This window comes from Folsomia candida, unplaced genomic scaffold, assembly GCF_002217175.1.
Source record: "Folsomia candida strain VU population unplaced genomic scaffold, ASM221717v1 Fcan01_Sc034, whole genome shotgun sequence".
NCBI classification, from domain to species: domain Eukaryota; kingdom Metazoa; phylum Arthropoda; class Collembola; order Entomobryomorpha; family Isotomidae; genus Folsomia; species Folsomia candida.
The window spans coordinates 465,240-537,328 of NW_019091226.1; the positions used below are offsets into that span (position 1 = coordinate 465,240).

Below are 72,089 nucleotides of genomic sequence, written 5' to 3' on the forward strand. Positions count from 1 at the left end.
TGATTGAAATATAACTGTATAGTTTCAGAGTAAAAGTTATAACAGCCCCCAAACTGTCAAAATGTCGCTAATTTTTCTCAACTCACTCCATACGACGAAATTAAATATTTGTAGTCCGAAATCTGTCTGTATTACCATCAGTAAGGTCTCCTCTAACTGCTAGAATAATAAACATGAAAATATTTCAACTATTGAGATTTATAAAATTCCATTTAACACAAAAAAAACTTTCTCTCGCTTTTTTGTACAAATCCACCTGGTATGGAATGAGTTCAAAAAATTTTGGGAGATTTATGAGTTATTTATGAAAGCCACATAGATGCCAAAAATTTTTATAACACGCACATAAAATTCTATGAACAATTCACAATTCTAGAGTGTTTTAAAAATATTCTGAAATTTAAAAAAATTCAATTTTGGAAACGCTTTGGTAAAAATCGTTATCAGCGGGACGCCCCACCCTCAGTAGGATTCTGTTAATCCTTTGACGAATATGATGAACTACAAGAACATGCCTTAATTCGGGACGTTACAAGTATGTAATCATGGTGCGGGAGGAAAAATTTTGGAGTTTTAATCATACTCGAAAAGCTGAAAATTCAAGAATTTGACATTGGGAAATATGCAAATTTTCGGTAGGAGAATGTTCAAATTTAACATTTTGTGGGCATGTGAGAAATCCCTCAAAATTGCAACAAATTTTAGGTGGCAGAGAGAAAATGGTGAAAATCAATGACCTCCTAGAAACGACAATTGTCGTCATTCCACACCACAAGTTTTCGGAACGACTTTTGTCTTCATCGCGAATTAAGCCATTTCTTATAAAACGGCAGTTGTCTTCGTTATGACTTAAAGGGTTAAATATGATCGCTGAGAGTATTCATGATTTCTTCGTATCCACATGTATATATTAATTTGTAAAGTAATATATTTATGTACAGCGGCTTTTTAATTTTGTACATAGACTTTGTAATAGCACAATATCCGATCGGATATTTGTTATCTTAACGGATGTCTGCTATCGAATCGAGTATTTGCTGTCAGATCGGATATGCCAGTGTCGTTAAAACTGCGTTGCTGTTTTGTCGTAAACTAACTATTTTGAAGAAGCTTGACCACTAAATACCGTCTACGTAATGATAAGAATTTTTGAAAACCGTCAGTCACAGATAAAACTCAATTATGAAGATGTCCACCGTTGACGCGATAATACTATCATGCATACCTAAATCTCAACTTACCCTTGCGCATCCCACTGACAAGGTGCCCTTCAATTTTGAGGATTTCATTCCACCCGTTGACCGCATCCTTTCCGTACAATATGACCATAACGTGGTTGACAATTACATAGTACGTCATTACGCCCAGTCATGCTAAGATTAACGCGATGGGCAACGGCATGTAAGGCTTGGCCAAGTTGGAGCGCCCAATTCGAAAGAAATTGTAGAATAATGCTAAAGCCGTTGTTGTATCGACGGCGAGGAACATGTTTAAATGCCACATTTTAACCCTGACGTCCCTCAATGAGGATTTGTAACGGGGACATTCCCGCTTTTTGTCCCACTGGATGGGACATTCCGTAAAAAATCGTAATTTAGAGCCATGTTCCACAAAACCAGAGATCACGTATAACGGAGCCATTTGTAAGGATGGATAAATAGCGATTAAGTTAGGTAAATCGAGAGCCTTGTGCTCGATATAAATGGCATATGGATCGATTAGTTATAGTTGCAATTGCAAATTTAAAAAATATGTGTGTTAGCTTACCCTCCAATTTTTTTGTTTGCGATTGGGAATCTAGATTTAGTTATTAATAGCATACAATTATTAAGACCAAAGATGTCCCGCCATTTTTATGTTCATCGGTTGTTGTACGAGGGTTTTTAGGCATTCAAAGTTTATTCTTTAGACTAGGGTCCGAGTTAATGATATACCCGCCATTGAAATTTTGGGATAAGGTTAGAGTTTCAATAATTTTGTAAAATTATATCAAACTCCAAAAATGATTATGGATTCTCTTTCGTCAGCTGAAAGTATAGAACTTCAGTTAGATTAATCGGTAATTGATTACGATAATTAGCTAAAACCTACCTGAAGAGCCTGCCTAATAATATCAAACTATAATAGCAAATTATGTATGATTATTATTAAGGATAGTTTTACAACAAAGCTAGAAATGCTGTTTGCCAAAAAATTGTTTGACTCTTTTGTAGATAACCTTCAGGGGTATGAGCAAGAAGCAGGTGGTATTCAAATTGTAGAATAGTATGTTCTTAGTACGTATTATCAATAAACCGTAGTAACGTTAGAAGTACAGTCAATGGAAAAAGTATTGGCAACCCCCACGTCAGCTAAATAAAATTGGCTATAACCATGGAATGCATCATACAATTGGTATGGAAATTTGTACCCATTTAGCAAATATAATGTAGTTTTCGATTATAATCATGATTTATTAATTAAAATTAGATAAACACAGTTTTTAAATAATTTGTTGGAAAATTTGCAAAATTTACCCGCAAAAAGTATTGGCAACCCTTAACTTAAAAAATCATAAATCAAAGAAACGCCAATTTTATTATGACAAACTGCTTCTAGTATTACGTAGCACCTCCCCTCGACGCAATACAAGCAAAAATACGTCGTGGAATTGATTCAACAAGTTTCGTTATAACGCTTTTCTATATGGCTGCCCACACTTCCTTTGAACTTTTGACAAGCTCGTTTTTCGAAGAGTGGTTTCCCACCAGTCCCTCTTTTCTGAATCCGGACAATCAGAATCACATCGGGAGACTGTGCAATCAACGAAAGAAGCTTAACCTTTTCGATCTCCAAAGCCTTGCATCGTTAAATTGGCTACATGTTTGGGGTCACTGAATTTTCGGAATATAAAATTCCTTCATAGGTCAGATTTTTATCAAATAATTTCAAATTATCGGTTAGAATGATTATTTGGACCTCATTGGTCATGATTCCATCGATAATGACCAGCTACCTACGCCACGACCTAGTCATTTAACCCCAAACCATAATCGCTCCTCTTCTGTGTTTAGCTGTCATACGAACATATTCGTTTTTGTGAGCCTATTATGGCATCCGCCAGACTTGAACCATTCAATTTGCTCCGAATAAGTAAAATATGCTTATGTCAGACAAGCAGAACCTTCTTCATTCATTGGAAGTCTATTCAGGGTGGTGTTTAGTCCATTCCAATTTATTGAGTTGGTTCGTTTTGGGGACCCTCGCGTCAGTCGGGCTTCTGGACCCTGAAACCCCATGGCATGATTTTTGATTGATCACAATATTGCATGATATGTTGACGCCACAGTTGGTTCTCAAATTCAACATGGTTTTTGGGGTTAAAATCTTCCGATCTCGAGTGATAATTTGCTTGATTCATCAGTGGCTCGTGGGCGTAGGTGATTTTTTTCTTCCGCACCATGGAAAAGTAGAAACTGAGATTGTCATTTTATATTTCTTGGCTACCAATTCAATAGTAAATATGGAAAAGTATGTTTTCTCTTTGATTTTTCGATAGTAAAGCTTTTTTGTGAAAGATACATGATTATTTCTCGCCGCGCCAAATACAGCTCGTTTGATGTCGCCATTTTGGCTCCAGACAACACAACTGTAGACTTAAAATGTAGCTAACGTCATATTTGGTCACCTAATTAACTTACCGTAATAAAATGTGGTAGCTGATTAAGAAAATTGTTTCGCGTAATTAATTTGGCCACATGTTGCCAATACTTTTTGCGGGTAAATTTAGCAAATTTTGCAACAAATTATTTAAAAACTGTGTTTATCTAATTTGAATCAATAAAACATGACTATAATCGAAAACTACATAATATTTGCTAAAGGCCTACAAATTTTCATGCCAATTGTATAATGCATTCTAACGTTACAGCAAATTTTATTTAGCTGGCGTGGGGGTTGCCAATACTTTTTCCATTGACTGTAGCTCACCCTGGAATAATGATGAGGATATAGTTTTGCACCGAAGGTGCAAAATAACCGGATAAAATGGATACAGAATTTTCATATAATCTTGCACCAATGGTACAGAAATTTGATATAATTTTGCACCAATGGTGCAGCCCAAATGGTTAAAATTGGGACTAAATTTTGACACGATTTCAAGGTTAAGGCAACCCCTGCCTTAATCTTGAAATCGTGTCAAAATTTAGTTAACTAAAAATGTCAGTTAATCGTAACCATTGGTGCGGAATACATCGATTCCTCTAATTATTTCGCACCATTTTGCGTTAACAATTGTTTGATACCAATTGTGCTACAAATTAGGGTTAAAATGGCCGTGGGACTTCATACAAAATATCATACAAAATCATACAGTATCATACAAAATAGACAACCTAGATATGTAATTTTAATAGAATTATGCAGCAATGGTGGAAAATAAGCGGAATAAATTGTTAGCCAATTTTGACATAGATTATTGCATACCAATTGGGCTAATTTGGGTTAAAATGGTTTTGGAACTTATTAATTAGCATCAATTGATGCAAAAAACTCGTGAACAGACAGACAGACAGACGGACAAGAGGAATTCAATAGCTCTCATGCTACGCAGGGTGAGCTAATGGGTGTGTTTTATTTGCATCGTTTTCATCATTCCAATCCTGATTTTGGAATGGAATGAAAATTTTTGCGTTTTATTTGTCATGGAAAAATCAGGATTTGGAATGATTTTCACCGAAGTTCATTCGGAATGAACTTTTTTTTCTTCCAACTCGCGAGCTGGAGTGAACATGGAATGATACGGTTTTTATAGCAGTTTTTCGGCTTTTCGTCAATTTGTTCATAAAATAAGCTGCGTATTAAAATTTATTTTAATTTTGCATTAAAAATTAAAAATTACATTATTAGATAATTAAAAATTACAATTAAAAGCCACAATGGCATCATCTAATTTCGTTTGTGGAATTTGTGACGATTCTTTCCAAGACGTAACTGAACTTATGCAACATTTGCAACGCCACAAAGATGAGCAGGCAAGTTACTTCAATTTAATTGCTCTTGATAATTAATTAATGCATGTTTTTAAATATTCCTTTCCAGAATAGAGAAGTGACTGAGACTCCTGAAACGGCTGAAACGCTGGTAAATTCGAAGGACAAGGAGGATACGTCTGAAAAAGCAAAGACCAATCCGCGTTGGACGAATGAGCAGTCCCTCGCCTTGATTAATGTGTACGGGGAGATGAAGGAAGAGTTTGGTGGTTCCAAGCCGAAGAAGCAAGTATGGGAGAAGTTTGCGAAGGCATTAAATTTAGGATTCGATTGGAATCAGTGCCAGGGCCGCTGGAAGACTATGTTGCAAGGTCGTAAACTAGCCGAGAACCACAATCGGACCAGTGGCAAGGATAGAAAGCCATACATGTTTGAAAGCGAGTTAGGTCGAGTTCTGGGAAAGAAACGGAACGTACACCCGTCCCATCTTTTGGAGTCGAGCACTGTTGCAGCAAATTCGTCCAATACCAATAAAAAATCAAGGTGTAGCCGATCGACCCTGAATGGACTCGAGGACGAGGATGGGCAGAATGATGAAAATAAGGTACGTATACATTTATATACATCTACAAAATTCTTAAATTAAGATGTTAAATTCATTTTTTATAGCAGAAAGTCAAAAGAAAACTCCCCAAGAAGGCAGATATGTTAAATTGGCTCACCGACTACAAGATTGACCAAATTTTGGAGAACCAGAAGACAAGAGAGTTGGAAGAGCGTCAACACCAAGAAAAAATGAGTATAATGCTTAGTCTAGTCGACGTTCTGAAGTACATTTCTAACAAAAAATAGAATTTTATTGTTTTTGCCTGTTCACTGTTGAGATTTGTACAATAAGTTGCTTTCCCATTTTCTTAATAACGTATTTAACAATCAACGGTACATGTGTACATAAAGGTAGATATGAACAGTAAATTTGTAAATTATGTGTAACATGTAAATATTTTATAAACCTGTTATTGCATTAAATAATTTCTTAGCCATTCCCTCTTATCCTCGCCTTCAGCCTTAGCACTTGTGTCATCAACATCATCTGACCCGAACTGACTGGATTCTTCCATTATGACGGGTTCCAAGAATTCCTCAATGTTTCCTTCATTTACTAACATGTTATGTAAAATGCAACACATCATGACAGTCTCGTTTACTTCTTTCATATCCTGAATATCCAGAAATTTCAGTCGCCGGAATCTGCCCTTCAATAAACTAAAAGCTTGCTCAATAACCACTAGCATTTTGGATAAAGCCTTATTGAATCTTCTGTGTGATTCCGTGAGGTGGCCATTTTCCTTATACGACACCATAAGCCAAGGTCTTATCGGATAAGCAGGATCCCCTATAATGTAGTACTCAGGATTGCAGAGGGCAGTAGCTGATTGGTATAGTTTTGAATTCCTGAGAACACGAGCATCATGACATGATCCCGGCCAACCCACGTAACAATCCGAAAAGGCCATGTTAAGCGTGCATACAGCTTGCAAAATTACGGCATGAAATTTTTTTCTGTTGTAGTACGACTCTTGATCTTGTTTTGGTGCTGGAATTAGAATAAACGTTCCGTCAATTGCCCCAATCGCCCCCGGAAGTGATCCTGCGCCCTCAAATTCTTGGGCAATAGCACTCCTCTCTTCAACACTTGGCCATTTAATTGATGGTCTTAGTACCTAGTGAGGTTCTAAATTAGTTATATATGATGCGAAATATAACAATTATATTAGTCCCTCAAGTACGCCAGATCGCACTAACGCTAAGCAATAGTAAACCGTAGATTTAGCTACGTTAAATCAGTCTCCAATAGATCGGTACGTCTGAGAAGATCCTACCAGCCAGAGCGTTATCAAAATTGCTTTCAAAAGATCAACAGGCTGTTTTCCACAATTACGTCTTGCAATGTCACGAAATACAGCTGATGTTGCAAGTTTTTGAATAAGAACTTCGACGGATGATCTGGTCAGTCTAAAATGGCTTCGGAAATCGGCATCGGAGTAGCGGGGTACGATGTTTTCGTAATATCCTTGTGACCTAATATGCTCGTCAGGGAACCTGTTAGTTAGCCGGGTGAGTTAGTAGGGCATAATTATATTTGCATTTTATAAATGGCATTACCAATTCGATAGAATCGCAAGTACTGGTGCTGGAATAAGCTCACGATTTGCTTTCGAGGTTGAGTCCAGGTTATAGAGTAATTGAATGGCAGACACTATTTTAATAGGTGTATCCATTTTACCAAATGCTTAAACAAAATTTACTTCAAGAAACTTAATCAACTTATTTTGTGAAATCAAACTGTCAAATAAAACACAAGTTGTTTTATCGTCGCAAGTTTTCCCACCATTCCAAAAATCCGTTTTATTTGCGAGTAAAATAATTCCATTCTCATTCCATTCCATCCAAAAATCATTCATTCCATGGCAAATAAAACACGCCCAATAATGATACATACATTATCCTTCCTAACCAAGTTTTATTCATGACATATGTATTATCCGCGCGCTATTACTTGTCCCCGGCTTATACACAAATTAACGGTGTACTCTCCCGTGTTGTAGAGTGTCGAGCGTGTATAGTGACTGTGTTGTAGACACCGTTAAGTTGTGTATGAGCCGGGGACAAGTATTAGCGCGCGGATAATAAATACTAACCTCGTATTTAGGCTTGGTACCTCATTTGCAGAAATCTCACTATGCCCATTTTCGGAGATACGGGCTTTCATGTTGAATAAACTGTAGTGAATGCGTTAAGATATGGAAATGAGGTGACCGGCTATAAAAATTCGATAGTATGTACATCAATGCAGAGGTCAACGCCGCCGATCTCACGCCTACATACGCCGATGCATTTTACGCGCCGCCGCAGCCGATAAATCTAATTTCCAATTTCTTCAACATTAAGACGCCGTGCCGAGTCGCGCCGACAAATCCCCAAAATTGGCGCCAAAATTAGCGCCAAAATGGTCGGCTTTGACCTTTGCATCAATTACCATATATCTACCGTAAAAGTATATACTTATTATTATGTAGGCATTATTTTGACACCCACAAGCAGATTTTTGAAAATTATCATATCGCTAAGGTTTCTAAAAAAAACTTGGCTTTATTATTTTTCTGATTTGACACAGTATATAATATATGATTATCTGTCTAAATCTATACGCCTTTAATCAATACTTTATTATGAGCCAGAAAATTGTAGTAGTAGAAGTATTTACCAAGTAGAAGTGAAAGCTCAGAGTCATCATGTCTTACATATGCGAGTTGTCATGTTATGTGTGGGAATTAATTATCCCGGCCTACCAGAACCGTATTCCAGGGCGTTCCTTATTGGTCACAATGTAACGTATGTAGTTTAAACTTTCGCTGTATGCATATGCAACTAGTTATACACAAATATTTATGTGTATATCTTCAAATGGCTTTTACACTTCAACAATTTCAAATTAAAATACCAAATTGAGCTGATTTGCTTTTTCGAATTAAATTTGTCCTTGTTCTAAAACAACTTGATAATTCCACAATTACATGAACCTATTTACTTGACCTAATTAACGATAAAATTAAATTATTAGTTGATACCGGTTTATTTAAACGTAAATCGTTGATCTTGGAATTTATAATTCTCAGCCTGCTAACCCCTCCGATGTGCTCAGCAAAAGGGTCACCGTCCAGGAAATCACTTGCTCGAAATACTGCACTTTCGTCTCCTTGTTCAACCGAAGCATTTTACTCCCTGCAAAACCCGCCCACAGAAAAAATGGCTGCATCCCCTTTAACCTCCTCCTGCCACATTTTAACTCCAACTTATCACCCTCCCGCACCATCAAGGCACCCCATCTCCTCTTCATCTCCGTGCTAGCATCCAGCACTCCGTGTGCCAGGGGTAAGGTGAGATTTACAATTATCGCCACCACAACTGACACTGAGACAAAGAATGCATAGGCCGGAAATGGCATCGAATCGTACAATTTAATCGTCACGAAATTCGCCACGACGAAAACCACGAGTCCCATCAAAAGCAAGAAGAACGTACCCAATTCTTGAAATGGGGCTAAAGCATTAACTGCTAGCTGGACTTTTAGATGAGTCGTTATTCTGTCATTTATTCCCTCCATTGAGGCAAAACATGTTTCCGAATCGTGCAAAAGAGTCACAAATATGGATTTCAGCAAATTTAGGGCCGTAATGAAGTAGACGATGATACGTGACAGCATTCTGGCAACTTCGAAGGAGTTGATTGTAATCATAATCAGGCGAAACACGTTGAGACCGACCAAGGCGACCGGGCCGAATCCACATGCACGGGTCATGTCTCGAAGTGGGAAGTAATAAACCGTAGTAACGTTAGAAGTAGCTCACCCTGGAATAATGATTAGGATATAGTTTTCCACCAAAGGTGCAAAATAATCGGACAAAATGGATGCATAATTTTCATATAATTTTGCACCAATGGTACAGAATAAACGGGGAATAACAGAAATTTGATATAATGTTGCACCAATGGTGCAGCCAAAATGGTTAAAATTGTGACTAAATTTTGACACGATTTCAAGGTTAAGTTATGTCAGCCAAGGCTAACTAGAACTTTCAGTCAATCATAACCATTGGTGCGGAGTACATCGCTTCCTCCAATTATTTCGCACCATTTTGCTTTAACGATTGTTAGCCGTAGTAACGTTAGAAGTAGCTCACCCTGTCATGATGATTAGATAGAACTTTGCACCGAAGGTGCTGAATAAGCCGGCAAAATAGATCATAACTCGTATTCTTGCACCCATGGTGCAACAAATCCGGCCAGCCGTTGCACCATTACTGCAGCATTACCGACCATCCGGGATACATAATTTTGAAAACTTTGTCAAAATTGTATGACCATTTCTACCAGATATTTTGCACTATTGGTGCGTTTTGCATCCCTTCTCCCAATTATTTCGCATCATTTTGTGTTACCGATTGTTAGGTACCAACGGTGCTATTAATTTATTACAAAATTCGATTCGGTTTGTTTAATACCAATGGTGCGCCTAACTTATTCAAGAATGGTCAAGGGGATTTTTAAATAGCATCAATTGATGCAAAAAACTCGTTAACAGACGGACAGACGGACAGACGGACAGACGGACAGACAGACGGACAAGAGGAATTCAATAGCTCTCATGCTACGCAGGGTGAGCTAATAAGCGTCAAACTCCATGTATAACTCGGTCGGGAGAATGGCCAAACGATATATAGAAAAGTTTTGAATGATGAATGTCAAGCAGGCTGCCAGTGTCGAGTGGGGATCGTCAAACATCTTGCTGGCTCCACTTTCTAAATATACATAGGTACGAAAATAATGGGACTGCTGATGTCATAACAATTCACTTTAATGTAGTGCTGTTCACGATATCGCGCTGAGCATTGAGCGAAAAAAGCTCGATTGATAATCGAGCGAGCAAAGTTTTTGGATAAACGAGTCGAGCTAAAGCATAATGCATAATTCTGATGCAATTTTTTCTACAGTGGGAATTGCGAGAAAAACTAAATATATTTATATTTATATAACTAAATAAATTTATATTTCTGGATACCATGTCATTATGAATGTCTAAGATGGTAATGAAGGTTATCAATGATTATTTGCTTAACTATACTTTTGCAAGTTGGAAAGCATAATATCAATTTATACTACTGTTAGAATGTTGAAATCAGTGGCATTGCGTTTTGTACTAAATTATGTCAAATGCTTAGACAAATATGCATAAATCGACCGTGACCCATTTTCAACCTTATTATTCCTACGTTTCGTCGTCTTAAAACAAATTTGAAATCGACCCGCCTCGAGTTACACCAGTAGTTTAGCTCGGCTTTAAGCAACTCTGTTGGATTCGCTTATTTATGAGAGCCAGCCAAGAGCTCGCTTCCCTCAGCTCGTGAATAGGACTATTTGATTGCCCAAGTGTTAAGATGAATAGTCATACATCCCTACTTACCCGTGTGCATCCCCATGACCAGCTGCCTTTCAATTTTCAAAAGTTCATTCCACCCGTAGACTCCATCCTTTCCATAAAATATGACCATCACATGGTTGACAATTACATAGTACGTCAGAACCCCCAGTAATTCCACGATTAACGCGACTGGCAACGGCATGTAAGGCGTGTCCGAGGGGGCGCGCAGGGTTTGAACGAGATTGTAAAAAATTACCCCAGCCGTTATAGTATCCACGGTGAGAAACATGTTGAAATGCCACATCTTGACCCTAGAGTTTCCCACGAGAGATTTGAAACGGAGACATTCCCGCTCCCCGTCCCACTGGATGGGGCATTCCGTGAAGAAATTTAACTTTGAGGCATGTCCCCCAAAACTGGATGTCACGTATGGCGGAGCCATTGCTAACTAGGGATAAATATCGAATGAATCGGACAAATGTAGAACAAATCTACTTGCATGTGGATCGATTGGTCGTAAACGTTTAATTGAAAATTTAAATTGCTAGGTTATTTCAGAATCTTTATTACGATTGGAAAACTGGATTGGATTAATGGTAAAAAAATTACTTATCTAGTCCTCAGAACACCCACCTTTTTATGTCCTTCGACTTATTATTTATCCTTACGATTATTTTTTCATTGACAAAGTTGAGGTAATTATTTGTTTATTAAGATTTTGTGATTTTAATTTCCAAAAGATAAGTGAATCCAGTTTGAGTGATTTTTAAGAGCATACCGCAGAGCCATATTTTCCAACTAGTGATAACTTGCGAATAAATCTGGAAATTATTGCATATCGCATTTGGGTCGATGGAGGATATAAAAGTCTTGCCATTAAAAATTTAAAATCGAAGTTGCATAAAAAACTTTATTCCCATTAGGAACATAGATTGGCGTATGAGAACAAAATTATCTAGACCCAAGAAGGCTCACAATTGTTATGTTCATTAGTTTATTCCCTATTTTTATTTTTATGGGAAGGATATGTAAATAGCGAATAAATCTGGCAAATATCTTGAGGATCGATAAGCTAAGAACATTTCATTAAAAATTTAAAAGCTTTGTTTCAGCGTTGCCTTATAAGCTTTATCAGAATTGGAAAAGTAGATTGGCATAAATAACACTGTTGGAAATCGAGTATTAAACGAATACCAAGCGGTATTCATGTGGGACTCTACCAAAGTGGGATTGATTATGGGTAGTTAGTTCCGTGTAGTATTTAATGGCTTGGTATTAAAGCATTACTATATCGGTGGCAAATTTTTACGTACCGATGTAATTTGAAGACAAGGCGGTAGAAATTTTAGTATCTAGAAATCATTACCTACGTAACTAAATACACCGGATTTCTGACAGTGTAGTAAAAATTACTTATATATTACCTCAGGATACTCAGCCCTTTTGTATTCTTCAATTTATTGCATACTTCTGGACAAAGTTTATTTGCTGACGTTAGATATTTCAAGTCTTTTAAATATTTAATGTTTTAAATGTTTTATAATGTAAATTTTTATCTTTATATGAACGAGGAGAGATTAAATGTTTTTACGATTGTATATATTTGCAAACCAGGATTTTAATTGTTCTACAACAATCGACTTCTGGACTCATATTCTTATCATATTCTTATCATTTCAGCTCCAATATTGATACTACCATTTGTTCATTACTGTTATCAGTGTTTCTCCGAACACGACAACATTTGGATACAGGAAACGCGATCCGAATTTGAATTCGATGAAAAACCGAAACCCCATAAAACCCTAAGCCGTTGAGAAATAAAGTAAGTACTTTTGTTTATTACCTGAAACTCTATCATACATAAATAAAATTTATTTTCGTACATACGTATTGTAATTGCACACACGTTATCGTATTACATATATAAATAAGGAAGTATTATACAAAGGTATATTTATATGTTCTGCTATAATAAATAATCAGCATAAATATTTATGTAAATACTCGACATTTAGTAAAAATACATAGTTTAAGCACTATTTTTAAGGTTTATGGTTTTCTTTTCAGGCAAATTTCAAAGAACCTGCAGTGCAGGTCCTTTACTTATGAACGATGTATTCAAAACAATGTACCCCAGAAGCTAACATGTAAGTAACGCAGATCAACTAAAGTTTATGTCAGAAATGCTTCATTGGTATTTTTGAAGTGATGGATAAGGATGTTTCCACTCTACTGAAGATTGGCTAACCCACCAACTCAACAACAAGTTTTATCCTGCTAATCCTTTGGAAGTGCTCAGTAAAAGATTCACTGTTCCGGAAATAACTTGCTCGAAATACTGCACTTTCGTCTCTTTATTCAACCGAAACATCTTACTTCCACCGAAACCAGCCCACATACAAAATGGCTGCACCCCTTTTAACCTCCTCCTCCCACATTTTAACTCCAACTTATTACCCTCGCCCACCATCGAAGCGCCCCATCTCCTCTTAAGTTCCGTGCTAACATCTAACAATCCATGTGCCAGGGGTAACGTGAGATTTACAATTAGCGCCGTAACAGCTGATACCGATGGAAAGAATGAGTACACTGGAAAGGGCATCGCGTCGTACAATTTAAGAGTGACGAAATTCGCGACGACGAAAACCACGAGTCCCATCAGGATTAAGAAGAAGGTGCCCATCTCTTGAAATGGCGCGAATGCATTCATAGCTAGCTGGGTTTTAAGATGCGTCGTTATCCCGCTATTTATTCGCGCCATTGAGACAAAACATCGATCCGATTCGTGTAACAGGGTCGAAAATATGGATTTCATCAGGTTTAGAGCGCTGATAAAAAGCAGGATGACAAGGGACATTACTCGAGCAATTTCGAGAGCGTTGATCATAAGAATAGTGAAACGAAGCACATTTATAGCGAACATTGTCGGCTGGCTGAATTCGTATACGCGGTCCAAATCTCGTAATGGGTAGTAAAAGGCGTCAAACTGCATGTACAACTCGGATGGGATGAGGAGATATGGATACACGGAGAAATTTCGAATTACGTAGGTCAAGGTGGTTGCAAGTGTTGAGTGAGGATCATCCGACGTCTTCCTGGCGTCACTTTCTAAGTTTGAAAAACAGTAAAATACACTCTTATAAATGAGGTCGAGTTACGTATCTGACAATTCGTACCGAGTACCATGAGTAATGGGAACGATAAACTTGCGATAAACCTACGATAAACGATAAACCACCCAGAAACAAACTACACCTAATCCGACAGGAAATTTTTACCAAATGAATACCAGTAAGAAATAACTCTATCAGATTTTTACCAGTGTAAGAAAATTTGAAGTGGTCACCCACACAGAAAATTACAAAACTTAACAAAAAAGATTTTTTAACTTTTAAAAACTAACTTGAATGTCCCACCACTAAAACGACTAGCTTTACTTAAGTCTCAACTTACCCATGTGCATCCCTCTAACCAGCTGTCCCTCAATTTTTAGGATTTCATTCCAACCATTGACAGCATCCTTTCCATACAACGCTACCATGACGTGGATAACAATCGCGTAGTACGTTAGTACGGCCAACAATGCCAAAATCAATGCGTCTGTTAACGGCATGTACGGCTTGGTCAAGGTGGAGCGCACAGCATGAAAAAGAGTGTAGAACAATCCTCCAGCCACTGTTATATCCACGGTGAGGAACATGCTGAAATGCCACATTTTAACCTTGCCGTTTCCGGCTGGGGATTTGAATCTGAGACATTCCCGCTTTCCGTCCCACTGGACGGAGCATTCCGTGAAAAATCTTAATTTGGAGGCATGTTCCCCAAAACTGGAGTGACGTAGAACGGAGCCATTTCAAACGAAGGATAAATAGCGAATAAGTTGGAAAAATTTGCACAATATTCTATAAATCGTTTGTAGATCGATTAGCTATAAACAGCTTTTCGTTAAAAATTAAAAAAGTATATGATAAGGTTGCCTTAAAAACTTTATTACTATTGGAAAAATACAAAGATTGGATTAATAGTAAAAAATATTATCTAGGCTTAAGGAGACCCGCCTATCTTGTGTTCTTCGGTTTATGACTTATGTACATATTTATTCTTACGATCATACGAGGTTTACGTACATATGTAGGTATTTATTTGCGTCAATGTGGAGACGTTTTGTGATTTTAATTTCCGTGGATTAGCTAGGACATTTTTAGCGACTTTTAGGTATATTCGGGAGACTAATTTGTAAATTAATATAAGCGATCACAATTTTGAGTGACCTGAATGCCTATAGGCTAGATTACCGACCCAATTGCGGTATAACCAGCTAAACAAAATTTAATGCGTACCTATTTACCAGATAGAAAATATTGCTATTTGATTAGTCCTAAATGGTTATGCATGTTAATTAAAAGTCAATCATAAACATTTTTATAACTGATTAGAAATAGATTAATGACGTCGTTATTTGAGTTGTGTGCCAAAAACTCTACTCCAAAACTATACCTTATTCAAGAAATTACACTTTTAACCAAATACCAATCAGAATGGTTTATGTATATATGTAAATCTAATTATTTTGTTGGAAATAAAGAAATGAAAAGACTCGTATGCTAATAATGTGGTTAAACTCTACCCGCGGGGAGGGACCCGAATGCGTCAAAACCACCAAGGGAGAAGAGGATTTTGATAATTACCTCCAAATTATCAAAAAATTAATAATGATAGAAAAATCATCGTTTTTGAAGTTTCAAAACCATCGATTCCGGTAGTAGAGAAGAAATTATGCATCTTTTGGTACATCTTGCATGTTAATTAATATCCTTTTAAATCATTTAGAAATCCTCGGCTTTCGGGTTTTGAGATTTTCGGCCCTCACCGTAGGGGCAAGGGACAGGAACGCAATAGCTCCAAATTATTGGGACCGTTTAATGCACAAAAATCAGCTCAACAAATTGCAAATCCTGTTAAAATGTAATTTGTGTGTCCCTCGAACTTGCTTGTCCATTAATTTTGATTATGGTACTCAAATGAATGGATACAATTTCTATTCGCTCGAAAATTATGTCCATTGCAAGCAACCAATCTTTTGGAAGTTAGAAAAGTTTCAACCATTTTATACTTGTTGCAAATAGGCATAACAGAATTTTAAAATGGTGTTTATGCTACTGCAAAAATTTGACCGAAATACGACATTTTCTTGAAATAATTTCATTGCTGCCAACTTTCATTTAAAAGCATAAACTTTATTCAGGCATCAAGCAAGACGTAACAAAAATTGTTTAAAATCTATTTATACATATATGTGTTTATTTATTTTATTTATTTATTAGCTCACCCTGCGTAGCATGAGAGCTATTGAATTCCTCTTGTCCGTCTGTCTGTCTGTCTGTGTGTTAACGACCTTTTTGCATCAATTGATGCTAATTAAATAGGACCATGTCCATTTTTTGGGCAATTAGTAGCACCATTATTGTGAAACAAACAGTACCGCAAAATGGTGCGAAATAATTGGGGGAATGGATGTATTCCGCACCAATGGTTAAGATTATCTGAAAGTTCTTGTTAGTCGTGGCAGACATATCTTAACCTCGAAATCATGTCAAAATTGTATCTCAATTTTACGCATTTCGGCCGCACCAATGGTGCAAAATTTTATCAAATTTCTGTTATTCCCCGCTTATTCTGTACCATTGGTGCAAAATTATATGAAAATTATGAATCTTTTTTGTCGGCTTATTCCGTACCTTTGGTAGAAAGTTATATGCAAATCATTATATCAGGGTGAGCTACTTCTAACGTTACTACGGTTTATTTAATTATTAATCAAGCTCGCTTCTTTACAAAGCTCGTTATGCCTGACATCGCTCATAACATAGCCTCGTTATGTGTGTGTACATATCTATAAATAAAAGCATAAATCATACATCACATCGCGACAAAGTAAAATTTTGGATAATTTTTAGACAAAAATTAAGTACATAAATACTTATTCATGAGACAATTTCAAAATTTTTCAAATAGTTACATAATATAGCTAAGTATGCATTATACGCTGCAAAATTACTTGTAACGTAAAATATACCTTACATATTACATTAAGGCATCTCGCTTCGTGATGGTTGGGGGTTTCAATTTAGCACGTCACTAATTTGCATAAAAAAATTGTTATGCCTAACCCATTTTTGTGAAGCACAAGGTTTTAAATCGTGCATCCTGGCTATTTGGAATGGAGAATTAGGATTTGTATTTTTGTACTCTTGGTTGAAGATTTTATTTATATGCAAAATAAATACGCTTGACCATAAATGTATATATTTATGTGTATGTACATAATTGCATTGGGATCACCCATAATTTTAGCCATGTAGTCCCTTCGACGTGCTCAATAAAAGGTTTACTGTTCCGGAAATCACCTGCTCGAAATACTGCACTTTCGTCTCCTTGTTTAACCGAAACATTTTACTCCCCCCGAACCCCGCCCACCAGCAGTGTGGCCGCATCCCTCTTAACCTCCTCCTTCCACATTTTAACTTGAACTTGCTACCTCCTGACACCATCGAGGCGCCCCATCTTCTTTTAAGTTCCATACTCACATCCAGCAATCCGTGTGCCAAGGGTAACGTGAGATTTACAATGATCGCCGTTACAATTGATACCGAGGGAAAAAATGAATATGCTGGAAGTGGCATCGAGCCATACAATTTAATCGTGACGAAATTTGATACAACGAAAGCGACGAGTCCTATCAAGATCAAGAAGAAGGTCCCCAATTCTTGAAACGGCGCGAACGCATTCATTGCCAGCTGGGCTTTAACATGAGTCGTTATTCCGCCATTTATTCGCGCCATGGAGACAAAACATCTATCCGATTCGTGTAACAAAGTCGAAAATATGGATTTCATCAGATTCAATGAGCTGATAAAAAGCAGGATGACGAGAGACATTAGCCGTGTGATTTCGAAAGCATTGATCATAAGAACGGTGAAACGAAGCAGGTTAATGACGACCATCGTGAACAAGTTGCAGTCGTAGGTTTTGCATATGTCTCGCAGTGGATAGTAAAAAGCGTCGAAATGCATATACAGCTCTGATGGGATAAGGACATATGGGTATATGTGGAAATTTCGAATTATGTAGGTTAACGTGGTTGCCAGAGTAGTGTGAGGATTGTCTGACTTCTTGGTGGCGCCACGCCCTACAACAACAAAAATTTGAAAAACGTACATTACTTAAATACACTCTTATGTACAGGGTGGCTTAAATGTCACGCTACATGCATACGACGGAAAACTTGTAAAAATGGGAAAAGCCCCTGAATCTCCATTAGCTACAAGAACTTGGACTGCAATTTTTAATTATTATCCATCAAAGCTGATGAAATACTGAAGGCCAAAAATTCTTAAAATGTTAAATTTCAGTGACTAATTCAGTGATTAACTTTAGGAAACTTAAGAATTTTTTATTGAAAAATTTTCCATTGTATAAAGAAGTCCATCCCAAATTTCAGCTTACCCTTGTGCATCCCTCTAATCAGCTGTCCTTCAATCTTGAGCATTTCATTCCATCCGTTAACCGCATCCTTTCCATACAACGTCACCATGACGTGATTCACAATCGCATAGTACGTCACGACGGTCAGTAACGCAAAGATTAAGGCAACGGGCAACGGCATGTACGGCTTGTTCGAAGGGGAGCATAAAGCTTTAGTGAGCGTGTACAACAATCCTCCAGGCACTGCTATATCTACGGTGAGGAACATGCTGAAATGCCACAATTTAACCTTGCCGTTTCCCGCCGGGGACTTGTAACGGAGACATGCCCGCTTTCTGTCCCACTGGATGGGGCATTCCGTGTAAAATTCTAATTTAGAGGCATGCTCCCCAAAACTGTAGGTTATGTAAAAAGGAGCCATAGAGCCATTTCAAATGAAGGACAAGTAGCGAATGACTTCCTAAGATTTTCACAATATTGTACAAATCGTTTGTACATAGGTCGATTAGTATAAAAATCTTCGCATTAAAAATTAAAAAGTGAATGTTAAGTTGCCTTATTGGCATGCTAGATTGGACCAATAGCAAAAAATATATTGTTTGGAGAACTGCCTTTTCTGTGTTATTCGGTTTATTACTTACATATTTTTCTGAGTAGACGAGGGTTACGTATTTATTTGTGTAGCAATGTTTTGTGATTTTGTTTTCCAAACATGGGCGAGGAGACTTTAAGCGACTTTTAGGCATATTCCGGAGAAACTAATTTGTAAATTTATATTACTCCTCCTTCACGATTTTGAGTAATGTGAATATGGTTTAAATTATCGACCCAGTGGCGGTCTAGTCAGCTTAACTGTAGTACTTCTGTCGTCGAGATTTACATAATTATTTTAAACAAATATATGAACTTTTAATGATAATGAGAATTTGCATGACATGATAAATATTAAATTTTTGTATGGTTTTGAGACTGGAGTCCGGTAGGGAAATTTGAACCGGCTCCAGTCTGACTGCGGATAATTGAGTTTTGTTCACATTTCTTTTCTCTCAATTTGTATTTTTTTTGAAGTTTTGACCTCTCCTCTCCTCCTCTTTAATTTAATTAAATTTCAAGGTGTTCTTTTGTGATTGGTCGAGAGGAGGAGAGGAGGAAGTGCCTTTGTAAAGTTAGCGTCGCTTTTTTTGTGATACTCGTGCACAATTGTGAAAAATTAAAACAGTGTCCCTCCAGCCTTAAGAATAACAACACCATTTTCCCCCTCGTCCTCTACACTCACATTTTGTAATTGGCTTTTGTGATAATAAATGACATCGAAAAGTAACCACATTCTGTGACCACACCGCCGCCTTATTTACGCCTCACAACGGTCACCTTCTCACCATCGCAAATTACACAAAAGTCACACCACACACACAGAAACATACAGTTCTCTCGTTTAAAAACTACAACTTCCTTACCATCTAGAAAATATTAGAATTTGTTTATTACTACCAACTGGACTTGCTTTTTACATAAAAATCAGTCATTAATCACTGGTTAGAAATACATAGATTGACCCGCGTATATTTGAGTTTTGTACCTACGTACCAATATAAACATATTAGGAATATTAGGAAACCACATGTTTTAACCAAAGCTCAATTATAATGGTATAATGGCAACGTATGTATAAATCTTGAACTACGATGTGTATAAAACGGAATACACAATTTCGAATTAAACTATGCTATAAACTGTACGGATTTTTGTCTGCAATTTTAACTAGTCGAGAATCTCGACTCGAAATTCGTCGAAAGCTTACGTACTACCGAAAAATTTGATATTGTGATTGCATTTTGTTTCAAATAACATTCAATGTATTTACTTTGGTATCCAATTCTGTGAATATGTACATACATGTTCACAGATCTAAGTTCAGTAAAATCGTACAGATCTAATATTATGATTACCAATAAACATTATCCCAGTCTCTCCTTCGAAGTACTAATCAAAAGGGTTACTGTTCCGGAAATTACTTGCTCAAAATACTGCACTTTTGTCTCCTTGTTCAACCGAAACATCTTACTCCCCCCCAAAAACACGCCCACATACAAAATGGCATCATCCCTTTTAACCTCCTCCTCCCACATTTTAACTCCAACTTATTATCCTCTCCCACCATCGAGCCACTCCATCTCCTCTTAAGTTCCGTGCTAACATCCAACAATCCATGTGCCAGGGGCAACGTGAGATTCACAATTACCGCCACTACCGCCGAAATCGAGGGAAACAATGAATAGACTGGAAACGGCATCGAGTCGTACAATTTAATAGTGACGAAATTCGACACGACGAAAACCACGAGTCACATCAGGATTAAGAAAAAGGTTCCCAACTCTTGAAATGGGGCGAAGGCATTCATTGCCAGCTGTACTTTAACCCTTTCCTTCGTAACAATGGATATATCCGTCCCCAAATTTCGAACGTTGCTGCGGAACAATGGAAATATCCGTCGGCATAAACCTGGCGTTGCGACGGAATAGAGGATATTTCCATCCTAATTTTTAAGGCGTTGCGACGGAGCAACGGATTTATCCGTTGTCTCAAAATTCGGCATAGATACGGAAAGAAGGAAATATCCTTTCGTCTGGTCATTGACTTTATTGCGTAGTGAAGGATATTTCCTCTCATTGAAAAATATTTTTTTCAATGGATTTAAACATCTTGACAAAAATCTGATTTTTAGCCCGAGTCAGGGGTTATGTATGTATGTATGTACCAGCTTTGCCCGCTGTGCCTCGGCCTGTCTGATTATCAATAACTCTCGTATCGACTCTAAGTTTTGTATTACTATTTTGTAATGTTTAATTTCCCAAAATTACAAATTGATAGAATAGGTTTCACGAAGATGCAAGACAGACGGATGGACAACAGGGGTACATAAGCCCTGGGTCAGGATAAAATGTCTCCATGATTACGTCACTTTTGTAATGAAATGCCTCCGCAGAAAGTTGAATAATTTTGGAAATACGTAGGTGTTTTATTATTAATTTTCAAAAGGTATGTTCCGCACTGTTTCTGACCAAAATTTTGATGAAATAACAAACTTCAAATACATTTAGGTGGCTGTGATTTTTTTCAGTTCTGTAGGTCAACATAAACACTAGCAATAAATCGGCAAACTTTACCTCGACGGAAAAAATGCTAGATTTGCAAATTAAATATCGTAGTGTGATTTAATTTTTAATGCTGGATGGGCAATACGTGTCGCAAATTTATGGTTGAATGCTTAAAATGTACAATGAAAACTGCCCAACACAAAACACAAATTCAATTGGGTCAATAATTTTAAATGATGGCGAAACGAGGTCTCGGGCAAAAAGTCGCCAGGACGCTCAAAATCCGTTTCTTCCACAGAAAGGCTCCGGAAACTAGAGGAACAAATAATGAGAGATCCGCGATTGAAACTGTCCTATTTAGCAGATGAGATGGGTGTTTCAAAACCAGCAATTTGTTCCATGTTAACTGAAGACTTAGGTATGAAAATGGTTTCCGCCCGTTGGGTACCAAAATTGCTTTCAGCATCTCAAAAACAGGATCGAGTCGACTTTTGCAATGCCAATTTTAACCTATTAAATGAAGACTTGAACCTGCTCAATATTTTATTAGTTGCATATGGTACTTGGGTTTACTATTATGACCCGGTGACCAAATAATAATTCCCTCAATGGAAGCACGAGGGGTTGCCACCGCCCGTGAATTGAAAAGTGCAAAAATCTGACAAAAAAATGATGATGACCACTTTCAAGGATACCAAAGGTCCCCTCCTTATAAAATTTATTGCTGTAAATACTACAATAAATGGGGCCGTGTATGCAGGAACCCCGAAGGAGCTGCGTCCTCCGGTTGAAAAGAAACGTGGGGTCAAAATAAAGAGTTGGCCTTTTTTTAGACGACAACGCGCCACCTCATACCTGGCTTTTTGCGAGGGTTAGTGCAGACGAAAATCGCTTTACCTGCACAAACCACACCCCGTGCAGTCCGGACTTGACCCTTAGTGATTATTATTCGTTTCGAAACTTAAAGAAAAACATCAGGGGAAAACGGTTTTCGGATTATAATGAAATCAAGTCGTAAATTTTGGCATATTTTCGAGGTAGATTTTAATGAGTTATTGCTAGTGTTAATGTTAACCTACAGAACTGAAAAAAATCACAGCATTCTAAAAGTATTTGAACTTTGTTATTTCATCAAAAGTTTGGTCAGAAACAGTGTGGAACATACATTTTGAAAATTAATAATAAAACACCCACGTATATCCATGGAACATATCACTAAAATTTACATTTGCTCCGTAATAAACCTTTGGCAAATAAAAAATTGCTACGCCATAAGCTATGGTTGTGAGGCGTTGCTATTCCGCAGCAACGGGATATTTTTGAGAGTTTTCGTACGAAGGAAAAGGTTAAGATGAGTCATAATCCCGCTATTTATTCGCGTCAGGGAGACAAAGCATCGTTCCGATTCGTGCAACAGCGTCGAAAATATTGATTTCATCAAATTTAGAGCGCTGATAAACAGCAGAAAGATAAGAGACATTATCCGACATATTTCGAAAGCGTTGACCATCATAATAATGAAACGAAGCACGTTAAGGATGATTAAGGTAACGCTGCTGAATTCAAAAATTCTGTTCATGTCGCGCAATGGGTAGTGAAAGCCGTCAAACTCCATATCGGACATATCGATATATGAAGAAATTTCGAATTATAAAGATTAAACAGGCTGTTAATACCGCGTGAGGATCACCTGACCTCTTGTTAGCGCCAATTTCTACGTAAATATATAATTAAAAAAATAGGGTCGGTTAAGGTATAATCTCAAAGTATGCTTCCGAGGGTAAACAATAAAATGCATCACATTCACTCGTAGGGAGCGTTCATAAAATATGGCGGACATGAGGCCGTTGCGCTACATGTCAACTTTAGCGGCATGTTAAAAATGGGTTGTAACCATATCCCCGAAGGGGATGAAAGCGTATAGAAAAAGTTAGTTTTCCTAAGTTTTCCATTACGTATTTATGAACGTTCCTTAATCGTTGCATACATCTATGTACATATCTAACGATAAGAGTTTCTGAAAATTGCCACCCAAGTTAGAAAACTTGGGTGGCAATGAAGATAAAAATAATCGGATTGTTGATGTCATACATATGTACATAAAAGCTCGTTCAAATATTCCATATGGTTGGGACATCCAAAATCTCAACTTACCGATATGCATCCCGTTAACCAGCTGTCCCTCAATCTTGAGGATTTCATTCCATCCGTTAACCGCATCCTTTCCGTATACCGTGACCATGACGTGGTTCACAATCACGTAGTACGTCAGGAAGCCCAGCAATGCCAAGATTAACGCGACTGGCAACGGCATGTAGGGCGTGTCCGACGGGGCGCGCAAAGTTTGAATAAGGGTGTACAAGAATGCCACACCCATTGTTGAATCTATAGTAAGAAACATGTTGAAATGCCACATTTTAACCTTTTGATTTTCCCTAGGGGATTTATAAAGGAGAAATTCCCGCTTTCTGCCCCACTGGATGGGGCATTCTGAAAAAAATCCTAGCTTGGCGGCATGTTCCCCGAAACTGGAGGTCACGTAGGATGGAGCCATTTCTAATGAGGTATAAGTAGCGAATAAATCGTGAAAACTTGGCATTTCCAACTTGTAAGGATCGATTCGTTGTACACAGCTTCCCATCAAAAATTTAAAAAGCTTACGTTAAGGTTAAGGTTGCCTTAAAAACTTGATTCGATTGATTAGTTAGTAGATTACTTTAATGTTTAGTATAAAATTATCTAGACCTAAGAAGCCTAAGAATTTCTGTGTTTAATCCTTATTTTAAATGAGCTTCGTATATTTACTTTTGTGCGTGCATGTGTAATGTTTCGTGCTGCTGTATTCCATACAAAATCAAGAAGAGTTCAGGTTATTTTAATGCAATTTAAAAATCAGTAATAAATTTTGTATTTGACATTTAATAAAATTAATTGAGTACACATAAATAGTTTCTCAAACTTTAATTTCGAATTTTGTGGTTTATCTAATTATATAAATCTTATTACTTGAATAACTTAACGAAGTGCAAGCAATGGCTTTGACAATTTCAAATTTAATTATTAAACTGTGCTTGCTCGTTTTCATAAAGTCAATTTCCTTATAAATAAAGGTCAAATGCATTTGCGGAAAATTTCATACTTTGGCGATTTTTAGTTTCGTGGTCAGGTCAAAGGTCAGGATTATTTTTCCTTTAAATTTGAAGCATCAAAAAACACGTATTTAGTTATTTTATTGAACTTTTATGCGCACATCTTTAAAAGAAAAATCGTAGTATTAAATAACTTACATACAGTAAATACACATGACCACGTTTGTACTTATCATATCAAACTTTAGCCACGCAGCCCTTTTGAAGTGCTCAATAAGAGGTTTACCGTACCAGAAATCACATGCTCAAAATATTGAACTTTCGTCTCTTTATTCAAACGAAACATTTTACCCCCTCCGAAACCTGCCCATATGCAAAATGGTCGCATCGCTTTTATCCTCCTCCTCCCACATTTAAACTCCAACTTATTCCCTTCCACCACCATCGAGGCGCCCCATTTCCTCTTAATTTCCATGCTAGCATCCAAAACAGGGTTGCAGAAATCTCATCTCACCCTCGTAAATCTCATCTCACTGAGATATAATGAGAAATATGAGATTTAGTGAGATTTATGAGCCATGCACTAGCGCCACCTAGCGGACGTGGTGATGATTTACAAGTTTATCTCATTATTTCTCATATTTCTCACTCAGCCCCAAGTGAGATGATTGATATATATCATTAAATCTCACTAAATCTCACTCAGTGATATATATCACTTGTAACCCTGATCCAAAGATCCATGTGCCATGGGCAATGTGAGATTTACAATTAGCGCCGTAACAGCTGGCACCGAGGGAAAGAATGAATACACCGGAAACGGCATCGCGTCGTACAATTTAATCGTGACGAAATTTGATACGACGAAAGCCACTAGTCCCAACCACATTAAGAAGAACGTACCTAATTCTTGAAATGGCGCGAATGTATTCATTGCCAGCTGGGTTTTAGGATGAGTCGTTCTCCCGCCATTTATTCTCGCCTTTGACACAAAGCATCGCCCCGTCTCGTGTAATAGGGATGAATATATGGATTTCGTCAGATTTAATACACTGACAAAAAGCAGGATGACGAGGGACAGAAGGCGGCATATTTCGAAAACGTTGATCATAAGGAGGGTAACACGGAGCACGTTGAGGAAGACGTAAACAACCTGGTTGAATTCGTAAGTATGGTGCAGGTCGCGCAACGGGTAGTAAAATGCGTCGAACTGCATGAATAACTCCGACGGGATGAGGACAAATCGATACATGTAGAAATTCCGAATTACAAAGATCAAGCAGGCCGTTAGTTTGGTGTGCGGCTCAATCATCAGCATCCCGCCAGATTCTGCATAATAATATTCATTAGAGGCCTCAATTTTCAAAAATTGATAACCCAAAACTTCGGTTTGTTGATATCCTAAAAAATTTCCTTGAATATCGCCTCACTATCACGAGTCATAAATCCAAAATCTCAACTTACCCTTCTCATTTTCCCGCTGTCCTTCAATCTTGACAATTTTATTCCATCCATTGACCGCTTCTTTGCCGTAGAACGTGACCATGACGTGGTTCACAATCGCGTAATACGTCAATACGGCGAGCAATGCCAGGATTAGCGCGACAGGCAATGGCATGTACGGCTTGTCCGATGGGGAGCGCACAGCTTGAATAACAGAGTAAGACAACGCCCCAGCCACTGTTGTATCCACGGTGAGGAACATGCTGAAATGCCACATTTGACCCTTTCCGTTTCCCACCGGGGACTTGTAACGGAGACATTCCCGCTTTCCGTCCCACTGGATGGGGCATTCCGTAAAAAATCTTAATTTAGAGGCATGTTCCCCAAAACTAGAGGTCACGTAGGACGGAGCCATTTCTAACGAGCGATAAAATGTAAGTAAATCGTGAAACTTTACAACAAATCCTGTCTCATGTGGATCGATTAAGTAGTTACAGACATCTTCTCATTAAGAATTTAAATAGTGTGCATATGTAAGCTTGGTTTGACAACTTGGTTACGATTGGCAACCTTGATTGGATTAATTATTGGCACAAAATTATCTCTGAACCTAAGATGTCCCGCCATTTTTATGTTCATTGCTTAGTTGTGGACGAGGTTTGGGTATTTCAGGGCATAATTTTATTAATGGTATAATTACATGCGTCCCTTGCACAAACGTGACCTCCGGATTCAAGGATCAAGTCTCGAAGTTAAGTAGTTGAAAAACTAGATCTTTCCTAAGTATTCGGTGAAAATGAGATCTTTTGGTTTAAACGAAGAAATACAAATTATATATTGGAGGCAATCATATCTGTTACAATCCCCAACTACGGATTAGGATAACATGAACGATAGAGATTATTTAATTTTTAATTACTAATTATACTTCTTAATAAAGTAGCTTAATGGTCCGGATTAGTCCAAAATCGGGCAAAGGCGCGATACCACACATTAGAAATTAAATTGAACAATTTCCTCTCGGCCCAGACTAGATCAGCAATTTAAATAATTCGCAACAATACGAAGTTTATGCAAATATTATCGCTATTTTTGTGTCTAGTTTTACAGAAATATCATTATTTATTGCGCAATTTAACGAGATAATATTATTGAGACGGTAGACAGTATAATCCAAATAGGATTGCATAAGTATGGCCGCCAAATTAATAAATTAACAATGTTATAACCAATCATTTGGTTCGTCAAAAAGTCAGATTAGGTGTAAAACATATCTAAAAATACTTCGAGGTTGAGGTCAAGTTAGCAAAACGGTAAACAAAAATTTAACCTGGACAAAATCATGCATGCATAATTAATCTCTTCAGGTAGTCTAATTCCATCGTGTTGTAAATTTCCGTCCCATTCCTATTCAATACCGTTACAGACGTTTGTAAACGCAAATTTACAACATATCATAAATTTCATGAGCTTTGAGGTAAATACAACTTTTGATACTTTAGCGCAAAGTTAATTTTTGGTACAAGTGTGTATTAGAAAACATTAACCTTAATTGTTTGTTTACATAGTTTCGAGGAAGTGTGTGTATTGTAAAAAATGACAAATAAATAAAGAACATGATAACGAAGTTTGATGTTTCACTGTAAAGTTAATTTTTGGTACTAGAAAAATTTGAACTTGAAAAAAGGCTTATTTTCTAATGTTTCATGTACATATGTATGTACATATGTCGATATTTACATATTTTTTCAAAACAAAATAAATAAATTTTAAAAAACAAACTTAGGTGAAGGACGCGCTTAAAATATTAAAACAAGAAGCATTACAAAATGTCATAATATCGTTTAATATTTATTAACTTTTACTTCACAGTGGGCCCAACTTTTTCATAATAATTAACAATAAATGTAACTAAACTAACGACTTGATTAACAAATAAGTGCACCGTTACAGGGAGAGTTACTAAAATATGCCAGAACATGAACAAATTTCCTCTATAACAGGTGTCGCGATTTATTGAAAGATAACCAATCACATCTTGCAAGCTTAATATACAAATACTACGTATTTCGAATAATTGTTCCAAATGCCTGAAAGTATAGCTTTTCTCCTGTATTAGTTGGGCCCACGGTGAAGTAAAAGTTAATAAATATTAAACGATATTATGACATTTTGTAATGCTTCTTGTTTTAATATTTTAAGCGCGTCCTTCACCTAAGTTTGTTTTTAAAAATTTATTTATTTAATTATTTTTAGTGATTTGTGAACTTAAATGCATAAAATCATATGCAATTATCAAATCTTAAAAGTTGTTAATTCTCCTGTGGGTGGATGCGTGGTATACTAAAGTAATACCCCAGTGGGTGTGGACGTTTGGTATACTTATTTAATCCCCCAGTGGACGCTTGGTATACCAAATTAGTCCCGCAGTGGGTGTGTATGCGGCCCTACTAAATTAGTCTCCCAGGGTATGCATGCGTTAATATTTGTATTTCATGCAATTTGATCGCTGCTAATTGTTTCAGCCAAATATGCTAAACACACCTTACATTTTTCGCACACGTTAGCAACCAGTAACCTAACACGTAAATATACATACAAAAGGCGTTAGGACATGGTTTTGACGAATTCATACCTTAATTGCGGGATGGTTTTTAGTCGTAGAGATTTCTAACTTTTTTTATTTGAAAGCCCATGTCTCAAACTATAGGTAAGCATATCTGGCTTCCGATTTTGTGTACTCTGCGAAATGAGGCAAGGTCAAATTTGGAGAGGTGTCCTTTTTTAGTTTTCCAAACCAGTGTTCTTATAAAATGTCGTTGAGCGATATATTTTTTTCTGAGGTCCTGATGCAAAAATCGTCTTTGCGACTATTATCAATGGACTTAGCATGCTTTTCACTATATAAAACCACTTTTGCCTTATGCTTATCTTTTAAGTCCGTTTTGCAGTCTAATTTCATACTTGTCCTAATGGAATGCGCTCTTTAACGCAACTCTTCCACTTTTAAGGCCCCCACATTTTACGACTTTGATGCTAAAAATCCCTAACGTGGTTTTTATCCAAGGTACATATAGTATATTGCACTGTAAGTACTTTTGACAAAATTTTGATAAGTGGTTATACCCCACGGACTGAGTTTTCATCAGACCTTATAAAATTTTTGGAAAAGTTCCCGTCGTTTTCGATGTCGAACTTCAGAAATAATTTAACTAACCAAAACGCAATAATTTTATTATTTTGGCACTTGTACCTTGTAGATAAAATAGTTCTGCAGTAGGGGACACAAAAAGATTATTAAAATTTATTTTCGAAAAAATTTTACCATTAATTTTCCAAATAAGTTCACGAGTTTTTTAGGATTCCGCGACAGCTGATTAACTCGGGTCCTTCTCTAAAACTGTTTATACAAAATCTTGACTGTTTGTTTTAATATTACTTAGGACACTTCCAGCTTTACCCTCAATCTTCATTTGACCCAGTCTGTCCGTTTTCAAGGTCAGCAGGTCAATTTCCCGGTGCACGGTCCGATTTATCACTTTTCATGGAAAAGTATCAGCGACGATGGAGGCACAACGTTATGTAATTCATTGTGGATTCTTTTATTATTTCATGCAATGATTATCTAGGGTTGTAATATTAACAATCATCCACCTCTGACCTCTTGGGTTATCATGCTATATGAGTAATTCAGTTTGGAAAGTGTTTTTTTGGCTCCTTCCAACTCTGGGGGCACTGGAGGGGGCATTTTTGAAGCTATCGCCCTAAAATTTTAAACATATCTTTCTGAGAGTATGATCTTACAGCCTACAAAAAATCAGTTCAAAATTCAACTCCCTGATGCAAAAATCTCAACTTACCCATCCCACCTACACGCTGACCTTCAATCTTGACAATTTCATTCCATCCATTAACCGCATCCTTTCCGTATAACGTGATCATAACATGGTTTACAACCACATAGTATACAAGGACGCTCAATAAGGCAAAAATTAAAGCAATTGGCAACGGCATGTAAGGTTTGTCCGACGAAGAACGTCCAGCTTGAACGAGGGTGTACAACAATGCCGCAGAAGTTGTTGTATCCACGGTGAGGAACATGCTAAAATGCCACATTTGAACCTTAACGTTTCCCACTGGGGATTTGTAACGGAGACATTCCCGAATTCCATCCCACTGGATAGGGCATTCTGTGAAAAATCTTAATTTTGAAGCATGTTCCACAAAACTGGAGGTCACGTATGGCGGAGCCATTTCTAACGAGGGATAAAATGCGAGTAAATTGGGAAAATTTAGAACACATCCTGCCCCATGTGGATCGATTTGCTATAAACATGATCTGATTAAAAATGTAAGAGGTTTATGTGATGTTGCCTACAAAAATTTATTACACAAATTTTTGCACGGTCACACAGTTAATTTGCTTCTTCTTCTCTTTATAGCGTTTTGAGTCATTTAACTCCCTTGCTCAATTACGTAATGAACTACCGGTTTTCTTGCAAAGTCTGTTTTTAATCATTCTTTTTGTGGTAGGTGACACCTTTCTGGGTCGCCCTGGTCGCTTTTTGTCGTGGACAAAATTTTTATTCTTCCATTTCCAAACAGTTCTGCGGCTGCAGCCCAATTTTTGCACAATTTCTGTAGGTTTAAGCCCCTGCTGATGCAATGTTTGTATCTCAACTCTAAGATGCTCATGACTTACACGTTTAGTTGTTCCTCCCATGGTAAAAATTTGAAATAAATAACTTCACTGGTTCAAAAGTTCCAGCTGAATTTGTAACAACCACGCTCCAAAAAATGCATGGGATCGGACTTTATTAACACCCTTTACATTCAAAAGCGATATTGGATTAGTGGCATAAAATTTCCTAGACCTAAGACGACTCGCCATTTTGATGTTCATCGGTTTATTCCCGATATTGGTAGACGAGGTTTAGATATCCCAAATTGGTATGATTTTATTAGTTACTTATACAATCATCGTGCGTCATGTACATATAAAAGTATGTGACCTCCAACTTCAGGGAAGACCTCGAAATTAAGCAGGGGACAAAGAAGGTTGAGATCTAGCTTGTACACATGCACATATCCGGTGAAAATGAGATGTTTTAGCGGAGATCTACAACAGCTTTGCATTCAGACGGATGCCATTCGTGCACACAAAATCAAGACGATCCTGCGAGACAAGGAAAGGTTCAGGCTTTCGAATATATCGGGGTATATTTGCAGTTATTAGCATCATAGTGGCATAGCACCTGCAATCGCCCAATGAATGAGGCTGACCTACTTTTAACCTATGCGCATTTGCAGCCTAGGAAAAATATGAATTTATGAGAATATGTCCGAATGACTATCTCGGATATACTTTTCCTAATTATTAAGGTCGCCAATGTAAATAATACTAAGAATAGGATGTTATTTATTTCCACCTACATCGTGGCCATAAAGTTTCTGATGAGGGGAACTATAGTTTCAAACAATTGTTATTTTTCCAGGAAACAAATTTTACTAACCAAATCTTTCATAGCATGTTATGCATCAGTATTATGGGTATCCTCCAGACGAACATGCATGTCCTGGGATTTTAGCCTGAAAATTTATGACATATTTTTCAAACCAATTTTGGGAAATTTGTTTTAAGTGTTTTGAAAATGTTCAGTCAAGGAAGTACAATCGCATGGAACTGGTTCGTCGGACGCGTGGATTTTGAGTCTAGGTCATAAATGTTCTATTCGGATCAGTTCCGGGCTGTTCCGGAGCCGCACCCACTTTCCAAAGAGAATAAACCACTTCTAGTCGAAAAAGAGAGTAGTAGCATCTGAATTGTGGGCTGGTGATCTATCCTATCAATGTGGAAATTCTTTAGAATTTGAAAAACGTTGCTTACTCTCCATAGTATCGAAGTATATTGGCAAGATATGGTTAGAGTATATGGGTCCGTATGAATTATGACCAGCTAAAATGACGTCCAGTTCCATAGCGCCTCCATAGCAGAGCCAAATACAAACCGTTAATGGTAGTCATTTGTTTGGAAGCTACTTCTCGTGAACCCCGTTTCTCTTCACAATTTGATACCTCGTATAGTGAGGATTCGCCACAGGATGTCCATCGATTCTGGTCTTCAACGTGCATAAAATATTTTGACCTTTTTCTCATGTACTCAAATAGCCGTTTTCCTCGAAAAATTCGGCACAATTCAGTGGATGTTGAATGTTTTTATCCAAAAAAGTGTTTTATTGGAACTCCTCGAAGCTAGGTGACTGCGCAAACTGGTTTTTAGAAAATGCTGGATAACAAAATGACAGGTTGCCTCCCAAAATTGTTAAAATCGATCAATGAGATTTTGACTACTTAACACTTCATTGTCAAAGTATCAGATTTTCGGCACATTCTTTTCAAAACCACATTCCAAATGATGTGTAAGGGTCTTGTGGGTCGTCCTGGATGAATTTAGTACCATGTTTACTTCCGGTTCTTCCACAACTTAACAGTATGTCTAGCAACTCAAATTTCAGAGGGTTTTATGGCACACCCTGTCATTCATCCAAACGTAGGGCTATTTTAATAATTTTTTCCACAAATGAAGACGAACGTCTGGGGGACATTTTCGGAAAAAATTAGTACCGAGCCCACAAGAACAAAAAAGTTTCAGGAACGGGTTTGAAAATTTTTTGAGTCATCAGAAACTTTATGGCCACCATGTACTACGTATGCATTTCTCCGGCTAGAATTAATGTTGAGCACATGTCCAAAGACATAAATAGTAAAGACATATAAAGTAAATACATACTTGCACATAAGTCTTTTTTTACTTTTTTTCTGTGCACTTAGGTCTTTTCTGAATTGAACATCGACTGCACTTCGGTCGTTTCTGAATTAAACACCGACTGCACTTAGGTCTTTTCTGAATAAAGCATCGACTGCACTTAGGTCTTTTATGAATTAGTACGACGATATATATTTTGCAGTTCGATCGCGATGGGAAGGAACAATAAGCCGGAGCAGAACAAGCGGAATCCGAAAAATCAGGGGACACAGTAAGTTGGACACAGCGAGCTTTACCTCTCGTCCTTCGCGCGGAGAAGGAATTCTCTGATCAGCGTCGGCTGATAATTAAAAAAATTAAAGACAGGTGTGGTTGTAGACGGGAGAGGAGTTGTGGTAGGTGCGGGAGGCAATCGTGGTGGTGCAGATGATGGTGGGGGCAATGATGGGACTATCGTCGGTCCCGGTCGAGGAGACGGGACTGGCACCTTTTTAGAGTAGGAGAAGATGGCCTTATTGTTTTAAGCGGCGGTGGTGACGGGGGACGTGGTGCCGGCCTTGGGGGATAGTTACTGTCGGCTGAGGAGGTTCGAGCTGAGTTGGTGCAGTGGTGGTTGTAATTGAGGCTGCAATTTTGAAAGACGTGAATGTAAAACTAATGTCTTTACGTCTGTCGCATTTATTGAAGGGCGAATACTTACGGCATTCCGCATAGTTCCTAGAAATCCAGATTTTCTTGATATCCTCCCGAGCCAGACAGGTTATTGTATGGTCCCATGTCTTCGCATATAGGCATCCTTTCTTTGCGATGCATTGCTCACATGTGAGCAACAGGTTGCCACACAAAGAACCGAAAAGAGGATAAATACTTTCATGACTGACATGTTCACGTGACGAAGCTGGATAAGAGAGTGGGAAGAAAGCAGAGACGATCTGTGAGATAGACAAGTTAGAACAATCAAATTTAATTCCTTTATATCAAATCTTTTTTTATCTTTGTATCGACTTACTTTAGTCCAAGATTTCATGTTCGCCGACTCTCATGAAAAGCGGATATTGCTGGAGTCTTCATGCACTTAAAATGCGAACCTATTATGTGTACATTGGTACCAGCGTTTTCCTTTAATTATTTTTAAGCCGAAAATTTCTAAATTTTTATTATCATTATGCCGAATGACATGAACCACCTTTTTTGTGTTCTTCAATTTGTTACTTGTTCTAACGATAAGACGATGTTTAGGTGTCTATTTGTACATATATTAAGGTTTTGTGATCTTAATTTTCAAAGACATTGGTATATGTAACTAATCACCATTTTGATCCATGCATACTGAACACTCCCCTAAACTAAAGGTCACGTATGATCAAGCCAGCGATATATAGGTAAGTAAAGGATGTGTACATCGAACAAATTTCGAACACATCCTGTCGCAGTCGTATCGATCGTTTATAAAAATCTTCTCATTCAAAATTTAAAAACGTTATGTTAAGGTTGCCTTAAAAACTCTTTTACAATTGAAAACTATTTAGATTAGTTTAATATGCACATAGTTACCATAAAATTATCTTTACTCAAGTAGACCCGCCATTTTTATGTTTTCGGGTTTCCTGCGTATTCTAAGAGAAGGTTTAAATATATTTCTAGTTGGTATGATTTATTCCCTATTAGTAACATAGTGCGTTCCTGGAAGGTAATCGTCAGTTTCAAGGATCGTACAACGAAATTAATGGGCATTATCTGGTGGATATTTAGGATAGAGGTCAAGATAGCAAACGGTAAATAAAAATGTAACCTAAACAGCACAGTGAATAATTGATCGCTTAATGTGGGCCGACTACGTCATAGATTTTTAAGAATGAACCAAAGAAACAGATCCTTGACTTGAATACAAAATTCTTGCCGCAATATATACTCAATTCACGCAGTCATTTGTAACTTGAAAAATAAATTCCTTATGTTTCCGTGTGTTTTGGAAGATAATTTTACAACCTTTTACAAAATATAAAGACGCCCTTGATCTAAACCAGTTTACAAAAAATCGAAGGCTAATTTTCCTTGGAACTATTTTCAAAATTTAATAAAGATTTACGCATCTTACAAGGTTTCCAAAAACTGCCTATGAACTGCATCGTAAGTTGGTTGTCAACTGCAAACTACTATCTTTGCGTACAACCAATTTTAAAGAATATCATACAAAATATTTATACCTACGTATGCAAAAAATTATCAGTGATATCTTCTCCTCGTTCGTTCAAGCATTAACAACGTTCTAAAAGTTCCTCTCACAACTCCAATCGAAAATTTTAAGACGGTGTCATTCCTTATCGTGAATATTCCATTGACTCCAAAGCTTAAGGGACGGCATGACTTTGAAAATTTCGACATGTACTTCTTATCCAACATCCTTTCGCATTTTATTTTATCCCAAGAGGTCAGCGTCAGCTTTGAACTTTGATAAAAGTGGGCACAAATGAGAAGCACGGTAGTCCACATGAACTGAAATATGAACCCCCACGCGGCCAATTGTGCCTGGAATTTGGAAAATTGAATTATTCGTATAGTTTAAAACTAGGGTATCCAAAATTGTTCGATTTTGTAAGTCGGTTTTTCCGATTATGCAAATCGGTCTTTCAGATTTTGTAAATTGATTCTTCCTATTTTGTTAATTGGTTTTTCCGATTTTGTTATTTGGTTTGTTAGATTTTGTAAGTCGGATTATCCGACTTTCTTAATTGTTTTTTCCAATTTGGTAAATCGGTTTTTCCAATTTTTTAAATCGGTTGTTCTGATTTTGTAAAATCGGCTAGAAACCGGTTTTATATGTAACCGGTAACCGTTCTACATTTTTTTCTTATTTATTTCTTATTTTATTTTTCTAAACCGGTTTTACACACGTAACATAAACCGTTCTGAGCTGAAACCCCATTTTACCAAAATTTTAAAAATCGAAATAACCACCGGTTTTACAAAACTGTCAATGCATATACAATTCCAACTTTGCCCATTGTATCGTACCCTAATGGCAAACACTCAAAACAAAACGGTGTCAATATATGACTCAACCGCCTTGGTTACAATTGTTATTCCGAGTAGTATTGAATTTTTTCCGTCCGGTCATAACATTATAACTACCGGTATCAAAATCATCATAACTCGGATTCAACATTGTAACCAAGGCGGTTAAGTCATATATTGACACCGGCGGTGTTGATTCGACAAATTTTTGTTTTGAGTGAAGTCATGTCTACGCCACGTGGTAAAAATAACACACCCTGTCTGTACATATATAAATATTGCCCAAGATTGTACAAATTTGTACTATGGCCATACAAAATTTAAGCTCACCTTTGCATAAAAATCCAACGAGTTCCAGTTTCTCACGAGGATGAAATGACAACAAAGTGTGAAATGCAGTAATTCGTCGTTCAGGATGCGGAACAAGTATCCACTGAATTTCTTAAATTTTGAATGGAGTATCTCAACACATCTGTACTCATGAGTGAGGGTACTGACACAGCGTAGATATGAATATGTGTTCCACTTGCCCCTCAATTTGCGAATATTTGTACGAAACTCGACCTCAATCAATTGCAGGATGGACGCTAGATATTTCATTGTTCAAAAATTTTAAAAATTTTGCAAAAGTCATAGGAATGCAATGATCAGGCAATGCAATGATATGTAAAAATTTGACAATTTGTACGTAGTGCAAATTTGCGAAACGGCATAACTTACATAAATATGTAAATTTTGCACAACTACACTCTTAGAAATCAACCATGAAAAGTATACCAAACAGTATTCATACGTGACTATGCCAAAATGGTATTCATTAGTACTACAGAGTAGTAATAACTTGGTACTAAAGTTTTACAACACTGGAAGGGAACTTTGATGCATCTGCATACTTTTAATACCACATGGTACAACTTTAATATTGAGAAATCAATATATGTAAATGTGACTATCCCAGAATTCTAACAGTGTATGTTTACAAAAATTTGGGACCCTTCATTCTCTGCTCATTTGTGAAGCGGTGGAAATTATTTTCATGATGCAAGGTTTTATACAACTGAACTTCATTTCATGTGCAGATATATTGGGGGAGGGGGGGGCTGACTTTTCAGAAATATAATTTTTTGAACTTTTTTAAACTCACCCGTATAAATGGCTAGTACGATGAAATTTGTGTGAAATATTTGCGCAGTGGCGAGCCAAAACAAAGCCCCGAAACAACCAAACGCCAATTTCACCCAGTTTGTCTGCTTTAGCGAAAATTCCCATAGTTCGTCGTTTTCCGCCAAGGGTAAAACCGTAGGCAGGAAGATTGGCAAATCTGGGAGATAGAAGTAATGTGCGGCTGTTAAAATCGGGACAAACAGGACAATGCATGTCGATAAGATAATCGCGGCATCCAGATAACGACCAGGAATACAGTTCAGTACGTCAGGATTGTAAGATTTTAGCATCCATTTTCCTAAATTAAATATGACATTCAAAAATAGTGAGGCTATACAAATTTTGGAAATGTGTGTTAAACAATTTCATTAAAGAAAAAAAATTGAGAATAACATAAAAATGTTTCGCTTAATACACGTTAAACGTTCACAAGTATTAACACGATTCTTAATTGTATTAGTACTACAATTACAATTAAGAATGCATTAATTTCCCTAAAAGGTGACATAATTTTTAAGAGTACGGTATTTAAAGTATATGTATTGACCCCTTCAATGTTATTGCTATGAAGGTTCTTGTTTCAAATCCGAAGTTTTTAATATTCACTTACTCTCAAATTTGCAACTGTACGCCATCGTCTGATTTATGATATCAATCGCCTCATCAATCTTGAAGAATGCGTACCACATGCAACTATTTGACATGAGGAGTAAAAAACTGATGGCGTAACACATATGAAAATAGAAATCATGATGAGCCCCTTTACTGAAATAGATCCCAATCGTTCTCCACCCCACGATAAAATTCATGGCGGTTTGCAGGCACAAAAACGCCAAGAATTTTCTTGAAGAACGTTCCGTTTTGTAGAGCTTTTTCTCCGCAAAGTTTAGTTTTATGCTTGTCGAGCCCAACATGTTGGGAAGGATTAAGGCGTAGTGGATTAGTTTGAATAGCCGTTTCGTATACATCGTGACGGTTACGAGGTGGTCAGGAAACTACTGGATTCGTAGACAGAACAGTTTATTAAATGTCTCATTTTATAAATATGTCAATCATGGAAAATTATTTTAGTATTAAATTAGTTACGATTAAGTGATCAGTTTGGAAATTAAGGTCTCAATTTGCTTGAAAAGTTTTTATTCTGCCTAGTAACCTGCAAAGTTACATAAGTATGATGTAGCTGTACACTCTTAGAAAATGTAGTAGAAATACATATGACCCTACCGGCACGGTAACGACGAGCATTATGTCGTAATCTTGTGGCAATGAACACTTTACCACTAAGAAATAAAACTACTACCAATCCGGTAGGAGGTTATTACCAAATCAATGCCAGTACGGAGTATACATGCGACTCTACCAGATTTTTAACGGTGCAATTGTACATAATTATTATAGAGCATAATTTTAAATTTATGTACAAATCTGGTTATATCCATGTACATATTTGCATGTGTACCTCATAGCCTAGCATGTCTGGTAATTGCAAGGTTCTAGAGTTTTAATGGCTTTGTTTTCATGCGAAATATTTTGCATACGTTTAAATTAAGTATTGGTGAACCGAAATTAATTTTACAACCTTTCACTGAAATATATTACGAGGGACAATCCTACATACACAGTGCTTTATTCAACCCGTTTTTCCCATTAGGCACACATTAGTAATGTTTAGTGAACCCCGAGGGTTGCTTAACCATGCATGAAGACGACCTGAATTGTATAAGTAAATATAATTATACAGTTATATAGCGTCAACATTGCGTCATTGTTAATTATAGCATTAAGATCATTAGCGGTACACGGACAACCATGGACATATCGTAAATATACATATATAACTTAAAATTATGACGTATGACGACCTGTTATATTTAAATTGTGAGGTAATTTATACCTTCAAAGTCATGAAAGTTCCATGATGTCGACATATACTTACACAAATTTATGCATAGGTCAAGTTATACATAAGCCATAATTTTAAGTTTTGCGTCAATGACTACCCCAAACATCTATTAGCATGAAATCATATGCATGAAATTTACGTTAGCCGTACGGTTGTGGCGATGCAAATTAAAATTGCTCATTACAGCAACCAGTGGAAACATTGACCAGTTTTCATTGATCATCAAATTACTAAAAAATTTACTTACTTTTGATAAAAATTTATTAAAGATATTTTACTGTTCGTTTTTACATGTATTCGTTTATTTCCTACGTTGCAAACGACGTGTTTACGCATAAATTCGATGGGATAAATATGTCTGTCTTATTGTGAATGAAACAATTGATTGCACAATGTCTTACTCTTAAATATGTACATACGTAAATATGTATACATATTTCAAATCACGATTTCATTACTTTCGACATTTACAAATTTGCGAAGTCTTCAGAGCACGCTGCACAACACTTTTTGCAGACAAATTATTTTCTCTCTCACTCCAACCTGATTTCCATAGCAATTCCAAAACCCAACAAAAAACACCTCGTCTTTTTTGGATCAATGCGCAAGCCGTCCTACTTTCTTCCTCTCTGGTTACATAATACATACATATTTCTACTCGTCCTGCTCGCACTCTTATTCGGATTCACATTCAAGAAAGAGAACATTCGTTCCCAGCCAGCTGACTTGAAAGATACATATTTTCGAAAGCGTGTTTTTCGAATTTTGAAAAGGTATTTAGCACAGGTTACGAAAAATTAAGTAAAAATTCTCACTTTTTCACACTTTATTTCAGATGGGAAAGCCCAAACCGGCCAGTGGAGAGGAGGCGAAGAAGCCAAAAGTCGTGAAAAATGCGAAAAAGCCAAAGAAACCAAAGGCAAAAAAGGCCAAAGCGAAGAAAACTCCAGCCAAGAAGGACAAGGGGGCACTTAAAGGGGTGAAGAAGTAGGATTGGTTTTTCTTGGCCAATTGAAAAGGATTTTTGTGGTGGGGACACATTTTTTAATAAAATTACTTAGACTGTGTAATCAGCATGGTTATTATTTGTAACTCATTTAATTGTGTGTTAAATAAATTACATTAGAAAGTTTTTTTGCATTTTATGGTGACATCACTCACATAGTACATACGTACATAAGTTTAATATGCATACATACATATTTAAAAATAAATGCACGAATATCATCTTCTCCTGTGATGGTGCAAGTTTGGGGGAGGAGGCATATGGGGACATTAGCATTGTGACATTGCAGGATAGGCTTAGAACTTTTCTGAGCTTCCAGTTTCCAGGGACAATCTCCCCTCACGTCAGACGTCAATGTCCTCCTCATAGATTTCGCCGTGTGTTCTGCAGTCGCAATTCGAGAAGCCTTTTACAATAAATATGCAAATGCTCAATTTCGAAATAAACTTTTTGACTTTTTCCAAATTGCATAACGAAAAAAAGTTATGCAGAATGTGAACCAGAAACAGACGATTCAATTAGTTTATGTATGAGGTTGTACAGAAGCAAAATTTCAAAATTTGAAGCTTTCACCTGCTTTGTGAGAAGACTTATGCGTGTAATTTTTCAAAATAAGAAATGAATTGAATGAGGGTATTCATTTCGAGCTCATAAAGTTAGCAAGATTCGCAATACAATAAAGCTGACAAGTTCGCAAAAAACTGTGCCTTGAAAATTGATTTTCGAACTTGCATCTCCAGAGCTAGTATTTATTTAGTTCGCAACATATTTTTCACAAATATGGAAAATTTTGCAATAGGAAAATCCATAATTCTCCATTAGTTACCAAAGTTTTGCCTGTTGAAATTTCACACACAAAATTCTACGAATTGTCATTTCGAAGTGTCTTCATTTCGTTGGTTCGCAAAATTAGCAATTTCGAAAAAGTTATGTTGCGATGCTAACATGCAAACTCGTAAGGTAGGCCCTCATTATTTCGAATATTTAATTGCTTAGTGTCAGATGACACTTTAGCAAATGTGTACAAGATGGCCAAAAATCTTTCTTACATTTGTTCGTCTGAAGATGTAATGTATTTAAATATGCACTTTGTCAAAAAATTGTGCACCTACATACATACATATGCATTGATATTGATGTTACTAACCCCAAGTTCCGTATTTGTATAAGTACTAAATATCCGCATAAGGGTGTAAATAAATAATTACTAACTTCGATTTAATTACTCACGCGAAAAATATAGTATTTGTTTACGACTGATTTAAATACGTTCATTTAGACTACTCTACATTTCGTAAGAGGAACTCAACAAGATTGCGAAAGGCAACGGTATATAACTTTTTATATAGTAGATAGAAAATGAGGGATACGTAAAAATCTTTTTCGCATCGATCCCACCGATTTCCATAAAAATTATTACAAATTTAATTTTCGGTGGAAGGGTTCACGTAGTATAGGAATTTAAGAACTGCATGTAACCACACCCCCTTTAAAAATTGAGACAAGAAACTGGGAAAAATGAGAAAGCTAGTATACACTCGGTACAACAAGAATTAGGCCCCAACTTGCATTTGACATTCGAATCCCCCCTGAATATGAACATTTCGATGCATCAAAAATTTCAAAATTCGAATATTCGCGGTTTTTTTACATACACATAAATCGTTAAAAAACTAATAGCTCCAGTCATTTCCCTTCTGACAACCTGATGCCAGATTTGTCTACGTCAAAAGAGCTATATTCTCAGCTTTTGTTGTCGGAAGGGAAATGACTGGAACCATGACTTTTTTGAGGTCAAAGTTTCCGTGGGGGCCATCTTGTATGGTAAAGGCCGTAACAAACTTATGAATATATATGACGCTTATGAATCATGCATTTCAGGCATGCAGAATTGCATGAAAATGCACTTGTATTGCATGAAGTCATAAAATCGCCCCAAATTTAAAACTTGAGCTTATCTGAATTTATAATGACGTTATGCACTCGAAAATTAGCGCTCCGGGGGTTATCAGTGTACTTATCAATTTTTCAGATAAGCACATTAAGTTTATCCAAATCGCTCCAAATTTAAAACTTAAGCTTATCTGAATTTATAATGACGTTATGCACTCGAAAATTAGCGCTCCGGGGGTTATCAGTGTACTTATCAATTTTTCAGATAAGCACATTAAGTTTATCCAAATCGCTCCAAATTTAAAACTTAAGCTTATCTGAATTTATAATAACGTCATGCACTCGAAAATTAGCGCTCCGGGGGTTATCAGTGTACTTATCAATTTTTCAGATAAGCACATTAAGTTTATCCAAATCACTCCAAATTTAAAACTTAAGCTTATCTGAAATTATTTGTTCATAATCATGGATCACCATGATTGTGTAAAATTTCATAAGCTAATAGTGTTTGTTAGACACTATCAGCAATTTTAGGGTTTCGACTATGCTTAGTCCAAGAATTATTTGCTTACAAATACTTCCTGCTGGAAAATCCAGTCATCAGCGAGGTAGCAACAACCTCGGACCCTTACCCAAGGTGATGTTAATTTAATTATCGCGGGATAATTAAACTAACATTCTTAGCAATTAAAAACAGTCATTGAAAGCCATATGAAAGTTATATTATGCGATCTGCGATCATGACTAAATTACCAAATGATTTTAAATTCGAAGAATCGGGTAAATTTGAATAATTCATTTAAAGTATTTAATAATATGATTTAATAAATAAATTTATTAAAAAATATTATTAGGTCAGCCACCAATACCACCATTCGAAGTCCATCTTCGCCACCACGTCCTTCTTCTTTCTTGAGACTAGGAGGTATCACTTCTTAATACTAGCACCGCATAAAATAAAGGTCTAAACTAAGAAATTAACCTACTATTTACATATATACACTATTTACAAGTTTATACATTTATCGTTGAAATTGTTGAAAGAGTCTTCCTATTTCTTCCTGCTCCTCCATAGAGATGTTGATGGTCCTTCCACGTCTTGATGCTCTTGATGGGAAAATCTTCTTAATAATCTGTCCAATCTTGATGTAACAAGAAGCGTTTTCAGAAATATACGAAGTTCCAGATTTGGATTTGGAGGTGTTGGGTTTCCAAAATGTCACCTTCACCTCCTGTTCCGCGAGGTCCACTTCGTCGATGATTGCGACATACCATTGTTTCTCGTAGACACAAACAACCCAATCGCTGACAGAGCATTCATCGATGATGACCAGGGGAGGTTGGCCTTCGGATTCCATTATTTTCGTAGCCATCACCGTGGTGTCCCGAGAAACTTCGTAAAGGTGAATTTTTCCCGATGCAATTTCAATACGATGAGCTTGTTGAGTCCCCGCAATTGTTTTTATTGTCTCGTACCGGGAAGTTAAATCCTTTTCATCAATAATCTCCTGAATTTCGGAATCCGAGATGAAGATGTATTCTATTCCTTTGATATTTGAACTGCACCAGTTATAGAATTCTAAGGCTGTTGTAATCTTGGTGCCTTGTAGGGATGCAGTTCTTGCTCGACGTTTCGCAATTCCTCCTTGAGCATCTTGAGGTCCCTTCATATGAGCAGTTGCTCCATAGTTCCATTCAGCTATAATTCCGAAGTCCTTTAGATGATGGTATAAGTTACAGAAGTTTTTTCGGTTCTTATATTGGGCTGCAGATCCATCCGAAACGTAGTAGGTCTTGGTAATCTTGATTTGGGCAGCAGCAAACTCAGCAACAAGTTTTGGTACGAGTTTGGTCTGGAATGCGTAGAAAGAGTTTGTGTCATGAGTGGTACAATCACTAATGACAGTTATGCTCTTCATCTTGACTTCTTGATTCACGTTCCAATATATCGTGAAGGGGTGGAGAGTGATTTGTTTATGGGAAAAATACTCAGACTGGACAGCATTTTGGATGACAGGTGAATAATTTTCAGAAAAATCGCCCCATATGACAATCTCACCTGGTTTGAGATTCTGGCGAAGATCCACCAGAAATTCATGCTGAGCTTTGCTGATGTAGTGATGTTTCATCATCTTCTCCAATTCTAAAGTTGCAAAGTCCAAGAATTCTTCGGTATCCTTTTCTTGAGTCACGTATTGGGTCCCATCGGTTGTTAGCCATCTTCGGTACGATATTGACTCGTTGTTCTTGAGTACTTCATTTTCTCTTAAAGTTGTTTTGAATCTTGTTGTGGATCCTTTACACTGAGCACATCTCCTGTAGTAGCAATCCTTGCCTCCGTTTTCACAAACTAATTGTGAAATTAAAGGCTTGATTGAAGAAATCTTGATAGCGTGGAACAAAAGTTTGACGTTCTCATGATGAATACATACGCAAACGTTGTGGTATCCCTTGCTGGTTAGCGAGATGCATTCTGGCGGCCTTAGCATCATAAAGGATGATTTCCCAATTTTCGAATCCGGGTGGTGGGTCTTGAAAATTTCGTAGAGCTCCCGCAGATTGCTTAAAAGATACCGCTTCTGCTTATGTTCTCGTTTCCCTGTTTCCTTGTTCTTTATGGATAAGAAGTCCTGTTGTCCTGGGCAGGCTCTAGAAACATCATCTTGATAATAGAAGTCCTTAATCCTGGATTTTGTCTCATCAGTAATTTTGAATCCACATTTTGGTTTTACGGGAGGAAGAATGGTGTTGGTTTCTGTTCGACGTTTTCGACTTCCCTGGACCAACCGCTGTCCAACGTCGAAGAAGTCTTTGGTTTTCTTGATACTCCAAGATGGCGGAACCAGGGTTAAAAGCTGTTTTTTTCGGCTTGAGAACATCCTTGCAATCTCAACTTTAAGTTGTTCATGATCCACTTGAGATCTTCAGAATCTTGTAGAAGTTGTTGTTTATCTTCTTCTTCAATTGGCAATCCGACTTCTTTAAATCCTGTGGTGATTGTCTTGGCAACTTGCTCAAGTTCTCTTGTGACGAGGTTACCCTGTTGGATGAGGTTTCTTCTATTAAATGTTATTGCAGGGGATGAAGGAGAGATTGTCTGTTTTATATTGGTCAACGTATCGACCAATTTCTTCTTGGTGACAGGTTCTTCAAATGGGTCTTCCGACTCTTGTTCTTGAATTTCTTCAGCATAACCATGGCAAAATTTTGCGTCCTTGCATATAGCTTGATTTGGTAATAAACCTATCTCCTTATACTGGGTAAAGTATTGCTCCGCGGTAATGTACTTCACATACTTACCACTATACTTATCATTATGTTTTGGATGACAGCATAGCATAGCGCTTCTTCGCCGACCAAAATACTCGATACATTTGGTGCAGATGCTGTTATCATTAAAATTAACTTTAAGATTGTACCCTGGAAATGTCTGCTTCATTGAGTGCAAAATCCTGTATTGCTCCATCTTGCTAACTAATCCAGCCACAGATTTATCTTTAGAACAAGTCCAGCCATGGTGGGCAATCAAGAGTCCAATATTGCAGAGTCGTACTATAAAATATAATTTAGCACTCTTATAATTTATTAATACTTTGAAATATTTTAATAATTATCCACGCTCTGATATTTTTTACCAAGTTTAATAAAATTTTCATTAATAAAAATAATTAACCACGCTCTGATATTTTTTAACAAGTTTAATAAAATTTTCATTAATAAAAATAATTAACCACGCTCTGATATTTTTTAACAAGTTTAATAAAATTTTCATTAATAAAAATAATTAAGCACGCTCTGATATTTTTTACCAAGTTCAATAAAATTTTCATTAATAAAAATAATTAACCACGCTCTGATATTTTTTACCAACTTTAATAAAATTTTCATTAATAAAAATAATTAACCACGCTCTGATATTTTTTACCAAGTTTAATAAAATTTTCATTAATAAAAATAATTAACCACGCTCTGAATTTTTTTTGCCAATTTTAACCAAATTTTAGTGGATATAAATAATTAACCACGCTCTGATATTTTTTTGCCAATTTTAATAAAATTTTAGTGGATATAAATAATTATCCACGCTCTGATATTTTTTGCCAAATTTAATAAATTTTTCATTAATGTTAATAATTAAACACGCTCTGATATTGTGTACCAAATTTAATTAGATTTTCATTAATGTTAATAATTAACCACGCTCTGATATTGTTTACCAAATTTAATAGAATTTTCATTAATATAAATACTTATATTTTACCAAATTTTATATGATTTTACCAATTTTAATTTTTTTCAACCATTGTTACTATATTTTTTAATTTTTCAAACATAATTTAAAAAATTACCTTCCACGTTCCGTCTGGTTTCTGCATCTTCTGCAAAAACAACCAAAAAGGTTAAAATATGGTTTAAAAAACCAAATTTAGCCAGCATGTTCCTCTCTTCTGGTACCACCGTATGTAGAGGAACATACTGGCGGAGAAGACGACCCCCTACCCAACAGGGCAGGGGGAGTGGTACCAGGAACCCCACCCTCCCCAAATACAACAAAAAAGGATACATACCATGAATTCCTTGGGCGGGTGGGGTAGTATCCGGTGGTGGTGGTGATGATGATGATGATGATGATGATGATGACGACGACATGGTCGAAAGAAGGGGTGGCGGTGGTGGCGGGGGCGAAAGTGGGGGTGGTGGTACTGGTGGCTGATCCGTGTGGGAGGAGTAAGACTCCATGATGCACAGTTTTTTTTATTAATTTATAAAAAACTCACACTTTTTTATTGCTTTAAAAAAAACTGGAGAATTTGGAAAACAAACCAACTCGTGTGAAGATGAAAATCATCTGAACACGAGGTGGTTGAAAACCCGGGGTAACAAATTAAAAGATGCCACCAGCATCTTTATTTAATATATGTTGCATATGAATGCATTACATATTACATTAAATGAGATGCTCGTTGGTAAGAAAATGTTCACCATAAAATGTTTGTCAGAGAGAGACAAAGACTGGTGAGTTTCATACGCCCCTTCTGCGAGCGGGTAGTGACACCTGCGAGAATCAGCCTGAATCTCTGTCTCTCTCTGAAAAATGGAATCAGGGAAAGTTGTACACATCCAGTGGAATGCATCAGTAATTAATAGTTTTTACTTAAATTAAGGATTATTTTAATAAATATTACTAGATACTACAAGTACTAGAAAAATACATACATAAATGCGCAAATTTCATTATTTGAAGTATAAGATTTCTATTTAATGTGGAGCTTTGGAAAAGGGTTTAATTTCAATTAAACTCAATCGGAATCTCGTTCACTCGAATGAAGGGTTCCATCCATTTCCATGTTTTTCTACTAATCTGTAAATATTCAAAACGCCCATTAATGTAAAAGGACGATGAAACATACGGATTTTAAAATGCAGCAAAAGTGTCAACAAGACTCGCCTTAAGTCCCGAAATAGTTACATCCTCCAATTCCTTCATTCCCAAAAGCCATTCCATCATCTGCGCCACCCCATCTTCGATAAGATCCAAGTCATCGGAAAACTTTGCTTGGTAATGGGTAAATTGTATTTCCAAAGTTTCGAGGCCTAATGTTATTTAAAAAATTAAGAACATCTTCAGAGTCAAATATATATACATATGTATGTAGAGAGTGGTTTAAGTGGCACACTATAATGCAAATTTTTGAATGGAAAAACTTCGTAATTTCCATTTGTTACCGAAATTTTGAAAATATACCGCATAGTTTTGTCGAAACTGGTGTAACACTGATAACGAAATTCTTAAAATGTTGAATTTAAGAGACGAAATTTCAGTAATTTATGGAAACTTGCGAATTTTTATCATTGTGGCGTGACATTAAACCACCCTGTACATGGAAATGTACAGTGGCTGCGGAATCGTGCGGGCAGTGGGACACCACAATTATTCGATGTCCCTGTCATCTGCCCATGTAATATGTAAATATGAACCCCTACCCCACCTATCCCACCATGTGAAGGTCGCCACGTTTCCCCGCGGCCATTGCACATCTTACATACGTAATAATAGTTTTCCTCGTACCTGACAACAATTCCCCGCAATTGGAAAAACCTTTCAGAAATTCAGAAAGCTTCGCCCCATGAAAAAATGCTCCCAGATCAATCTCCAAGAATTCCAATCCAAGTGAACCAAACGCTCGTAAATATGGTTCCATTTCGATAACCTGGCATGAATCCATATCAGTCTGAACAATTGACAAACTTTCCAAATTTGGGAATGGTGTCTTCAATCCAGCAATTACTTCGGGGTCGTGTAGATTCGTGACGTGCAGGTTTTTTACCCCGCTGAATAAATCCTTCTCCTTCATAACATTTCGTAACAAACACGCCAAACTTTTCGCCGTTGAAGATGTCGAAAGCCGTAAAGTCTGCAAAGTTGGGATCCTTGCTGTGCAAATGGCTTGTAACTTATCCCCACAGCTGAGCCAATTAAGCGCAGAATTCTGAAATTCTTTAAGCTTTTTCATTTTTGGGATATGCAAATCAACGGGGACAGGTTCACTGTTGTGCCAAAAGTCAACTTTCAAGTACAAAAATTCCACGTGGTCCTTAACCTGGTCCAGGGCCACGGATGTAATTAGCACCCTGGATTTCTGATACTCCCCCACAATCCATCTCCAATTTGAGCCGTTTGATTGACCCATTCTTCCCTAAATCTGGAACCCGGTCACCCTCGTAGGAGAGATGGGTCAGGTTCGGGGCAGAATTAAGGATCCACTGTGTCACCTTGGAGACGCTCGGGTAATCAGTGACGTCTTGAATTGTTATTGAAGTCAACTTATCCAATGTACATGGACGTGAATCTGCATAATTGTTCGATTCTTCATCCGAATTTGCCATTCCCGTCGTCATGAAAGTGATTTTCAGTCGTTTCAAATTTGGGCAGCAGTTTTGCAGGATTTCGTACAAGGTGGCGATGTAGCCCTCATCCTCACAGGTTACTGAAAAGTTTTCTATGAAGCGACCGAACTGACCGGAAACGTGGAGCAATTTAGACACACCGGAAGCTGTAAGTCTACCAGACGAGTGGGCACAATAATCTGTAACGGCATGTTCAGATATACTTCGGGCAAGTCTGGGTTCCATTTTGATACAAAATAGGTGAAATGGGGTCGCATTGCAGCAATGATTCCCGTGGTCGGGGCGAAGGGTCAATATTGGACTGGGAAGGGAAAGTGTGAGGTCGTTCCAGAAGTGGGAAACGAGTCGTAATGTTGGTCCGGAGCGAGGGAGATATTGAAGTATTTGCTGAAGGAGCTGTTAAAAAGTTAAAGAATCAGTTTAAATATAAGGTTCCATTGCATGCGGGTTTTGAATTTAAACGTTTGTGTTTCAAAGCTCTCTTCTTTGATTTTGAAACATATTTAGGGTGACCGACCATACATATTGGCCTGACTAAAACCGGGACATTTTTTGGCGAGAAAAATTGTCCATGGCGATTCAGATATCACCGAATTTTGAGAAAGAGCCAGGAAAGGAAATTATACTAAAATTGAACAAGATATGTGCTATGCGGATGGAGCTTAGCTCGTGAAAACCCAGTGTTGCGCCTCAGTTCTCCTGTTAAGTGAGGCGCAACACTGGGTTTTTCACGAGCTAAGCTCCACCCGCACAGTACATTACACACCTTGTTCAATTTTAGTATAAGTAAATAAATATTACATGCACGTAACTGGTATTTATGTATGTTCCGGCTAAACCGGGACGTCGAAACATGTGTATCTCCGTGAGTTTAAAAAAAATGAAGATGTTATTGCATCTAAAACTCGATACTTTTTAGGTTTGGAAAGTTATGAGGTTAGATTTTTTTCTTCCATGGAAAAATATTTAAGATTTACTCGTCACTCGTTAGTAACGAGTCATTACTTTTTAGTGTGTTTCTATTTCTCATGTATAAAAATCTAACTGTGCATTTTTTTCTTTTCTTCGTTTTTTACAGAATTATAATTGTATTGTAGCATAGCTATTTGAAAATCGATAATTTTTAAATGCAATAAGATCCTAATTCTGTAAAAAAACGCACGGAGATGAACAGGTTTCAAAATCGCGATTTGAATACATGGAAGAAGGGAGAGTTGAGAGTCTCAACCCTCGTCTCAAATTTTTGTGTCTCAAGTTGAGAGTCGACTCTCAACTTGAGACACAAAAATTTCAATTCAACCTCGCGTGTAATACCACCATTGCCTTCTATTTGCTATTTCACTTGGAAATGAATTTGAAATACATACATTATTTAAAGTTTAAATTTTGAAAACTTACAACCGGATTTTGTAGAGCTGTCCGCATCGCGTGATTTTGTGGGTCTTCCTCCACCATATTTTCCATGCTAAATTTTCAAAATGAAAAATGTATATTCTTAGCTAGAAAATATTACTTTTACAGAATAATAACAAATAATTACAAAGTTATAAATACTTGTATACTCGAGTATTTGTAACGCCAACCGATCCACGCCAATCCACGGATTCCCGATCGTTTTTATACGATTGCAAAATAGTGCACATAGGGTTGCCGTTTTTATCCGAGATTATCCTACCCGATCGGATAGGATCGGATAATGTCGGATAGGATAAGGAAAAATACGATTCGGATATCCGTCGGATAAAATAATTTTTTCAAATTATCCGACTCGGATTATCCGATGTTGTCCGTCGGATATCCGACGGATATCGGATAATTTAAAAATGAGAGTTACGTGTAATTTAGACACGCAGTATGTGCGAAAGTAAAGTAAATATTCCATCCCCAATTGTATTTAATTTTCATCCATGGATATATTTAAGTAATTCTAGACAAATCTTACAAGGGACACTCACGACCTGTCGTTTGAGTCCAGGGTACCCACTATGTTTTTTAGAATCTACTAGGACCCCAGATGAAGGATCCATTCATATTTCCGTGTAAAACGCATATTTGGCGCCATGGCGTGGCGCCAAACTTAAAATTTGCATTTTCGACCAACTTCAAACCCTCATAACTTTTGCAGTTTATGTCGGATTTTCAAAATTTTATGCTTAAAATGATCACAAAAGTCGAAATTTTTGACAAAAAAATAAAAATAAAAAATTTCTAATTTTTGCAATATTGTTAGGATTTTTTCGACGAACCCCTATTTCGAAGAAAATTACGAAATTTTGCGAAAAGTTAAAAGCGATAATTTTAGAAAAAATTTCATGGAATAAGAAAGTTGAACTCCTTGTCATGATTTTTGCCAAAAATTTTGAAAATCCGTCCACAATTTAAAAAGTTATGGCGGTTTCAAAAATAAAAACATTCAATTTTGGCGAATTTGGCGCCACGCCACGTCGCCAAATATGAGTTTTACACGGAAATATGAATGAATCCTTCATCTGGGGTCCTAGTAGATTCTAAAAAACATGGTGGGTACCCTGGACTCAAACGACAGGTCGTGAGTGTCCCTTGTTAGTAGGTGTAAAATTATTACCATGTCAGACACAAAACGGTTCCCTTTGTGGTAATTTATAAGGTTATTTTCCCATTGCTTAGAGAATCAATCTAGTTCTGTGGATGCTTTAAAGTAATTAATTTGAATATTGACATTGTGATAAATTGAACTGATTTCATACTGCGTATCATACATACTTATTTATTCAAACTAATTAAGAAAAGTGGAGACTTACAGAAAGACGTTTGTAAGTCTCCACTTCTCAAATACATACATATGTATCACTTCTAATTCCTACAACTCCCTTAGTAGTTCAGTCTGTGCTCAGTGCACTTGACATGATTTTAAGAGAGAATATGTAAATTGAATACCCGACAATTGTTGGCATTATTTGAAATTTTTGTAGTTATTTTCGTAATTAATTTGATTATCCTATCCGATATCCGTCGGATATCCGACGGATAGGATAGGATAATATTTCTGAAATTATCCGACTCGGATTATCAGAACAGTGGACTTATCCGATCGGATAAAAATTATTTTTATCCTATCCTATCCTATCCGATCGGATGGCAACCCTAAGTGCACAAAAATTACGAGGAGAAATTAACAAGAACACGTGGGAAGCATTTGCGATGAAAAACAGCCGGTTTCGCGGATGATGACACAAATGCGTTGTCTCCTCCATCCAGTTTGTCATGAGCAGCTTTTCATGCATGTAAATGAGGAATTTGTTCAACAAATAAAAATCTTGACTTGCTTAAATGCAATTATTATTAATGACGACATTGTTGTGCTCGATTTGCGAGATATGGGCATGGTAGACGTGAGTACGCTCTTATTAAATTAAGCACAGATATAAGCAGAGTAATTTAGTTTTTAATTAAATAAAGAATTGTGTATTGCAAAAAAAAGTTTGCTGTAAAAACTAATCTCATTCTACCATACAAATATCAAAGTGTCGTTTTCCAAATTAAAATATTTAAGTTTTATGCATAAAATGACCAATATTTTTTAACGAATGTCGATTCTGTAGGAATCCTTGTAGATTTCAATTTTGCCAAATTTAAAACTCGAATTCAGACAACACTAAATAAATATGTACTTGAGTAAATTTGGACTTCTTGAAAACGGGTATTAATATCAATTAAACCGAATTGGAATCTTTTTCCTGCGAATGAAGGGTTCCATCCATTTCCATGTTTTTCTTTTAATCTATAAATATTCAAAACATCAATTTATGTAAAAGGCTGAAGAAACGTATACATATTAAAATGCAGCAAAAAAACACTGTTTTAACAAGACTCACTGTAATTCCCAACATATGCACATCCTCGAATCCCTTCAGTCCCGAAAGCCACTCCTTCATCTGCCCCTTCCCATCTTCGACAAGATCCAAATCATCGGATAACTGTTCGTCCCCATGGATAAATTTCACTTTCAAAGCTTTAAGACCTATATAAATCAAGTAATTTAACAAACGAGTCACATGTACATTAACACATGTAAATATACAGTGGATGCGGATGCCTGGGGACAGGGGGACAATTATCCCCATGGGTATTCAATGTCCCAAGCATCTCCCCAATATAAACCCCCCCTCCCCTATCCTACAATGTTAATGCCCCAGATGTCCCCACAGCTTCCGCCGCCACTGCAGAATAAGTTATAATTTTTTACTCCAATTACCTTCCAACACTTCCCCACAATTTGAAAAACCTTCAAGAAACTGCGAGAAATCTTGTTCTTCGTCGCCACCAAAAGGGTCCAGCTCCATCGCCAAGTATTTTAATCCAAGTGACCCACACGCTTGCAGATAAGGTCCCATTTCGCTAAACGGACATGCCTTATCATCCACTGAGAAATCGACAAACTTTCTAATTTGGGAATGGTGTCTTTAATGCAGCAATTGCTTCGCGGTCATGTAGATCCCGGACGTGCAGGTTCTGCACTCCACTGAATAGATCTTTTTCCTTTGTAATATTTCGTAATAAATTATTCAAATTTCTATCACTTGAAGATGTTGAAAGCCGTAAGGTTTCCAATGTAGGAATCCTTGCGGTGGAAATTTGTTGCAATTTATCCCCACAGGTGAACAAATCCAGTATGGAATTCTCAAATTCTTTAAGCTTTTTCATTTTTGGGATCTGTAACTCAATTTGGCCTGAAGGTTCTCTAAGCTCCCACTCAGGAGGGGAGCTTGCGAGGTTGATAATAACAGATCTTGGTGCCCTTTGGATATGTGGTAGGGACCCATGAGTGTACTAAAACCCTGAAGTAGTTTGACTCCATGGCCACATTTGCGCCCGCCACACCCACTCAAAAATGCCCAAAAAACGCTTTCACCCCAGTTTTCACTCACTCAAATCCACGTCAAAAATCCAATTTTACTCGGATTTTGAAATTTCTTTCACCATTATACTCCCAGATAGTTGCTTTCTTCAATACAATATCAAACTCAATTTTATTGATGATTATTTCGCAAACATAATTTGTTTTGTTGATGACTACAACAAAGCTCATTCAGAATTTTAAATTTTAAAAATACTAAAAATTTCGAAAAAATTGAGTTTGATATTGGATTGAAGAAAGCAACTATCTGGGAGTATAATGGTGAAAGAAATTTCAAAATCCGAGTAAAATTGGATTTTTGACGTGGATTTGAGTGAGTGAAAACTCGAGTGAAAGCGTTTTTTGGACATTTTTGAGTGGGTGTGGCGGGCGCAAATGTGGCCATGGAGTCAAACTACTTCAGGGTTTTAGTACACTCATGGGTCCCTACCACATATCCAAAGGGCACCAATATCTGTTATTATCAACCTCGCAAGCTCCCCTCCTCAGTCTTCACGTACAAAAATTCCACGTGGTCCTTCACTTGGTTCAAGATCTTGTTGATTCCACGAATATGATCAGCACTCTGCAGATCGGATACTTTCAAGTTCAATTCGACCAGTTTGATGGACTTATTCCGACCTAAATCTGGAAACTTGTCGCCATTGTGGCTAAAATGGGTCAGGTTTGGGGTAGAATTAAGGAGCCATTGTGTAATCTTGAAGACGCTGGGGTAATATGTGAAATCACCGATTTTGATAGAGGTCAACTTATCCAAGATACAATCTCCACGAACTTCCGAGTCTTGATAAGTATTTTCTTCTGGTTCCATCGTTATGAAAGGGATTTCCAGTCGTTTCAAATTTGGGCAGACCGGCAGACGCTTTGGACCATTTCGTACATAGGTAGTTCTTCGCAGGTTATGGTAAAGTTTTCTATTAACTGACCGAACTGACTGGAAAGGTGGAGCAATTTCGACACAGCGGAATGATGTAGTGGAGTAAGCGAGTGGTCACAATAAAGTAGGATTTATTTTATACCATCCAACGAAAATATGTATTATTCCAACCAAAATTAATAACTTCGCCAATCATGACTTGTGCAACCAATTGATTAATTTTACAACGCTTTTCATTAAAATTTCCAACGAAATAATTTACTGTTTAGCCCGAACCAAGGCTTATGTAATTGTCATGTCCGTCTGTCTGTCTGTCCTTCAATAATTTATGAACAAGTTTACCGATTGACTTGAAATTTTTAAAATATTGTATAGAGGGTGTCGTAAAAGTTTCTCCCGATGACTTTTTCCTTTAATTTTTGTTGATAAACTTTTGTATTTATTTGTAATTTTTGTTGTGAAATGTTTTTTGCAACACGATGCCGAAGGGAAAGTCTTCTCACCAGCACAAGGAAATAAGCACCATATCATTATCCAGTGCAGGGTATGTGGTTTATTCAAAATGTAAACACCCCAAAGAAGCTAGGATTGCGGAGCATTAAAAAATATTTTAAACTCAAACGGAGCTCTGATAGTTCGAGGATATTAATACTCTCCCCATAAAAAAATGCTAACTTGCATAAAAAATGGCACAAAAATTGGCTAGTTCTGCTATAAAAACTGGAATCTTGCACAATGGCAGTTTTATAATTTGATAATTACTTTTGGGACTAACCCGGTATGACAAACGTGGGGTGCAAGACATACAGGGTTCAGTATAAAACGCTTTTAAACCCAGGTGATCGCGGTTAAACTTCGCAAACCGGATGAAAACCCTAGATTTTCGACTATTTTGACCCCTGCGGAAGGCGACGATGAGTCGATATATAAGTATGAATAAAAATTAGGCAGAGGGGCATTAGGGGGTGACCCCTACCGATTTCTAAGAGTTTATATAATCAGTTGAAATTTAGTATGGAGTCGAAAAACAACTTATGATTAGCATATTGGAAAGTTGAATTTCTTAATTTTTATAGGGGCGACCTCCTCTGGTCATAGGAAGTAGTCAAGGGGAAGGGATAGTAAATCATTTTTGAATTTGGAACCAAGTATTTATGTAATACGAATAATTGATGACAGTGCAAGAATTAGTTCAAAGTAGTAGCACACAATTTTATAGAACAGTGGCTTAGTAAACATGGGTTTACTAAGCAATCCCTGTTCGGGCTAAGCAAACTGTACTGATAGGTTTCGTAATTGAAATCGTACTTTCATACTTGCAAAGTGGGCTAATAAGATATGTGTGTAAAACATCTATAATTTGGATGGATGCTTTTACATTTTCGTTGGAAAGAAAAATTAACCCCGTTGCACATTGCATTATTGGCCATATCATTAATTTTGGTTGGATAAAACTGTATTTTCGTTGGACCGTTTAATTGGCACCCAATAAAGTATGACGACGGCATGTTCGGCTATACTTCGTGCAAGTCTGGGTTCCATTTTGAGGCAAAATAGTTGAAATGGGATGGCATTGCAGCAATGATTATGATTCCTCTGGTCAAGGCGAAGGGTCACTTTTGGACGGGGAAGGGAAAGTGTGATGTCATTCCAGAAGTGGGATACGAGTCGTGCTGTTTTTCCGGAAACTGATCCATATTGAAGTATTTTCTGAAGGATCTGTTAAAAAGTTTAAAAATAAGTTACTTATCAATGTATTTATTATGTAATGCGCCGTGGTGGCGGAAGGTGTGGGAGACATTAGTATAATGCGTTGGTCGAGGAGAATCATTAAGATTGGCTTGGCAGGATACAATTTTCCTGATTTTACAAGGAATGTCCTCCTGCTCGGAAGCAGGGGTCATTGTCATTCCAGAAACAATGCTTATGCCCCCTCCCCCCTAAACTTCCGCCGCCAATGATAGTGGTGGATAACGTTTCTTGTTTTAGGATAAAAAAGTGTATTTCAAAATAGAGAATTTATTTACAATCGGATTTCGTAGGGCTTGACTTTGTGGATCTGCCTCCTCCATATTTTTCAGCGCAGGTGAAAATACTAAATTTTTAATAGAAAAAATATACATGAAATATTCTTGCAAAGCAGTGTAAAAATATGACTTCTAAAAATACATACCTAATAAATTATTTGTAATAATAATTACAAACCTTGAATTTATGGAGATGTGGCAGTTATAATAATCAAACAATTGTGACGGCAAGGACACGGACTCCCAGTTTCAATATGATTCTACAATACAAATAAACAAATTACGAGAAATTAACGAGAATAAAATATTCTAACTTGAACAAAGAAAAATTCGACAAAAAGCACCACTGTCAGCAAGACTCACTTTAATTCCCGAAATATATACATCTTCAAGTCTCTTCATTCCTAAAAACCACCGCTTCATCTACGCCATCCCGAGAATTTGGATTAACTCATCGGAAAAAGGTATGATAAAATAGTTAAACTGTATCTTCAAAACTTTGAGACCTAGAGGGCGATTGCAAAAGAAAGAAACTTTTGGAAAATGTATTTATTCATATGGAAGAAAAATTTCCACTGAATTGAAACGCCGTAGTTTTGTAGTCCATGCGATTAGCTACCCAAATCAGAAAACTGGAATTCGATATCTTTTTTAGTTCAAAAATGAGAACAAAAAATTCAGAGCAACTCGCAAAAAAAATTTGCCACTACTACGAAAAAGTGTGCGAGCGCGTCCGGATAATGGTTAATAGCCACTCGAAAGAGAAAAAAATCATAATGGGCAGAGGGTATCCGTCCATAAGGACAAGTGTGGACGTGTCCACATGCCGGACCGTCGGACCGGCCGTACCAGGACCCGGTCACGATAGCACCGGGACCAGATAATACACACTAAATAAAAATAAGAAAAATTAGTCCGGGTTGAGTAAAAAAAGAGGATCGCACAACCCATAGGCAAAATTTAGCCAGCAAAATTATAACAAATTTTAAACAACTTTGGACAAGTTTTACTTTTCGGTTGTGTAATCCTCTTTATTTTACTCAACTTTGAGTAAGTGTTACTTATTGTTACTTAGTGTATTGAACACTAAATGTCATCAAACCAAAATTCCAATTTGCATACCGAAATTCCCCAAGCGCAAATACGCCTAAATTTCAGCTCTAGATTGTCGTTGCGGTGGGGACATTATACATGAATCCTGTCCTTCGCAAAAAAATCCGTTTTCGTCAGAATATTCATACGGTGTATGATTTTTTAGACACATTTTGCATTCAATTGGACATTACATTCAAAATTAAAACAATTATTAAGTTAAAATTAAGTTTTGACGCCTTACATTTAAAAAAATACTCAAACAATGAAGAGGTGTGTAGCATTTTTCTCCGATTTTGACAGATAATTTTAAGTTTTTCACGCTCAGAAACAAGCGGTCCCGTATTTTTGCGTTTTCCGGAATGCGCATGTTTTTCCGGTGGCGGAATTTTCAGGAAAAACTTCACCAAGAAGCATAATTTTTTCAAAACGTTGTTACTTTTCAAACTTTAACGCAACTTCAAAAATTAAACTTATTTTTCTCAGAACTACTTCCGTGAAATTATTAAAATCCACTATTCAAATTTTAAAAAGGTGAGATTTTTATGCCATTTCTGACTTTTTTCAAATTCAAACGGAAAATTTGTTGTTCGAAAATTAAAAGTTTTATAAAAATGATTTTTATAATTTTTGGGAAGTTGAGGGAAGTAATGCTGAGCCAAGAGTGTTTAATTTTTGATATATGGTGAAAATACGAAAAGTGAGCGTTTTAAAAAATGACGAATTTGTTTTTTTTAATTCCGAAACATGTGTATTCTGGAAAATGCAAAAATTAGGGTCCACGCATTTCTGAACATGTACAATTTAAAGTTTAAAGTAACAATGAACATAATCATACCATGGATCTGACCATGATATCTGTGTTACTGCGAGAAAGAAACTTAAAATTAAAGTATCTCCGAGAATTGTAACTTGTAGAAAATTTAGTGATGTTGATTGGGACTTATTCAATAAGGATTTACAAGATTATATGGAGAATGTAAACTGTGAAAATATTGATGTCAAACACCCTGTCAAAACTGATGTAGAATTCAATAGTTTTTCTTTATATGTAATGGATACGCTTGATCAGCATGCTCCAAGCAAAAATAAGATAGTTAAGAGCAAGAATGTTCCATGGTTTAACTCCGAGATATGGAAATTGGTTAAATATAGGAATAGTCTCCTAAATGTAGCGAGAAAGTCGAATGATAATAAAAAATGGAAAATGTATCGTAAAGCCAGAAATAATGTGAGATATAATATGAATAAGGCAAAGAGAATGTATTTTCTAAACAAATTTGAGAATGTCACTGGTATTCAGAGTATGTGGAAATGTGTTGATGAATTAACAAGGAATACAAAGAAGGATTTGCAACCAATTAACTCTTTAGTTATAAATGACGTATGTACCCATGAAAAAGTGGTGATGAATGATCATCCTGCTGAATGCTTTGAAGTGAATGATAATTTTATTACAAGTAATGATGATGAAATGAATCAGATGATTGACTCTTAGATAACTACAATCGGTGCTTGCTATTCCGGTATGTGTTTTGACGAAAGCTCCTGGGGCAATTCGGCGAGTATTTACAGAACAATTTGCAGCTTTGGGAAAGATGAACGATGCTTAAATGATGAAAATGAGCAAAAATTCACTACAACTCTAGATAACTACTTTAAACGCATCTTGTTACGATATGAGTTTTAACGGAAACTAAGGTTTTTCGACAGACGGATTATGTCAATGCAACCCAGCTCTTGTTGGTCCTTCCGTGGACAATTCGCGACCAAATTTTCGCCTTCCCGATGTCTACTAGAACCAAAGATGTTTCAAAAGGGGCCTGGATTTGGTTTACGCTTAGATAACTACTATCGGTGCTTGCTATTCCGGTATGTGTTTTGACGAAAACTGACGCTTCTTTGAAATGTAGAGGCTGGGGAACGGCTGCGTTAAAAGCTCCTGGGGCAATTCGGCGAGTATTTACAGAACAATTTGCAGCTTTGGGAAAGATGAACGATGCGTAAATGATGAAAATGAGCAAAAATTCACTACAACTCTAGATAACTACTTTTGACGCATCTTGTTACGATATGAGTTTTAACGGAAACTAACGTTTTTCGACAGACGGATTATGTCAATCCAACCCGGCTCCTGTTGGTCCTTCCGCCGACAATTCGCGACCAAATTTTCGCCTTCCCGATGTCTACTAGAACCAAAGATGTTTCAAAAGGGGCCTGGATTTGGTTTACGCTTAGATAACTACTATCGGTGCTTGCTATTCCGGTATGTGTTTTGACGAAAACTGACGCTTCTTTGAAATGTAGAGGCTGGGGAACGGCTGCGTTAAAAGCTCCTGGGGCAATTCGGCGAGTATTTACAGAACAATTTGCAGCTTTGGGAAAGATGAACGATGCTTAAATGATGAAAATGAGCAAAAATTCACTACAACTCTAGATAACTACTTTTGACGCATCTTGTTACGATATGAGTTTTAACGGAAACTAAGGTTTTTCGACAGACGGATTATGTCAATGCAACCCAGCTCTTGTTGGTCCTTCCGTGCACAATTCGCGACCAAATTTTCGCCTTCCCGATGTCTACTAGAACCAAAGATGTTTCAAAAGGGGCCTGGGTTTGGTTTACACTTAGATAACTACTATCGGTGCTTGCTATTCCGGTATGTGTTTTGACGAAAACTGACGCTTCTTTGAAATGTAGAGGCTGGGGTACGGCTGCGCCAAAAGCTCCTGGGGCAATTCGGCGAGTATTTACAGAACAATTTGCAGCTTTGGGAAAGATGAACGATGCTTAAATGATGAAAATGAGCAAAAATTCACTACAACTCTAGATAACTACTTTTGACGCATCTTGTTACGATATGAGTTTTAAAGGAAACTAACGTTCTTCGACAGACGGATTATGTCAATGCAACCCGGCTCCTGTTGGTCCTTCCGCCGACAATTCGCGACCAAATTTTCGCGTTCCCGATGTCTACTAGAACCAATGATGGTTCAAAAGGGGCCTGGATTTGGTTTACGCTTAGATAACTACTATCGGTGCTTGCTATTCCGGTATGTGTTTTGACGAAAACTGACGCTTCTTTGAAATGTAGAGGCTGGGGAACGGCTGCTCCAAAAAGCTCCTGGGCCAATTCGGCGAGTATTTACAGAACAATTTGCAGCTTTGGGAAAGATGAACGATGCTTAAATGATGAAAATGAGCAAAAATTCACTACAACTCTAGATAACTACTTTTGACGCATCTTGTTACGATATGAGTTTTAACGGAAACTAACGTTTTTCGACAGACGGATTATGTCAATCCAACCCGGCTCCTGTTGGTCCTTCCGCCGACAATTCGCGACCAAATTTTCGCCTTGCCGATGTCTACTAGAACCAAAGATGTTTCAAAACGGGCCTGGATTTGGTTTACGCTTAGATAACTACTATCGGTGCTTGCTATTCCGGTATGTGTTTTGACGAAAACTGACGCTTCTTTGAAATGTAGAGGCTGGGGAACGGCTGCGTTAAAAGCTCCTGGGGCAATTCGGCGAGTATTTACAGAACAATTTGCAGCTTTGGGAAAGATGAACGATGCTTAAATGATGAAAATGAGCAAAAATTCACTACAACTCAAGATAACTACTCTTGACGCATCTTGTTACGATATGAGTTTTAACGGAAACTAACGTTCTTCGACAGACGGATTATGTCAATGCAACCCAGCTCTTGTTGGTCCTTCCGTGGACAATTCGCGACCAAATTTTCGCCTTCCCGATGTCTACTAGAACCAAAGATGTTTCAAAAGGGGCCTGGATTTGGTTTAGATAACTACTATCGGTGCTTGCTATTCCGGTATGTGTTTTGACGAAAACTGACGCTTCTTTGAAATGTAGAGGCTGGGGAACGGCTGCGTTAAAAGCTCCTGGGGCAATTCGGCGAGTATTTACAGAACAATTTGCAGCTTTGGGAAAGATGAACGATGCGTAAATGATGAAAATGAGCAAAAATTCACTACAACTCTAGATAACTACTTTTGACGCATCTTGTTACGATATGAGTTTTAAAGGAAACTAACGTTCTTCGACAGACGGATTATGTCAATGCAACCCGGCTCCTGTTGGTCCTTCCGCCGACAATTCGCGACCAAATTTTCGCGTTCCCGATGTCTACTAGAACCAATGATGGTTCAAAAGGGGCCTGGATTTGGTTTACGCTTAGATAACTACTATCGGTGCTTGCTATTCCGGTATGTGTTTTGACGAAAACTGACGCTTCTTTGAAATGTAGAGGCTGGGGAACGGCTGCTCCAAAAAGCTCCTGGGCCAATTCGGCGAGTATTTACAGAACAATTTGCAGCTTTGGGAAAGATGAACGATGCTTAAATGATGAAAATGAGCAAAAATTCACTACAACTCTAGATAACTACTTTTGACGCATCTTGTTACGATATGAGTTTTAACGGAAACTAACGTTTTTCGACAGACGGATTATGTCAATCCAACCCGGCTCCTGTTGGTCCTTCCGCCGACAATTCGCGACCAAATTTTCGCCTTGCCGATGTCTACTAGAACCAAAGATGTTTCAAAACGGGCCTGGATTTGGTTTACGCTTAGATAACTACTATCGGTGCTTGCTATTCCGGTATGTGTTTTGACGAAAACTGACGCTTCTTTGAAATGTAGAGGCTGGGGAACGGCTGCGTTAAAAGCTCCTGGGGCAATTCGGCGAGTATTTACAGAACAATTTGCAGCTTTGGGAAAGATGAACGATGCTTAAATGATGAAAATGAGCAAAAATTCACTACAACTCTAGATAACTACTTTTGACGCATCTTGTTACGATATGAGTTTTAACGGAAACTAACGTGCTTCGACAGACGGATTATGTCAATGCAACCCAGCTCTTGTTGGTCCTTCCGTGGACAATTCGCGACCAAATTTTCGCCTTCCCGATGTCTACTAGAACCAAAGATGTTTCAAAAGGGGCCTGGATTTGGTTTAGATAACTACTATCGGTGCTTGCTATTCCGGTATGTGTTTTGACGAAAACTGACGCTTCTTTGAAATGTAGAGGCTGGGGAACGGCTGCGCTAAAAAGCTACTGGGGCAATTCGGCGAGTATTTACAGAACAATTGGCAGCTTGGGGAAAGATGAACGATGCTTAAATGATGAAAATGAGCAAAAATTCACTACAACTCTAGATAACTACTTTTGACGCATCTTGTTACGATATGAGTTTTAAAGGAAACTAACGTTCTTCGACAGACGGATTATGTCAATGCAACCCGGCTCCTGTTGGTCCTTCCGCCGACAATTCGCGACCAAATTTTCGCGTTCCCGATGTCTACTAGAACCAATGATGGTTCAAAAGGGGCCTGGATTTGGTTTACGCTTAGATAACTACTATCGGTGCTTGCTATTCCGGTATGTGTTTTGACGAAAACTGACGCTTCTTTGAAATGTAGAGGCTGGGGAACGGCGGCGCCAAAAGCTCCTGGGCCAATTCGGCGAGTATTTACAAAACAATTTGCAGCGTTGGGAAAGATGAACGATGCTTAAATGATGAAAATGAGCAAAAATTCACTACAACTCAAGATAACTACTCTTGACGCATCTTGTTACGATATGAGTTTTAACGGAAACTAAGGTTTTTCGACAGACGGATTATGTCAATGCAACCCAGCTCTTGTTGGTCCTTCCGTGGACAATTCGCGACCAAATTTTCGCCTTCCCGATGTCTACTAGAACCAAAGATGTTTCAAAAGGGGCCTGGATTTGGTTTACACTTAGATAACTACTGTCGGAGCTTGCTATTCCGGTATGTGTTTTGACGATAACTGACGCTTCTCTGAAATGTAGAGGCTGGGGAATAGCTGCGCCAAAAGCTCCTGGCCCATTTCCGCGAGTATTTACAGAACAATTGGCTGCTTTGGGAAAGATGAACGATGCTTAAATGATGAAAATGAGCAAAAATTCACTACAACTCTAGATAACTACTTTTGACGCATCTTGTTACGATATGAGTTTTAACGGAAACTAACGTTTTTCGACAGACGGATTATGTCAATGCAACCCAGCTCTTGTTGGTCCTTCCGTGGACAATTCGCGACCAAATTTTCGCCTTCCCGATGTCTACTAGAACCAAAGATGTTTCAAAAGGGGCCTGGATTTGGTTTACGCTTAGATAACTACTATCGGTGCTTGCTATTCCGGTATGTGTTTTGACGAAAACTGACGCCTCTCTGAAATGTGGAGGCTGGGGAACGGCGGCGCCAAAAGCTCCTGGGCCAATTCGGCGAATATTTACAAAACAATTTGTAGCGTTGGGAAAGATGAATGATGCTTAAATGATGAAAATGAGCAAAAATTCACTACAACTCAAGATAACTACTCTTGACGCATCTTGTTACGATATGAGTTTTAACGGAAACTAACGTTCTTCGACTAACGGATTATGTCAATGCACTTGTTGGTCCTTCCGTGGACAATTCGCGACCAAATTTTCGCCTTCCCGATGTCTACTAGAACCAAAGATGTTTCAAAAGGGGCCTGGATTTGGTTTACGCTTAGATAACTACTATCGGTGCTTGCTATTCCGGTATGTGTTTTGACGAAAACTGACGCTTCTTTGAAATGTAGAGGCTGGGGAACGGCGGCGCCAAAAGCTCCTGGGCCAATTCGGCGAGTATTTACAAAACAATTTGCAGCGTTGGGAAAGATGAACGATGCTTAAATGATGAAAATGAGCAAAAATTCACTACAACTCAAGATAACTACTTTTGACGCATCTTGTTACGATATGAGTTTTAACGGAAACAAAGGTTTTTCGACAGACGGATTATGTCAATGCAACCCAGCTCTTGCTGGTCCTTCCGTGGACAATTCGCGACCAAATTTTCGCCTTCCCGATGTCTACTGGAACCAAAGATGTTTCAAAAGGGGCCTGGATTTGGTTTACACTTAGATAACTGCTATCGGTGCTTGCTATTCCGGTATGTGTTTTGACGAAAACTGACGCCTCTCTGAAATGTAGAGGCTGGGGAATGGCTGCGCCAAAAGCTCCTGGGCCAATTCCGCGAGTATTTACAGAACAATTGGCTGCTTTGGGAAAGATGAACGATGCTTAAATGATGAAAATGAGCAAAAATTCACTACAACTCTAGATAACTACTCTTGACGCATCTTGTTACGATATGAGTTGTAACCTTTTAAGCATTTTGACCATGTATGTCATGGCGAACAATTTTACACGAAGTGCCGGACGAAAACACAACAATTAAAAAGATCCGTCCTTAGTTACATATATCAATTTTTTACGAAATTTATTAAGTAATTATTGTGGACTTTTAATCACATCGCAACGTTAAAATATTCGGATTACATGCAAAGACTGACTTTTTCTCGAGTCGTGATTTTTAGCCCGAACCAGGGCTTATGTAATTGTCATGTCAGTCGAACTGTCGAACGAGTTTACCAATTTTGACCAAATTTGGTGCAGACATGTATCTGGGCAATGCAACGACCGAGTTAGAAGATGGGTTCGATCAGAAAAGTTTTGAACCGGTGGGGGTCATATAAGCGGGTAGGGTATTTTGCACCAAAATTTCAAAATTGTTGTAGAGAGCTGAAATTTGATACAGAGGTTGCTAATGGCTCCTAATAGAAAAAAATAACTTCAGGTTGGAAAAATTTTAATCTTGAGGGACCCTGTGGGGTGACCCATACTGATTTTTAGAAATTACTTTAAAAAGATGAAATCCGGCACAATGGTACTTAATGGCTTCTAATTAAAGAATATGAAGTTAAAAGTGAGTAAAGTGCAACCAGAGTGACCCTATGGGGTGACCCATACTGATTTTTCAAAATCATTATATCGAGCTGAAATTTGATATGTAGGCTGAAAACCACTGCTGGATAGCACATACATACAGCTTAGAGCTTCAGGATGTTAAAGAAGCCCACTGGTCATGGTGGTCAAGACACATGATCTGTAACTTGCTCAAAAATTTGGGACCAAATAATAGAAACTATCTAACAAACTTTTAACCATCCACAACACGGAAGTTGGTGATATTATGTTGGTCAATTCGGAAAAAAATTTAGAAGCGGGCTCTGACTTATTGAGTCAGGGACTATGTCCCTGACTCGGGCTATATGGAGTCTGCACTGTTGGTTTTATCTATTAGGAGCCATTAGCAACCTCTGTGCCAAATTTCAGCTTTCTACGACAATTTTGAAATTTTGGTGCATAAGACCCCACCCACTCAGACGACCCCCACCGGGTAACCAGTTAACCGATTTCGCCCATCTTCGAACTCGATTCCTAAATTTGTCCAATATGCACATGGTAAAAATTTCAAGTCGGTAGCTTGTGTTTAAAGAGAGTTATCCTGTTTACGGACGGACGGACGGACGGACATGACGGTTCCATAAGCCCTGACTCGGGCTAAACAGCTGTGGAAATTATTATTTTCGACTTCCATGTATGTCATGGTCAAAGTATTTTCTTGCAAAAACAATCGCCATGACTTTGATGGTATTGGTCCTGCAATGCAAATTTTTGCGACCATGACTAACATGGTTTTGGTCTTTCGATGTGTAAAAAATATGACATGAACACCATGGTTTAGGAAACTTGGTGTAAAATTTTTCTCCATGACATTCATGGTCAAAGTTCATTCCACAATTTCGACTATAAAATCTAAATGCTTAAAAGGTTAACGGAAACTAACGTTCTTCGACAGACGGATTATGTCAATGCAACCCAGCTCTTGTTGGTCCTTCCGTGGACAATTCGCGACCAAATTTTCGCCTTCCCGATGTCTACTAGAACCAAAGATGTTTCAAAAGGGTCCTGGATTTCGTTTACACTTAGATAACTACTATCGGTGCTTGCTATTCCGATATGTGTTTTGACGAAAACTGACGCTTCTTTGAAATGTAGAGGCTGGGGAACGGCTGCGCCAAACCCTCCTGGGCCAATTCGGCGAGTATTTACAGAACAATTTGCAGCTTTGGGAAAGATGAACGATGCTTATATGATGAAAATGAGCAAAAATTCACTACAACTCAAGATAACTACTCTTGACGCATCTTGTTACGATATGAGTTTTAACGGAAACTAAGGTTTTTCGACAGACGGATTATGTCAATGCAACCCAGCTCTTGTTGGTCCTTCCGTGGACAATTCGCGACCAAATTTTCGCCTTCCCGATGTCTACTAGAACCAAAGATGTTTCAAAAGGGGCCTGGATTTGGTTTACACTTAGATAACTACTATCGGTGCTTGCTATTCCGGTATGTGTTTTGACGAAAACTGACGCTTCTTTGAAATGTAGAGGCTGGGGAACGGCTGCGCCAAAAGCTCCTGGGGCAATTCGGCGAGTATTTACAGAACAATTTGCAGCTTTGGGAAAGATGAACGATGCTTAAATGATGAAAATGAGCAAAAATTCACTACAACTCTAGATAACTACTTTTGACGCATCTTGTTACGATATGAGTTTTAACGGAAACTAAGGTTTTTCAACAGACGGATTATGCCAATGCAACCCGGCTCTTGTTGGTCCTTCCGTGGACAATTCGCGACCAAATTTTCGCCTTCCCGATGTCTACTAGAACCAAAGATGTTTCAAAAGGGGCCTGGATTTGGTTTACGCTTAGATAACTACTATCGGTGCTTGCTATTCCGGTATGTGTTTTGACGAAAACTGACGCCTCTCTGAAATGTAGACGCTGGGGAACGGCCGCGCCAAAAGCTCCTGGGCCAATTCGGCGAGTATTTACAGAACAATTTGCAGCTTTGGGAAAGATGAACGATGCTTAAATGATGAAAATGAGCAAAAATTCACTACAACTCTAGATAACTACTTTTGACGCATCTTGTTACGATATGAGTTTTAACGGAAACTAACGTTTTTCGACAGACGGATTATGTCAATGCAACCCAGCTCTTGTTGGTCCTTCCGTGGACAATTCGCGACAAAATTTTCGCCTTCCCGATGTCTACTAGAACCAAAGATGTTTCAAAAGGGGCCTGGATTTGGTTTACACTTAGATAACTACTATCGGTGCTTGCTATTCCGGTATGTGTTTTGACGAAAACTGACGCTTCTCTGAAATGTAGACGCTGGGGAACGGCCGCGTCAAAACTCCTGGGTTAATTCGGCGAGTATTTACAGAACAATTTGCAGCTTTGGGAAAGATGAACGATGCTTAAATGATGAAAATGAGCAAAAATTCACTACAACTCTAGATAACTACTTTTGACGCATCTTGTTACGATAAGAGTTTTAACGGAAACTAACGTTTTTCGACAGACGGATTATGTCAATGCAACCCAGCTCTTGTTGGTCCTTCCGTGGACAATTCGCGACCAAATTTTCGCCTTCCCGATGTCTACTAGAACCAAAGATGTTTCAAAAGGGGCCTGGATTTGGTTTACACTTAGATAACTACTATCGGTGCTTGCTATTCCGGTATGTGTTTTGACGAAAACTGACGCTTCTCTGAAATGTAGACGCTGGGGAACGGCCGCGTCAAAACTCCTGGGTTAATTCGGCGAGTATTTACAGAACAATTTGCAGCTTTGGGAAAGATGAACGATGCTTAAATGATGAAAATGAGCAAAAATTCACTACAACTCTAGATAACTACTTTTGACGCATCTTGTTACGATAAGAGTTTTAACGGAAACTAACGTTTTTCGACAGACGGATTATGTCAATGCAACCCAGCTCTTGTTGGTCCTTCCGTGGACAATTCGCGACCAAATTTTCGCCTTCCCGATGTCTACTAGAACCAAAGATGTTTCAAAAGGGGCCTGGATTTGGTTTACACTTAGATAACTACTATCGGTGCTTGCTATTCCGGTATGTGTTTTGACGAAAACTGACGCTTCTCTGAAATGTAGACGCTGGGGAACGGCCGCGTCAAAACTCCTGGGTTAATTCGGCGAGTATTTACAGAACAATTTGCAGCTTTGGGAAAGATGAACGATGCTTAAATGATGAAAATGAGCAAAAATTCACTACAACTCTAGATAACTACTTTTGACGCATCTTGTTACGATAAGAGTTTTAACGGAAACTAACGTTTTTCGACAGACGGATTATGTCAATGCAACCCAGCTCTTGTTGGTCCTTCCGTGGACAATTCGCGACCAAATTTTCGCCTTCCCGATGTCTACTAGAACCAAAGATGTTTCAAAAGGGGCCTGGATTTGGTTTACACTTAGATAACTACTATCGGTGCTTGCTATTCCGGTATGTGTTTTGACGAAAACTGACGCTTCTTTGAAATGTAGAGGCTGGGGAACGGCTGCGCCAAAAGCTCCTGGGGCAATTCGGCGAGTATTTACAGAACAATTTGCAGCTTTGGGAAAGATGAACGATGCTTAAATGATGAAAATGAGCAAAAATTCACTACAACTCTAGATAACTACTTTTGACGCATCTTGTTACGATATGAGTTTTAACGGAAACTAACTTTCTTTGACAGACGGATTATGTCAATGCAACCCAGCTCTTGTTGGTCGTTCCGTGGACAATTCGCGACAAAATTTTCGCCTTCCCGATGTCTACTAGAACCAAAGATCCTGGATTTGGTTTACTCTTAGATAACTACTATCGGTACTTGCCATTCCGGTTTGTGTTTTGACGAAAACTGACGCTTCTCTGAAATGTAGAGGATGGGTACGGCCGCGCCAAAAGCTCCTGGGCCAATTCCGCGAGTATTTACAAAAGAATTTGCAGCATTGGGAACAGGCCCCGATCTTGCCCAAAATTTTACCTGGGCAAAGAAGGATGACGCCCCAATCCGCTCGCGCCTTCGGCGCTCGCGTAGTACATTTCCGTAAATTAATTAAGGCTAGCCTTGGTGACGTTAGGTCTCAAAAACGCAGAGTAAAATTTGCAGCGCGATATTTGCGTCCCCTATTGGTCCAAAGTACTCATTTCCTTCAAAAGTTCAACTCTTCCATTATCTCCCGCGCTGTTACATATGTATGTACCAGCCACATTTACAAATTTCAAACTATTTTTCCGAGACTTGAAATTAAGTTTCGAAATTCTGCATCCCGCTATTGTAGATAATTTGCGAATTGGAAGGATTCATTTGAAATGTGTCAATTTCGATAAGCCAATTTCATCGGATTTCGCCCACAAACTACCAAAGTGTTGGATTTCTACTCAGGTATAGCGATAACGGCTCTATACAATAGTGGTATCCAGAATTTTGAAGTTCGTTGCTGGAAATGAAAAATAATTAAGGTACACGTATAAGGTTGTGACGTCACTGGTATGACGTAGGCGGCCTGTCATAGAATCTTGCGCTAAGTTGAGGAAAGAGTCAAATATATTCATTCTTTCATTGATATATTGATACATATGTACATTCATTCATTTGTCATTAAGAGCAAAATATACTTTAATATATTTCGTTAAGCGACTACTTTTATTACGTTGACAAATAAGCAAATCATTTTTCTCGGTTAAATTGATAGCTAGTGAATACAATGTACATAACTTCTACAAGCGCATTAATTATTCTGCACATTTTTCAAAACTTTATTTCTAAGCATAATGATAAATTACATAAACAATTCAGTTGTATGTACATTCTCGTTCTCCGATAAACTGGAAACAGTTTTCAAAATTCCACTCTGCGAGATTTACAATTCGATATTTCTATGGTCTCTTTGAACTGGATTTTCGCTGCTAAATCCTTTTCGATTGAAAGAGTAGCTAGTCCCGTTAGTCAGTCTTGACTCATTGTGCACCTTAAGTACGTCTTGATGATCTTCAGTTTTGAAAAGGACCTTTCTCAGCTGGCCAAAGTGTTAAAAAGATGCGTAGAATTATAAACAAATTTGGGAACGCTTCATCCATTTTCTTATCCCTTAGAAGTTGAAGCATTTCAATTGGAGGTTTTTGATACGTGGCTCTAAATGCATCCTTAAAAAGTAGTAATTCTTGATGGAGTTGTAGGCCATCAATGTCAGAATTCTTATTTTCAGTTAAAGTATTTGAAGATCCATACAACTGGTTATTTTGCTTGTAGCATTCTGTCGAAACTGGGGATAGTAGAAAATTCTAAAATTTGATAGATTGTTCTTCATGAATCCGAATGTACCCACGACGGATGCAATAATCACGTCTAGAATTTTGTCGAAATGCAAAGCTTTCCATTTTTGCTCAGCGTTGCCTTCTGATTCCTCAGTATTTGACTCCTGCTCACATTCGCCAAGAGCTTGTTTTGCCTTTCTTCGTCTAATTTCTGCAAATTTAATTTCTTCCTCGTCCAGACCAAGTTCAGCAGCTAGTTGTTTTCCAGTGACAATGGCGATGTTGAATCCGTTAATTTGTAGGATTTCAAGAAATGTTCGGTGTTCTCCAATGATTCTGACGCCACCCCAACATCCACTTCTGTACCTTGAGCAATTTTGCTCACAATGCTGAGACGATTTAAAATTTCGTACCAGATTAACAGCATCACTAAAAATTCAAACTTTTCCAAGTTAGCGGCAAGGCTTTAAGCTTCGAATCGGACATCGCAGTCAAAGTTGTCATTTCCTGAAATTTCAGTTAGAGCATCTCGAACCCTGGTAATTTCGTGACGTAGTTGTTTGATGGATTATAGTCGAGACTCCCAACGGGTTTCTGAGGGTGATCTTAGGGTAAACTTCGTTATATGATGACTAAAAATGTCCCAGCGATTTGTTGAGCCGCTAGCAAATTTGTACAAATTTTGCACAAATCCAAAAAATATAATAAATTGACTTGATTTTGCAGCTTCACCAATCACAAGGTTTGTGTTGTGAGAAAAACATGGATTACATATACGAGGGGGAGTAGAAAAGTAATCGGCCTCGCCTTGAAGGGGGGTCATTATGCCCAACTTGTTTTGCAGGAGTGAAAGATAAACTCATATGTATCTCAGATCTCACCGGCATTTATAAAACCACCCCCATCCAAATCCACCCCCACCCCCACCTAAATCCACCCCCACCCCCATCAAATCCACCTGTGGGGAAGAAAAGTATGAGTGAGATCTGACGGGTGCATTAATGTGGTGGTCGCGTAGTACAAAGGAGTACGTCTGGGGCTATACCGGAAAATGCTTTCCTTCGATGGAAGCCGGGTCACCAAATTTTTGCACTATACCGTTATTTCTCATTCCTACACACCCCCACCCCCAGCCCCATCCTTCACGGTCACGGCCGAGGCGAGGAGATCATCTGATGTGATCAAAAACCACGAAACAGGCCAAACTGATAAAATTTAGCCCAGGTTTGTAATGTAGATTTACACCGTTAGAACGGAAATATGTACTTCTTTTTGCATTTAATCACTGAGTAATGAACCTATGTTCATAGTTGTGACCTTGAAATGAGAGTAAACTACAAGCAGTGGAAGCACCCACACACAAAGAATTAAACCAGGAATTGAATTTGCTATGATGGCTTTCGGCTCCTGCTTCTGG

General features: G+C 37.7%; 3 protein-coding genes and 1 long non-coding RNA gene across 4 annotated transcripts; 2 read left to right on the forward strand and 2 right to left on the reverse strand.

Annotated features, from left to right (window-relative positions):
• The first annotated feature begins 4,919 nt into the window (after nucleotides 1-4,919).
• Nucleotides 4,920-5,825, forward strand: LOC110860733. The gene is made up of 3 exons (XM_022109830.1): nucleotides 4,920-5,015; nucleotides 5,083-5,577; nucleotides 5,643-5,825. Exons 1-3 carry the CDS (start codon nucleotides 4,920-4,922, stop codon nucleotides 5,823-5,825), a joined length of 774 nt encoding a protein of 257 aa, XP_021965522.1.
• Nucleotides 5,826-5,989: 164 nt separating this feature from the next.
• On the reverse strand, nucleotides 5,990-7,255 carry LOC110860734 (putative nuclease HARBI1). The gene is made up of 3 exons (XM_022109831.1): nucleotides 7,140-7,255; nucleotides 6,857-7,076; nucleotides 5,990-6,697 (listed from the first exon to the last, which is right to left on the reverse strand). The coding sequence occupies exons 1-3, from the start codon at nucleotides 7,253-7,255 to the stop codon at nucleotides 5,990-5,992; spliced, it is 1,044 nt and encodes a 347-aa protein (XP_021965523.1).
• Nucleotides 7,256-39,542: 32,287 nt separating this feature from the next.
• On the forward strand, nucleotides 39,543-40,062 carry LOC110860830. Its single transcript, XR_002548990.2, has 2 exons — nucleotides 39,543-39,695; nucleotides 39,758-40,062. It is a non-coding gene; the product is annotated as an uncharacterized LOC110860830 (long non-coding RNA).
• Nucleotides 40,063-48,418: 8,356 nt separating this feature from the next.
• On the reverse strand, nucleotides 48,419-50,185 carry LOC118439329. Its single transcript, XM_035860562.1, has 2 exons — nucleotides 50,129-50,185; nucleotides 48,419-49,126 (listed from the first exon to the last, which is right to left on the reverse strand). Exons 1-2 carry the CDS (start codon nucleotides 50,183-50,185, stop codon nucleotides 48,419-48,421), a joined length of 765 nt encoding a protein of 254 aa, XP_035716455.1.
• Nucleotides 50,186-72,089: the final 21,904 nt, after the last annotated feature.

Excerpts from the sequence above, each read along its gene's own strand:
- LOC110860733 (XM_022109830.1), top strand. The coding sequence starts at position 4,920 with ATGGCATCATCTAATTTCGTTTGTGGAATTTGTGACGATTCTTTCCAA. Across the intron at positions 5,016-5,082 it reads AACGCCACAAAGATGAGCAG|AATAGAGAAGTGACTGAGAC; the intron begins GCAAGTTACTTC and ends ATTCCTTTCCAG. Across the intron at positions 5,578-5,642 it reads GGCAGAATGATGAAAATAAG|CAGAAAGTCAAAAGAAAACT; the intron begins GTACGTATACAT and ends CATTTTTTATAG.
- LOC110860734 (XM_022109831.1), bottom strand. The coding sequence starts at position 7,255 with ATGGATACACCTATTAAAATAGTGTCTGCCATTCAATTACTCTATAAC. Across the intron at positions 7,077-7,139 it reads CTTGCGATTCTATCGAATTG|GTTCCCTGACGAGCATATTA; the intron begins GTAATGCCATTT and ends GCTAACTAACAG. Across the intron at positions 6,698-6,856 it reads TTTTGATAACGCTCTGGCTG|GTACTAAGACCATCAATTAA; the intron begins GTAGGATCTTCT and ends GAACCTCACTAG.
- LOC118439329 (XM_035860562.1), bottom strand. The coding sequence starts at position 50,185 with ATGGTGGAGGAAGACCCACAAAATCACGCGATGCGGACAGCTCTACAA. Across the intron at positions 49,127-50,128 it reads CAGCTCTACAAAATCCGGTT|CTCCTTCAGCAAATACTTCA; the intron begins GTAAGTTTTCAA and ends ACTTTTTAACAG.